Genomic DNA, 72,089 nt, shown 5'->3' with positions numbered 1-72,089 from the left:
ATACTTTTCAAGTTATTCACAAATAGCTGTTTTAAAAGTGGACACAGTGCAATTTTCACAGTTCCTAGGGGAGGTAAGTTTTTGTTAGTTTTACCAGGTAAGTAAGACACTTACAGGGTTCAGTTCTTGGTCCAAGGTAGCCCACCGTTGGGGGTTCAGAGCAACCCCAAAGTCACCACACCAGCAGCTCAGGGCCGGTCAGGTGCAGAGTTCAAAGTGGTGCCCAAAACACATAGGCTAGAATGGAGAGAAGGGGGTGCCCCGGTTCCGGTCTGCTTGCAGGTAAGTACCCGCGTCTTCGGAGGGCAGGCCAGGGGGGTTTTGTAGGGCACCGGGGGGGACACAAGCCCACACAGAAATTTCACCCTCAGCTGCGCGGGGGCGGCCGGGTGCAGTGTAGAAACAAGCGTCGGGTTTTCAATGTTAGTCTATGAGAGATCTCGGGATCTCTTCAGCGCTGCAGGCAGGCAAGGGGGGGATTCCTCGGGGAAACCTCCACTTGGGCGAGGGAGAGGGACTCCTGGGGGTCACTCCTCCAGTGAAAGTCCGGTCCTTCAGGTCCTGGGGGCTGCGGGTGCAGGGTCTCTCCCAGGCGTCGGGACTTTAGGTTCAAAGAGTCGCGGTCAGGGGAAGCCTCGGGATTCCCTCTGCAGGCGGCGCTGTGGGGGCTCAGGGGGGACAGGTTTTGGTACTCACAGTATCAGAGTAGTCCTGGGGTCCCTCCTGAGGTGTTGGATCGCCACCAGCCGAGTCGGGGTCGCCGGGTGCAGTGTTGCAAGTCTCACGCTTCTTGCGGGGAGCTTGCAGGGTTCTTTGGAGCTGCTGGAAACAAAGTTGCAGCTTTTCTTGGAGCAGGTCCGCTGTCCTCGGGAGTTTCTTGTCTTTTCGAAGCAGGGGCAGTCCTCAGAGGATGTCGAGGTCGCTGGAGCAGGATCTTTGGAAGGCAGGAGACAGGCCGGTGAGTTTCTGGAGCCAAGGCAGTTGTCGTCTTCTGGTCTTCCGCTGCAGGGGTTTTCAGCTAGGCAGTCCTTCTTCTTGTAGTTGCAGGAATCTAATCTTCTAGGGTTCAGGGTAGCCCTTAAATACTAAATTTAAGGGCGTGTTTAGGTCTGGGGGGTTAGTAGCCAATGGCTACTAGCCCTGAGGGTGGGTACACCCTCTTTGTGCCTCCTCCCAAGGGGAGGGGGTCACAATCCTAACCCTATTGGGGGAATCCTCCATCTGCAAGATGGAGGATTTCTAAAAGTTAGAGTCACCTCAGCTCAGGACACCTTAGGGGCTGTCCTGACTGGCCAGTGACTCCTCCTTGTTATTCTCATTATTTTCTCCGGCCTTGCCGCCAAAAGTGGGGCCTGGCCGGAGGGGGCGGGCAACTCCACTAGCTGGAGTGTCCTGCTGGGTTGGCACAAAGGAGGTGAGCCTTTGAGGCTCACCGCCAGGTGTGACAATTCCTGCCTGGGAGAGGTGTTAGCATCTCCACCCAGTGCAGGCTTTGTTACTGGCCTCAGAGTGACAAAGGCACTCTCCCCATGGGGCCAGCAACATGTCTCGGTTTGTGGCAGGCTGCTAAAACTAGTCAGCCTACACAGATAGTCGGTTACGTTTCAGGGGGCACCTCTAAGGTGCCCTCTGTGGTGTATTTTACAATAAAATGTACACTGGCATCAGTGTGCATTTATTGTGCTGAGAAGTTTGATACCAAACTTCCCAGTTTTCAGTGTAGCCATTATGGTGCTGTGGAGTTCGTGTTTGACAGACTCCCAGACCATATACTCTTATGGCTACCCTGTACTTACAATGTCTAAGGTTTTGTTTAGACACTGTAGGGGTACCATGCTCATGCACTGGTACCCTCACCTATGGTATAGTGCACCCTGCCTTAGGGCTGTAAGGCCTGCTAGAGGGGTGTCTTACCTATACTGCATAGGCAGTGAGAGGCTGGCATGGCACCCTGAGGGGAGTGCCATGTCGACTTACTCGTTTTGTCCTCACTAGCACACACAAGCTGGCAAGCAGTGTGTCTGTGCTGAGTGAGAGGTCTCCAGGGTGGCATAAGACATGCTGCAGCCCTTAGAGACCTTCCTTGGCATCAGGGCCCTTGGTACTAGAAGTACCAGTTACAAGGGACTTATCTGGATGCCAGGGTCTGCCAATTGTGGATACAAAAGTACAGGTTAGGGAAAGAACACTGGTGCTGGGGCCTGGTTAGCAAGCCTCAGCACACTTTCAATTGTAAACATAGCATCAGCAAAGGCAAAAAGTCAGGGGGCAACCATGCCAAGGAGGCATTTCCTTACAATATTTATTTATATATATATATTTATATATATATATACACACATATACATATACATTATACATATACATTACCTAGTGGTGTGGCCATATGTGTGTGTATATACAAACACACATATGGCCACGCCACAAGGTAATGTACATGTGTGGGTGTGTATATATATATATATATATATATATATACACACATTACCTAGTATGGCGGCCACCACTAGGTAGTTATAGTTGTGTGTATATATATATATATATATATATATATATATATATATATATATATATATATACATATGTATATGTCCACCAGGCAAGTCCCGAAATACTGCGTCTCAAAAAAGTGGCGGTCTGACCATGGTTTCGGGAAAACCATTAATTACATCAAACAAATTCTTGTAACACAAGAAAGGTCAGGACAGTTCCAGTGAAGGTAAAAAGTTTACTGTCACACAGATACTTCCTCCCAACGCGTTTCAGCCGTAGCCTTGTTCACAGAGAACACTCATTTTTTGACGCAAATGCGGCACAAACTTACAAAATAGAATTCAATTTTGTGTGGTGAATACTGCTGAGTTTTTTAAGTGTGTCTTCAGCTGAGGTGGCAGTGGGGTAATGGTAGTAAGTCATCCTAACTGAGGATATTTTATTGTCTTGGTATTCACCCCTTGTTTGATGCTGACGTTAACATGATAAATGTAGTAGTTCTTGGCATACTGTGACTTGACATGAGATTGGAAATGCGCAGGTGTTCAAGGCACAATCTTTTCAAGCATGGCTATAGTAGCAATACATTGAAAAAATGACAAATTGTGACTAGTGAAAAGTAAGGCTGTAAAGGAAAATATTTCATTTTTGTTTTCATTAAAGTCGGTTTTTTAGGGGGTGGAGGGCAGTGGGAGGTATTTCTTTTTCCAAAATTGAAAACTTTCATTTGATTATGGACTGTGCTTATTTTTATGAAATGAGTATCTATTATTTTTTTAACAAAAATATTAGATTTTGAAATATATATTTACATCTTACTTTTGAGTGATAATCACCATTGCCACCTATAAGATTTGTGCAACTGGTCTGCTGTCCAAACCTTTAAGGCCTGTAACCTTAGAGGCGGCAATGAATTATATAAGGGATAAAGTACCCCGTGCCATATGTTATAAGGATATTGCAAGTCACAGAGGAGTTCTATCGCCATATAGATGAATGAGGCTGAAGGCTGAATGTATTCTTAGCTTGATAGTTGGGTCTGGGAGCCCTAAGTGTGCTATCTCTGCGTCAGATTTTCTCATTGTCAGCTAAGAATGAAAGACAAAATAGTGGCCGTTGATGTAAACAAAAGAGAGAGCGATTCATATCTAGAGGCTGAATCAAAATAGGAAACCAAATAACATGGAATCAATATTGGCTTCCTAGCTAGTCCAAATTGTGTAATCCTGCGAAAATATTTTATTTCACAAAGCCTCCTTTTTCTTTATTATCACATATAAGCCAACTTTTAAATACCTGAGTTCGATGTGTACGCTGTACAAGCACCTCTTGTGTTTGATTTACTGGAATCTAATGTTGCTCCCTCACCAACAAGAATCTAGGCCATGCTTTGGTTTCAAATGACTAGTGACTTGCCTCTTACTTTCACTAATGGCATTTGGTGTGAACAATGAATCTTTCTAGAAACATTTTATTTCACAGAACCTCTCTTTTTTTTATTATCACATATGAGGGCACTTATAAATATACGAGTTCAGGATGTGCGATGTACAAGCACCTGTATATATTTGATTTAATAGACGGTAATGTTTTTCTGTTTATAATAATCTAGGCTATGTTTAGAGTTTACATGATTATTGTCGTGGGGGTGAAGGGGTGAGCCATAAATGTTTCTGAGTTCTTTTTTTCAAAACGACCACTATTTATTTAAAAATGTCTGTCTTTGCAGTGATATAATCTGATGTACTAAGGTAAAATGCTTTTGCATGTTTAAGAAATACAATTATTTTTAATTTATTTTGAAAAGGTTTTTATAATATTGTGTCATTACGTTTGTTGCATGATATCCATGCCAAACAATTTCATTGCTTAGATTGTGCACAATGTCTTAGAGATAGTAAGACCCATGGCTCAGCTCTGGCTCAGCTCACCCTTCTAATCTGCTTGCACATCCTCCATTTGAGACTTAGGCTTAGTACTTGGGGGCATCAATCACTTGATAAAATGACTTGTAAAAGGTGAGGGCTAGAAACATGTAGCTCTGTCCACATGTACCGATTTGACAGCTATACCATGAAGGTTTCTTGTAGCAGAGATGAAGAAGAATGCATTGACTATACATTTAAAATAAGTGATCCTAGGGCATGGACTCCGGGTCATCCTGTTGTATGTGACCGAAAGCATGAGTTCCCAGAGAGAACTACCAGGCGGGACAGGCAGGAGCATAGCTTTAGCTGGGCTGTTTGAAATGTGGCACCCCTCAAATGCATTCTTGGTTTGGTAGTTGGAGCTAGGGTCCCTGAGTCAGGTTTGCTCTGTCTGTGTTTCTAATCATTCTCGTTTAACTAAGAAATTTTAACTTGTTCATTTTTAGGTCAAGCATAGCAGTGCGCAAGCCCTGCTTTTCTGATGTGTTGGTTTGTAGCTGGGTTTTTAACACGCCCATTGCACGCCCATCACTATTACTTGTTTATGGGCTTGCCTTTCAAAACTCCTTTGTTATTGGTAAATGCTTTACGTTTTTTCCTCCTTGGGGCGGTTTTGTTACCGCCTTTGCCATCGACCCTGTTACGTGGATACTTGCACTTTTGCCTATAACTTTGTCTGTGAGCGAACTCCTTTTTCCTTTTGTGTCTCTCCTTTGCGCACACGTTCATGGTGGCTGAGGCGCTTTGAATCGGCTCACTTATGTCAACTGTTTTACTTTTTATTTTGCAGCAAGAAAAGTTCAGTTAGGAATTTCCAACGCTAATATCTCTAACTCGAGCAAACGCAAGACCCATTGCATTGCAAATACTTGTTTGTACTGGGATCTTCAACATAAACTGCCTGGTTTAATAAAAAGTAGTAAACCTGCACCCTTAGTGGCATTCTTGAAAGAGAGAAAATATAATACTTTCTGAGATTCACAAATGTTGGCAGTAGTTGGCTTGGAAGGCTGGACTAGTCCCAAGTTTCCAGACATACCACTGGAGATCAAACACTCAAAAGGTGATAGGAAGAATGCTCACAATTAGTTTAAACAGTGGCAATCACTCTTTGTAGCATTCACACCTATCATTTATCGCCCACTGTGACACTAGACAGAGGCTAACTTATGAATATCGGGGTGGCCAAGATGGTGGCATGAGTGGACGCGTTCGTCCGAACTCCGTCGCCCGGGCCCCAGAAAGCAGCCTTGCGACCCCGGAGATTGATGTCCCGGGGGGGCCTGGAGATAGCGGCAGGCTCCGAAGAGCAGAGGCGCCTCGGGGGGCTCGGAGACGCCCACCGCGGCGAGAGGTGGAGACGCGGAGACGCGCGGCGAGAGGTGGAGACGCGGAGACGCAAGGCCTGGGCCCGCGCTGGGAGCCAGTGAGCGCGGCTTGCCGAGGACCGGGCCGCATGGGGGGCCCGGAGCCCGGCAGCCCTACAGCCGCGGGTGCAGTTGCGGCAGGAGCCCCAGGTGGGGCTGGGGTGAAATCGCACAGAGAGCTGCGACGGGGGCCCGGCGCAGAGTAGTGCGCCAGTGGCCATCCGGGGCTGATGTGCCCGCTTTGCTTGGCCCTCTGGGCGGACGAAGGCCCCAGGCAAGGTGGCGGACGAGCCAGGGTGCTCCTGCGGTACCCCGGCTCTGGAGAGAGGAGGCCTGGGGAGGCGCAACAGCGCTGGGCTGCTGATCGGTGGTGCGATCGGCCCGCGGTGGCCCCAACAGGTGCTATGAAATAGCTGGGTGGCGTGTGACCATTCAGAGTCCAGGAGCGAAAGGGAAGCGTTGGCTGGTGAGGTACGAGGCCTGGTGAGGCCTGGTCCCCTGAAGACACCGCGAGGGGGCCCTGCCTGGGTGATTGCGTGGTCGCAGCAGTGAAGCAGGAGTGATGGCGGCCTCCAAGTCTAAACGGGAGCGGTCAGTTAGAGAAATGCTGGCTGGAGCACAACTGGTGCCGGGTGGAGCTGCTGAAGGGCCGCCAGTGACGAAGTCCCCAGAGATACGCGGGGAGATGGAGGAGGAGGAGGGGGCCCCCGTTCCGAAGGGCTTTCTTACCTTCCTGTTCGACTCACTCCGGAGCGATATACAGGAACTCCACAGGGACATCTCTCAGGAGATGAAGGAGCTGAGAGAGGAGGTTACGTCCTTGGGAGAGCGGATTGCACAGATGGAGGATGGTGAGATATCCCGCGGTGAGGAAGTGGCGGATCTGCAACAGGAGTTTGTCCGTCTTAGGGAGCAGCAGGACTTTCTGCAGATAGCGGTGGAAGACTTGGAGAATCGCTCAAGAAGGCATAATATTCACATCAGAGGAGTGCCGGCTGGGGCGGAGAAGGAGGGCATTGGAGACTTTGTGGTGGCACTGTTTCGCTCGATACTCGGACTGGGTGAGACCCGGGAAATTACGCTAGATAGAGTTCATCAAGTGGGCCGTGCTGGTGGGGCCGGAGACCGTCCACCAGATATTCTAGCCTGTGTTCACAGTTACAGGCTCAAAGAAAGCATATTGCAGAGGGCTTGCAATCTTCCACAGGTCCACTTCAGAGGGCATGCGCTCCAACTATTCCAGGACCTCTCGCGGCGAGAATTTAAGCCCATCACAGAGCATCTGCGAGCACATGATGTGTCTTACTCTTGGGGTGATCCGTTCTGCCTTGTCTTCCGATGGGAGGATCAGCTCCGACAGGTGAAGTCACTATCGGAGGCAAATCGGATTTTGCACCTGTAGGGTGACAGCCAGGATCCGGGTGCGAACGTGGGCTTGGCTGACAGAGATCGCCCGCGCTGGCGGCGGAAGGAGAGACGGAGGAAGCAGCAGCGACCTACGGCTTTGGAACAGATGTCGGAGCGACAGTCGGCGTTGAGCACCATGGCCGCTGGGACCAGTGCTTAAGGGAGAGGCGGCCGAGGAGAGTTGGACTGCTGTGGGTCGCATTGCTTAAGGCCTTGTGGCCGTCTAGGAGGGGCCCAGGCGGCGGAGTCGTTGGACTTGGCTTGACGATCTTGGGAGGTTCTACAGCCCTGTCGAGACTTTGCCTCTATGGAGATGTGTGTGAGAGGACTTGTTTGTTGTAAGCACCTGTTGTGCGTAATAGTTTTCTGTTGGTGTGCTTCCCTGAGATCCCGGTCATTAAGTGGCTGTCCTGGGCTATGGTTCCCCTGCGGGGCTCCTCCTTTTCTGAGTGCTCTTCCCTTCCTATTGCATGACTATTAAGTGCATAAGCTTAAATGTCCGCGGGCTTAACAGTCCGACTAAGAGGCTGGCGATCTTATCAGGCCTTGAGAGGTCTGGGAGCCATATCTGTTTGTTACAGGAGACACACTTACTGCATAAGGATATACATCGCATGCGCTCACAGTGGTTCCCTAGACAATTTTGGTTTTCAGCTTCCACGAAACATGCGGGGTGGCGATATTGCTTTCTAGGTCCTTTGCCGGGGAAGTAGTGGAAAAAATACATGAGGTACAGGGGAGGCTTCTGGCTATCAGAATAAGACTCGGGGCTTTTTCCTTTACTACAGCAAGGAGAGAGAAGAGGGCAGCGCTGAAGCAAAAGGTGGCTGCACTGGAGCGCTCCCATAAGTCCACTGGAGCACCCAGAATCTGGAGGGAGCTGGAGAAGGTGCGGCAACAACTGAAACGGCTAGATTGGGACAAGGCGGAGTATGCGATAGCGCGTCTTAAGCATAAATACTATATTGGGAGCAATAGGTGTGGGAAGCTTTTGGCGCACCGGTTGCGAGCGCAGCGTGCAGCGTCGACGATAAAATTGGTCCGTTTCCCTTCCGGAACGGAAGCGAGAATGAGTGATCGGATTGCAGAGGCGTTTGCGGAGTTTCACCGGGGGCTGTATATGGCAGATGATCAGAGCGATGTGGCTCTAGATAAATTTCTGGACGGCATAGCAATTACCCCTCTTGGGGAGCGGGAGGCGTCTTTATTGGACCAGCCGGTAAGGGCGGAAGAGGTCATTTCGGCGATCTCATGCCTAAAGGTGGGGAAGTCCCCTGGCCCGATTGTTTTACGGCACTCTTTTACAAGACCTTCTGTGCAGAACTCGTGCCGCTTTTAGTGCGGCTCTTTAATGTTTTCCGGGCGTCGGGAGCCCTAACGCCCAGTATGCTCGATGCTACCATTGCAGTTATACATAAGCCAGGGAAGGACCCAGAGCAGTGCGCTTCATATAGGCCGATTTTGCTCCTGAATATAGATGCTAAACTCTTTACAGGCATACTTGCCCATCGCCTTAATTTCTATATGCCGGATCTTGTGGACCTGGATCAGGCGGGTTTCATACCGCACCGCCAGTGCAGTGATAATACGAAGCGGCTGCTTCATTTGCTAGATAAAACGGATAGTTCTCGCCGGGAGGCACTCTTCCTCTCTATTGATGTGGAGAAGGCATTTGATAGGGTTCATTGGCCGCATCTTTTTAGAGTGTTGGAGTGGTTTGGACTGGGCCCAGGCTTTATCACGTGGATTTGTTGTATTTACCAGTCCCCCAGGGCTGCGGTCTGAGTCAATGGTACGCTCTCCTTGCCGTTTCCAATTAGGCGAGGGACAAGACAGGGGTGCCCGCTCTCTCCTCTCTTGTTTGCGCTATACATGGAGCCCCTGGCGCAGCGCCTGCAAGATAGCTCTTCAGTCTCTGGCATGAAGTTCGGAGGCGATCACCATCTCATTACCTTATATGCAGATGATGTGATCCTCACCTTGGCGGAGCCCGGGATATCGCTGCCTGCGCTTATGGAGATAGTTGATGAGTTTGGCCGGGTCTCAGGATTCCGGGTGAATATGCAGAAGTCCCAGGTCCTTAGTCGATTCCTAAGCCCGGAGCATGAGGAGGTTCTGAGGGCCCAATACCCCTTTCTCTGGTCGTCCTCGCGGCTTTCCTACTTAGGGGTTGGTCTGGCGCCTTCTGCTGCAAAGACGGCGAGCTTGAACTATACGAAGTTAGTTTGTGAAGTGAAGCGAGAACTGGAGGCCTGGGGGAGACTCAAGCTGTCCTGGCTGGGTAGAGTGGCGGCGGTAAAGATGACAGTCTTGCCGCGTATACTGTATGTGTTCCAGGTGCTTCCTCTGACCCCACCGCCCGGACGATAGTGACTCTTCAAACGGCGGTTATGAGATTTGTCTGGGAGGGTCGTCCGCCGCGTCTCTCGCGACGGGTCCTGTATCGCTCTAAGGGGGAGGGGGCTGGCGGTTCCCTGCCTTTTGCGATATTATCAGGCGACACAGTTGCGCTTCCTTTTAGAGTGGAGTCGCCCACTTACTGAGAAACATTGGTGCTTTATGGACCAGGCGGTGGCGGGCTCTCATATATGGAAGGAGCCCTGGCTCCGGCGTCGGTACAGGGCGGGGAGACTCTACTCTTCCCCGATTACGAAAGCGACGTTACGCATATGGGATGCGATGGCGGGCCGGTTGGGGTTGACGACGTTTCCGTCTCCGATGACCCCCATAGGTGCGAATACTGACTTTGAACCGGGGCTACACGTGGAGGGTTTGCGACGTTGGCATGAGGGAGCCTGTAAGAGGGTGGGGAGCATTTTTGATGAGCAGGGGGTGATTCCCTTCGATCAGATGAGAGAGACATATGGCTTGACAGAGGCGGATAGGATGATGTACTATCAGATCCGGCACTGGGCCCTGTTGCCGGCTAATAGGGCATTAATAGAGAGGCCGTTAACACCGTTTGAGAAATGGCTTCTGATGAAGAAGGATGATAAACGAGTAATTTCAGAGCTTTACAGGCTTTTGCAGGGTGAGGGGCGCCCGCCTAAATCTAAGGGACAGTTGAGATGGGAGGAGGAGCTGGAAAGGGAGCTTTCTGACGAAGAGTGGGACAGTATCTTTTATAGAATACATCATACGGCCTATAATACGGCAGGGACGGAGACAGCATATAAGGTGACCTCCAACTGGTACTACACCCCAGCAAGGATGCACACGTGGGACCCCACTAGATCTAACCTCTGTTGGAGGGGCTGTGGGGGGAGGGGTACACTTGTGCATCTATTGTGGCATTGCCCCACGCTCCATAGATTTTGGAAGAGTATTATGGACGGTGTTGATACAGCGTTTGATACTACGATTCCTAGATTTCCATCGTATATCCTGCTGGGTCTGCCTAATCCCCTCACCTTTCCTCTGAGATTGCTGAAAGGGCGGAAGATGGCCTTGGCCCTTAATGCGGAGCTGCAACTGATCCTAGCCTTGTGGGGCACAGACAGAGTACCGACATATGTGTCTTGGCTGCAGAAACTGTGGTTTATTCTGGCGATGGAGAAGCTTACTCTGGCCTCTCAGCAGCGGATGGGTGACTTGACCACCTTGAGGAGGCAGTTCCTTCAGATTTTATCCACAGAATTTACTGAGTTAACATGCCCTGCTTATCTGTGAGTACTGGGGCTGACCTGAACCCTTGGGTGTGTGCCTATCTGGCGGGATCCTGCGGAGAATGGGGGCCATGCGGGGGGCGGGCGGGGGAACGGAGAGATGAAAGGACGGAATCCTTCAAGGGAAGCACTGTTAATGTTTTATTTGTTATTTATATGTTATGTATTACAATGTATGAGGTTCGCTTTTCAACACAATAGACCTTTGTGCTGGGCCCAACTGTCCTTTGGCTGGCAAGGAAGGGACCGATGGGGGGTCCCTTTTGATATGGCCATACAGGGGATGGTTTCATGGGGGCCAATTGAGAGCTTTTGAATAAGAGGGGCTGCATTGTGTTTATTACACTACGATGTGTTGTACTTCTATGTTGATATGTATAAATCAATAAACAGATTTGATCCATAACTTATGAATATCGGTACTGATCCTGTTCTTTATGGAACAGTCCATTTCAAACCTTAGTCCACTCAACCCTCCATCCAGCAGCTCGCTGTTTTTTCAGTTGGGACATTTGAGATTCACCCCCAACCCCCCGAAGTCACTGATTAAGCTATGCCCCTCGCCCAGTGATCAAAGTGGGATCGGAGGGACACGACATGCCCATACTTTTATGATTTATGAAACACCGTTCCACTGCTTTTTATAAAAGGACAACCGTCCAGGCACGGTTAATTCCAACAGAATAAATGTCTCTGTTGAATTGTCATTCAGTGAGCCTCTTGTATGGTGACACCGAAGCCAGGCAGACAGCTCAACACAACTTCCTGCCAGGGTGCCTGCTTGCCTGAAAGAAATGTGCACTATGAGTTAATCTGCAAAAGTACAGGATCCTTGGGAGCCCGTACTGGCTTTAATTGACCTAATCACTCGAAGCTTTGTGATGACAGAGATTTATTCTTTTTGAGTGGTAGTGCAAAGAGTTAGCAACTGGGCTGTGAAGTGCGTGCTGTTAATTGTAACTGTATTTATATTGTGCTTACTACACCTGGAGGTGTTGAGGAGACAGTAGTATACGTTTAACATAATGAATTACCTATTCACAGTGTATTCTGTCACAGGCTGTGACCTCATAAAACTAAAAATAAACTTCACTTTTATCCACTGCACCAAGCAAGATTTAATTCTGTGGCTCTCTGGTTACACACAGACCTCTGCAGTGCATTAACTAATAGAGGTTTCATGATGTACTATAGTGCACATCCCAATGAGTAACACATTTTTAAATATATTTTTCATTCAAGCTGCATGTTATGTTATATGTAGCTACCTGAGGGTGAAAGACCAAAACAATTACAGACTATTTTATTTTTTTATAGCCACACATGTGACCCCTACCCTACGCTCACTGAGCCCGCCCCCACTGCATGCAGCATCACAGCCCCCATACTTTTTTTAATGCAGTTCGACAGCTGCCTTTTTCCAATGTTATTGGGTATCCTTGATTACTGTGATAAGTGTAGTGCACTCATGTAAACAATTACTTGCATTCACTCCAGTTTACACGTGAAAACAATGATTTGTCAAAGAAAAGCACTGGGCTGGAGCACGGCATCCGTGGTGACATAAAACCATCTAGAAAGTATAATGAAGGGTACTCTTCACCTCCTTTGTGTTGGTACGGTCTGCGGCTTCCGTTGTACTTCTGTGTTGGTGCAGTCTGATGGGAGGGTACCAATGGGAGCAAGGAGGGGAAACGGGGTGCAGTAGATCTTTCAGCGGCTTTGGGCCCTGTGGAACACATTCAGGCCGACAACCCAGGCATCAGTCCAGCGGTCACCTCCTTCAAGCAGAACTGTGACCTGTCGCCACAGGACTTTCGATTCCATATTTAAACCACCACCTCAATGCAGGCCGCCCGAAAGGGGGAAGTTGGCGAGAAGGGGAAGTGTAAGACGCAGCATCCGGTGTGCTGAAGAACAATGTTGACCTGTGGGTGAGCGAGAACACTGGAACTCCCTGCTGAGGGGAACTTAAACGGCAGCTTCACTGCAGCTCCCAGCTCCTGCTGAGGAGAGGACACCCTGACTTTATGCTTGGGGGGACTCAGAGCCTCTCCCGTTCCCTCTGCAGAGGAGGAGCTGTGTGCTGGCCGGGGAGCACCATGGACAGTCTGGTGAAAGAGGGGGTTGTGTATCAGCAACACCACATTCTGGGAAAGGTGAGTTTTGTGAAGGGATGCAGATTTTGTTGCTCATACTTAGAATTGAACATGTTTCCATTCTGAATATCTGAGGCTGTAATTCAAACATTACCGAGGTCTGTTGAAGGGTAGTGGTCTTCAGTGTGTCTCAATCACTCTTGTTCACTTCATACTACTTTCCTCTGCAGTCTCTTACTCTGTTAGTCACGGCTCATCTCACACGACAAGCCTTTTCTCTTCAGTACTGTCTTCTCACTCGCTCCTTCTGAAGGTACATCTGTTTACCTTCTACCCAACCCCCAAACATGCAATACACACTTTCCTATAAAAACACAAAAACATATATGTGACATCTCTCTGCAGAGAGGTCAATGACTGGATGTGCAAGAAGTCTGACATTGAAAACCGCTGATAGGCACTGTGAGAAATTCGCACTGCCTTCAGCCTAAGCTCTCCTGCCCCTATGAACACCCACCCACAACCTAAACTATCACAGACACCTGCAGTCAACTCTTTTCACAGAATGCACTGTAATACTATGTTGAATGAAAAACTACAGAAACACACCATTTGGAAATGTGAGAAAATAGCCTCTTTCTAGCATGGTTACCCCCATTTTTGGCCTGCTTGTAAGTGTTTGTCAGTGTGTTTTTACTGTCTCACTGGGATCCTGCTAGCCAGGACCCCAGTGCTCATAGTTTGTGACCTACATGTCAGTATGTTTTACTGTTTTGTCAGTATGCTTAACAGTGTCACTGGAGTCCTGCTAACCAGAACTCCAGTGCTTATGCTCTCTCTGATTCCAAAATTTGTACTTACATACTGGTAACCCAGTATTCTACTTCAAATTGTCATACTGGACCCCACTTATAAGTCCCCAGTATGTGGTTCCTAAGTACCCAGGGCATTGGGGTGCAAAGTTACTAAGCGTGAGGGCACCCTTGCACTAGCAAAGGTGCCCCCAAGCTGTCGAAGGCCAATTCCCCAGACTTCGTGAGTGCGGGGATACCATTACATGCGCACACTACATATATGTCAAAACATATATGTAGCTTCACAATGGTAAGCCCCCATATGGCCATGTAAGGTGTCTAAGATTGAGAAATTGTACCCCCAATCTGTTTCTTGTATTGGGGGCCAATTCCATGCACCCTGGGGGCTCCACCATGGACCCCCAGTACTGCCATACCGTTTTTTTGAGGTTTTCACTGCAGCCCCAGCTGCTGCCACCTCACAGACAGGCTTGTGCCCTCCTGGGGCCTGAGCAGCTCAATCCCAGGAAGGCAGAACAATGCATTTCCTTTAGGAGAGGGGTGTTACACCCTCTCCCTTTGGAAATAGGTGTTACAGGCATTGGAGGGGTTTCCTACCAGAGCCTCTGGAAGTGCTTTGAAGGGCACAGATGGTACCCTCCTTGCATAATCCAGTCTACACCAGTTCTGGGACCCCCAGTCCCTGCTCTGGCACGAAACTGGACAAAGGAAAGGGGAGTGACTACTCCCCTGCCCATCACCACCCCAGGGGTGGTGCCCAGAGCTCCTCCAGATTATCCCTGGGTTCTGCCATCTTGTTTTCAGGATGCTCAGGCACCTCTGGGAGCATCTGAGTGGCCAGTGGCAGCAGGTGACGTCAGAGACCCCACCTGATAGGTCCATACCTGGTTAGGTGAACAATCCCCCTCTGGGGGCTATTTCGGCTCTCTCCTGTGGATGTTTCCTCAGATTCGGTTTGCAAGACTCCACCAGGACTCCTCTGCATCCTCTGCTTCAGCTTCTGACCGACGGATCAACAGCAGACTGCTCCAGGAACACTGTAACTGCAACAAAGTATCCAAGAAGGCTACTGCAACTCTGTAACTTCAGCTCCTGACAGCAACTGCAACAGTTTCTAGGTTGTGCACGCTCTGAGGACTGCCTGTCTTCTTTCTACACCAGAAGGACCGAAGGAATCTCCTGTGGAGTGACAGAGTCACTTCCCTGCTTCAGCAGGCACCCTTCTGCAGCGACAACGAGTACCCTGGGTCCCCTCTCATCTCGATGAGCATGATCCTTGGAACACAGTTGGTGGACCAAAGTGACCCTGACTGCCTAAAGGTACAGCTGTCCAAATTTGGTGGAGGTAAGAGCTTGCCTTCCTGTGCCAGACAGTACGCCTGTGCACCACGTCTTCTGCAGCTCCTTGGGCTTCTGTACACTTCTTCCAGAAATCCTTTGTACACAGCGTAGCCCAGGTCCCCAGCACTCTATCCTGCGATGCTCAGCTCCCTGAGTTGTTCTCCGGCGGCATGGGATCCTTTTGTGTAGTGCTGCAATGACTGCATTTTGCAACTCTTTTGTCCACATGTCTTGGGACTCCTGTGGGTGCTGCTTGGTCTTCTAAGGGCTCTCTGAAGTACTGAGAGCCCCCTCTGGATCCTCAGTCTGAGTTGAGACCCCCAGGTCCCTCGTGGGCCCAGGTAGCACCTTTTCCCACCAACCGTGACATTTGTGTGAGCCAAGGCTTGTTGGCGGAATACAATGACGAAAACCAGCCTGCATCCAACGACTCGACGTGGGACATCTCTTACACTAAACAGGGACCTGCAGCTGTCTTCTTTGGTGCATTTCTGACTTTTTCTTCCAACTGGAGAATCCAGTCTTGCATCTTCATCCGGGTTACAAGCAGCTCCTGTTCTTCCTGGACTCTTCATCGACTTCTGGACTTGGTCTCATCTCTCCACAGGCATTCAGGTCCAGGAATCCATTGATGGTGTCTTGCAGTCTTGCTTGGTTTTTGCATAATCCTTTACCACAACTTCTAGTGTGTCCTGAGGAAACTTGCTGTACTTTACTCCTGTTTTCCTGCGCTCTGTGGTGGGGTATTTTACTTACCTTTGGTGTTTTCTTACACTCCCAGTGCCCCTCTACACACTACACTTGCCTAGGGGGGAACCGTCATTCGCATTCCACTATTTTAGTACATGGTTTGTGTTGCCCCTAGGCCCATTGCAACCTATTGTGTTTTTTCACTGTTTGCACTAGTTTATGACTGTTTACTTCCCTGATTTTGGTTACTATTGTATATCTTGCATATAATACTTACCTCCAAAGGGAGTATTGCCTCTAAGATATTTTTTGGCCCTGTGTCACTAAAATAAAGTACCTTTATTTTTGGTAACACTCAGTATTGTCTTTCATGTGTGTAAGTACTGTGTGACTACAGTTGTATTGCAACAGCTTTGCATGTCTCTTAGTTCAGCCTTGGCTGCTCTGCTACAGCTACTTCTAGAGAGCCTAAGCTGCTAGACACTGCCTACATTTCACTAAGGTGGATCACTAGACCTGGTATAAGGTGTAAGTACCTCTTTACCCACTACAAACCAGGCCAGCTTCTCACAGGAAAGACAGATGTCATGGAGACTGCATCACTGATATGAGTTCTCTTAAGGGTTTTTACAGACAATGGGGGTTATTCTAACTTTGGAGGAGGTGTTAATCCGTCCCAAAAGTGACGGAAAAGTTACGGATTTACCACCAGCCGTATTACGAGTCCACATTAACGTAAAAAATGACACTAATGTGGCGTTAGAATGGCATTAGGGGCTCTTAAATATGCCCCTTAGTTTCTAATGACTGCCAGGTGTGAGACCCAACAGGATAGAGACTTGCTAGCGGATGGATAGGTGGGCATGAGGAGGTATATCCCAATATACCTGGAGATGTGACCACACTCTACTCTAACATCTTATCCAGGACTGACAGATTGGTGATGGAACCAGAAGGTCAAGTTTATGCATTTTTTTTAAGTGATGAAATTCAAACACTTTTCATTGACAATGGCAATCGTTATGGCTTTTGTGTGATGATGAATTTTTTACCAAGCTTTACTGGCACGCACCACGGCTGCAGTATGTGTAAAAGCTGTGGAAGTTTATCTCACAAAGAGAAAAGGTACAAAGCAGGCTTTAACAGCAAGGCCTGACTAAGTACTCAAAGCAGCACCCCCTAAAATGTTTAACTCAGTCCCCACTTCCTTCCTGTTTCTATCTTTAAACTGTGTGTATCTTTCTCTTCCTGTCAGGTGCAAAACGGAGGCCCTTGCTTCTCCTGTCATGCAGGTGCGGTGGGGAGGTGGCAGGTTTCCTTGTTTTGTGTGGTGCTCCCTCACCCTCTAAGTCATGCCACTGCATGCCTTGCAAAATGTGTGCAATGGCATGGAATAAGAAATAGTTAAACACTCGGGAAAGCCACTCTGATTTCCCCAGCAGGCCTTTGCAGGGTAGAGGGCAGTGCTTGATTTGTGCTTGTTGATTCCGGTGTGGAGCACCAGCATTTATTTTTGAGGGCCGGCACTTATTTTTCTGCCTCAAGCATTTACTGCAAGCAAAAGACACCTATGAGAAAGATGGAGGAAGAGAAAAATGAAAAAGCGTCACAATCGGAGAAAGCAGAAAGAGTGAGCTGAAGGGGACAGGGAGTGGCTGTCAATGCATTGAAGAGGCCCGAGATGGCTTCAGGATTATGCTGCCTCAGTATTCCGTGTTTGCACATTTAATTGAAGCAGCCGCATGTTTAAGAGGAGGACTTTGGGCACCGGCACATTTTTATTTACAACTTAAGTACTGGTAGAGGGGAACCCCACCCTTCAAGGGGGCCCATTGAGCCCAAGACCAATGAATATTTGTGTGTTCTTTGAAACGCTAGGGTCCCTCACTGCATTCTGCCGGGGGGGCATCATTTTGCGTTATGCCACTGCTCCCTGTGTTAATCTGTTTTGCCCGCTACGGCTATAGCCATAACCCCTTTGGAAATGGTGGCAGAGGCCGCGGTTATCAACGTTTAAAAACAGTCTCCAGTGGCCCCAGCGCTTAGGGGAAATGCCGGATAGACTAAGGTCCATATTTATACTTTTTTAGCACCGCATTTGCATCATTTTTTGACGCAAAAGCGGCGCAAACTTACAAAATACTATTATATTTTGTAAGTTTGCTAAAAAAGTATAAATATGGGCCTAAATGGCTATTCCGGGTTAGAAGCAATAGAGCCATCCCTCGCGTGCACAGAATAGTTACAGCACAGGTAACAAATGTGCACGTGTCCTCAGGACCTAAGAACAAAATAGCATGTGGGGCCCCAGTGGTGACCTCCTCCACACATACAGAACAGCAGTGAAACAGGCAGCTGTAGTGCACGTTAGACAGAGGGCGCAGTAACAGCACAAACTTTCCTCACTCACAGAAATAGTACAACACTCAAGAGCTTTGCAAGCTTAACTCTTTACAAAATAAAAGAAGCACTCAGAGTTTAACCTCTGACAAAATAGCAGCAGTATAAGCTTATTCTCTTTCTACATAAGCTCCCTACATAACATTACCCCTATTACCTCAATGACACTCTACCTCCCTCTTCACCTCAGCTTCCTCTATGTTGCCTTTCTGTCTCACCTTTCTCTTTACCTCATGTTTCTCTACTACACCTTTCTCTTTCTACTTCTCTGTCTTATTTTACCACCACTTTCCACCTCACCAACCAGCAAACCCATGACCTCGCTGCCTCATTGGTCTATCTACCCCTCACTCTGGCTACCTTTGTTTCGTGTCTCTGTGCCACCTAAATATTTTTCTCTTTCTGTCCCATCTCTTTCTTCTTACATCATCTCACTCTTTCTACCTTACCTCTCTCTTTCACTCTCTATGCCACACCCATGTCTATTTCGTCTCTCTCTTAAATGCACCTCTTACTATTCAACCACCCTAATGCCCTCTCTCTCATACTTTCACCGTTCTTTATACAACTTTCTGTGCCCACCTCTCTATGGGGCAGATTTATAAAAAGTGGTGTTGCACCTAGTGCAGTGCCACTTTTCTTGTGCCCCTCCATTGCCACAATATGTTCGCCTTATTTAAAATATGGTGCACCATGTCTGTAGTCGGGGTACTAGCGTCATACTTTTTGGCGCTAGTCCAGCGCTTTGCAGGATTGGCGTAAAAAATGTTGCCGCTAATCCTGCACAGCACTCAGAGGCCCATTGAAAACAATGGGAGCCTCCTTTTAACGCCTGCTCTTAGCCGGCATTAAAAATGCCGATATGAATGACACAACGAAATCTTTCAGATTTCTTTGTGCCATTTGTTCAGCCTCCCTAGAGCGGGGATGACCTCTTGCATACATTATGCCTGGCTCAGGCATATTGTAACGCAAGGGGTTACAAAGTGGCGCAATGCAAGCATTGCGCCACTTTGTAAATATGGTGCGGCGTTTTTGTGCTTCAAACACCACATTAGTGTAAACAAAATGACACTAATGTGGCGTTGGAATGGCGCTAGGCCTGCCTAAATCTAGGTCCACATGTCTTACCCTGGTCTCTTCCTTTTTGTATCTCTGCTGCTCACTGCTTTTTCAGTTCACCTTTCTCTTTCTGTCTTCCATCCAGTTCAGCCCTGTGTCTTTGTTTGCCTCCCTTTCTGATCCCCCTCTCTCTCTCTCAATCTGTCTACCTTACCTCTCTCTACCTTTCTCTCACTTCTCTCTGTACTTCCCCACCCCCTCATCTCGCTACCTCATAAGGACTCGTTTTGGAGAGCGCATACACTGTCACTTGCGAGATTTTTTGTTTCCTGAAAAAAAGCTTAACTGGCTTAGAACCCACTTATTACTCATTTTTGGTTGTTCTCATTGTTACTCTCATTTCCTTGCTTCTCTTTGGTCAGATGTGCCTATTTTACATTGTTTCACTTTTTTCTTTGTATGTTTGTCCTGTTGATGAAATATGAACCAAGTACTAATCTATTGCATGACTAGTGTCCTTTCGATGCTTGCGCTCTGATGCAGGTGTCTTTTTTTCTTGCTTCCTCATCATTCTTCCTTCCTTGGCGTTGCTGCTTGCCCATCTTTCCTTACTCTGGCTCACCTTCCTATTGTTGTTTGCTCCCCTCCCCTTTTCCGTCATTGTTGTTTGCATCCCTTTCCATTGTTTATACCATTGTCTTTTTCGGCGACTTTCTTAGTCTTACTTCCAGCACTCTGTTGTAACCAGGGCTGGCTTTAGGCATGGGCGAGCTGGGCCCAGACCAGGCGTGGCTCGTCCTTTAGGGCGGAGGGGCCACGCCCCCCCCCACCTTTTGCCCCTCATGAAGAGTGTCTGTCAGGCTGAACAAAGGTCAGCCTGACAGACACTCTTCATTTTCAGCTCAGGCAGCCAAGAGCAGACATGTGCGATTTGCGCAGACTCCTGGCTGCCTGAGCTGAACTTTGCTGAGCTGAGGAGGTCACAGCTCCTATGGGCGTGACCTCCTCGGCTCAGCAAAGGTGCCTCGAGGCCCTCCCCTGGGTGACGAGGAAAGCGTTACCCATTGACTTCGACCTGGGTGCTTCAGGTTTAAGCCCTGAAGCACCCAGGGCGAGTGTCAATCAGTGACACCTTGTCACAGAGTGGGGAGGGGTCAGCAGTCTCACTGACCCCATCCTAATCTGTGACAAGGTCAGCCAATGAGGGAAGGCAGCAGTCCCAACCCTCCTGGGACCTCGAGGCTGAAGGTAAGTGTGTGTGTGTCTGATGTTTTAAAATGAATGTTTGGTGCGTGCGTGCATGTTTGAATGGTATGAGTGTTGATAATGGATGTGCGTGCGTGTGTCTGTGAAAGAATGAGTGTGTGTGAACTTGTAAACTGAATGTTTGGTGCGTGCATGTTTGAATGAGTGTTGTTAATGGATGTGCGTGCATGCCTGTCTCTGTGTGAAAGAATGAGTGTGTGTGTGTGTGTGTGTGCTTCCCGCCCGCCCCCCTCCCTCCCTCCTAAAGCTGTCGGCCGCCACTGGCCCAGACCCAGGGAACCAATCTTCAGGCGGGCGAAAAGAACTGTTTGCGTAAAAGTCTTGGAAACAGCAACATCCCTCTAGCTTGGCTCCATTGATTCCGTTTAAAGTGCTTCTGAAGTTTTTTCGAGTGTTGCAGTCGCTGTTTTTAGCACCCATTCATCCCCCGACCTTGCCCTCCCATCTACTTCTCACCCCGTGCCGGTACACATCCACACCCTCTCCCCTTCAAACTACTTGGAAGCAGCCTGATGGAGCTAAATTGAGTTGGGGGAGGGGCGGAGAGGTGTGTTCAGAGGCTTGTCACTGCTTTGATGTAGCCATTCAGAGACTGGCCTGTGAAAAGGCACTGCGGTCTTATTTTATTCAGCAGCAACGAGGGCGGCACATTTATTTTGCCCAGGGCGCTGTTGGAGCAAGGGCCGGCTATAGTTGTAAAATACGTGGATTCCCCCTCCTAAGCACGTCCCTGCTTCTCAAGCTACATTAAAGGCTATAGACGAGGCAATTTTCACTGGAAATACTGCTTAATTCAAAATGTGTGCACAACACATCTTTCGAGTGATCATCGTTGGCAGGTGTCCGCCCAGCTCCTCTGCAGTCGCTCATGTGGTCTGATATGTTGCATTTTTGTGCCCTCTGATCTCAAACCCACTTTCTAATGTCATCATAAGACTCTGGCCGTGTTGGGTTCCTGTCCAAACCCCTCCCACACGTCCGAGGAACTCCCAGTTCAACCATGTGATCCTTCCCATCACCCCTCCTGATCCACTAGGTATCCCTTCGCCCCCCCCCCCTTAAGAATACGAGAGAGCCTTCATCGGGATTGCTGATGGCCAAAGTTTATTATTTTGACTTGTAGTGGTGTTACATGGTACATCAACATCGCCTCTAGTGGTCATACATGTGCGGGCTACCAGTCCATATGAACCATTCGCCAACACCACGGCAGTCAAACGGGAAGATTTCCTAGGTAGGTCACTATCCAAGAAAGAGCAGTAATGCTTTGGTTGGACCAAAATACCTGGTTTGATCAATCAGACGTACTAGAAGGTCTCAGGCTGCCAAGATAAGCAAAACAGAGGGCAAAAATGTCAATCTAAAAAAATCAGAATTTGTGGCTCCTAGGTTGGTAGCTACTTTATGTCTGCTCCCTGGAGTCACTCACCTTTCATGCTGTGACGGTCAAACCCTGTGCCATGTAAACAAGGCTCACTCTTTGTGCAAAGGCCGCCCGTAGGGGGCATAAAGGGCCGGCGCCGTAACGGCCGCCTTGGCCTGGAAGGGACCGGTTAAACCAGTTTTTGAGGAGGATGCGCGCCAACTAGGTGGCGACGCACCCACACCCCTGTTGTTGCCAACAGGTGGGGGAAAGTCAAGAATAAAATGACCAATGGGGGGTTTGTTATTCTTCGAACCCCCCAATAAAAGTGGAGAATTAAAAAATAGGGGACGAAGAAGGTGCATTTAAGAGCGGGTGTCCCGTTGGGGTTTCATTCGTGATCGGGACAACTCGCTCGCATTCCTGAGGAAGAAAACCAGGACGACACCACTTACCGAGGACCGGACAACATCACCTACCAAGGGTTGAGTCCGGAGTGGATTGTTGCAAGGGGACCGCTCATCCCGAGCGACGCGACCCTGCAGTATCAGCCATTGGACCACCGACGTCGTATCTCCAGTCCATCCGACCGGCTCCAGCTTTCCCCAGGGGACCGCTGCAAAGAGCGACGCGACCCTGCATTGAGCATCGCCGCAAAGCTGGGCAGCACGTGAGTGGAAGGAAGCGCTCGGGCAAAGTGTTTCCGGGGACCGCGCATCAGAGCGTTGCGACCCCGCAGAGACCCAGGCACCCCTTGTCTCCCTGCCGAAGATCTTCGCACCGGCACGTCACCCCCACTCGCCCCCACCTTTTTCTCCTTGCGTCCGGACCAAGTTCAAACGGGCGAAGCTACCCCCTAAAACAACATAGTAAAACAAACTCTATTGGAGTGAGCCCCTCCAACAACGAAAGGTGCGACTGCCTAAACAATTGAAGGGCAAGAGGAGGCGTGACAAATGGAGGCCAGGACTTGAAGGCCCACCGGTCACTCACTGCAATTTGTGAAAAGTTAGAATTTAGAGGTATTAAAGGAACAAGCTGATGTTTTATTGTCATAAGTACAAATTTTGATTGACAGTGACAGAGTCTCATGCTCAATATATGTTATCATGGACAGTCGCACGCTGGTCCACATTAATAAAGCGGCCAAATGTTATCCACTATATAAGACTTTGTCAAAGTCTGTTCTCATGCATGTATGTCGGTATGCCATATTTAAAGTAATTGCATGATATATGGTTCCATAATGCTTGCTCTGTAGTATGCCAAGTGCGGGAGTTACACTCATCCCTGTGATCACACAGCCTTTACAGGTTTGGCGAATTATAGGGTATAGGTTTACCAGGGGTGAGGAAGACATACAAGTTGAGAACGACTTTTGGGAATGGTTCAGATGGCGTGATAATTCACTTATTTAACATTCTGTGTGATAGTTTTTATGTTACTGTAATCTCGATCCACAAAAGGGGTGTCTCGTGCTTTACAAAACAACAGAGGTAGTAACAAATCAACATATTAAAGAGGTGAAAAGGAACAATATGAGAGGAAAACTTGTAGCACTGAAAGCAAACACTCTGGGCAGCGAAAACGCTATGGTATGCTGTATAATGGGGAGAATAAATGTATAGTACTGAATGCATATAACTTTGAACCAAACGTACATACCCTCTGATGCTTCATTGAACTTTTAGATGTTCCTAATTAACTAAAACTAAAGCATACAAACTTTTCATTCATAGTCTGCGTCTCTGGCAAGTTCAGAGAGGTTTATATCTAGATGAGCTGTGTTAGACCCAGTGCACCCCAAAGCCTCAACCACCACTTGGACGGTGATCCCCGGCTTCCGTTGCTGTTCACAACCCCCCCCGGGCGGCGCTGGGCAGGGGGCTCCTCACCAACACCGCTTCTGCACCCCAGCCTCCCAGATCACCATGGAATGACCCCACCCTCGCAGTGACGCGGCCTCAGCAGCGCGAGACCCTCACTCGGCTTCTATTGGACGTCACTAAAGACGCCTAGAATGACACCTACCTGCATGTCTTGCTGGCCACCTAGTGTCCAAACAACAAACTGTCTAGTTGGCAAAAAACATTAACAAAGACTCACATCGCTACTATTTGGCTTTGTCAATGTTTGTTTAAGCCATGTTGTACTGCAGCATGGCTGCTGTGCAACATGGTTGAAAGTAAAAAACAAGCGTTAGTAAAGCCAACCCCCTCATGGGCAAGCGATTGGCTTTGGCAATCAGGTGGGGGTGAGTAAGGAGTTGGGGACTGGATATCAGAATGGTTAAAAAAAAAAGAATTATTAAGTTGCCAGCGTTGACCGCATAGTGTTTTTTTTACGAGAGATAGTACCTGAATCACAGTGCGAACAGCAGATGGATAGCTGAGGAACGCTAATCAGACATAATTAATCTGTGCTTGGCTGTGTGCCACAGAAAGAAAAGGAAGTGATACATGGCAAGTGCGGCCTAATTAGAAGGCAGCAAAGAAGAGTAACAATGATGCCAATGAATTTTAGTCTATTTTTGAACACAAGAGACCCAATCGAGAGAGCTCACACAGGCGTCACCCGAAAAGTGCTATGGCGCGGCCAGTGTTGACTGTGTCATATCGCTCTTTTTTACATTCAGCCGTGCTCCACAGCAGCTGTGCTGCTGTACAACATGGTTGAAAAAACATTGACAACTCCAATAGATTTCACATGTGAGACCAATTGGCTTTGCCAGTGCTTGTTTTTCTAAGTCTCATCTCACTTACCTCTATCCATTCCCAGCTCTCCTACCCTCTTTCTCAATACCTATTATCTTATTTTGGCTCACCATTCATTCAATACCTTACTTCTCCACAGATCTCTCTTTCTACCTTTTTCCTCACTATCTCACCTCTCTCAGTCTTACCACTTTCTTGATTCCTCTTTCTCTACTCCTTTTTTCTGACTATCATTACATCTCGTCTCTATTTCCCACTTTTCACTGTACACCGTTCTCTAATTCAACTCTCCCTGTCTACCTCCTATCTATCTCCCTAAGCCTGAACATCTCTCAACCTCACCACTCTTTCTCTACCTTACACTCTCTCTATACTTCTGTTTCAACCTTACCTCTTTTTCTCTACCTAACATGTCTCTCTACTTCATCTTTCCTTCCTACAACCTGTCTCTCTTTCTACCTGTCACCTTTTGTGCTGTCCCTTGCAGTAGTGTTTTTGTGTCCTCTTCATGGAATCCTACACCAACTATCACAATTAAAAAAAGAGAAAAACTCAGTGACCCAAAAGATTGTAAGCTCCCTCAATGGGATAATGGATTGTGTTATGCATGTTCGAATGGGAGACACTGCTGTGGGCACTACTGGGATTGCTCGCTAATAATGCCCCCGCCCCCCACATGAACTGTCACTATATCTTTGGAGGGAAACAGTTTACTAACAAACTTGAAAAGTGTTGAAATGTTAGGATGAAAATAACTCTTTGATGAACATTTTTATAACATAATCAAGGCTGGTTAGCAGGCCAGAACCTGAGGCAGCTGGGGTCTCACAGCCTATTATACGGTTGTAAACATTTTATGTCAGTGGTGATAAAGTCTGAAGGCTTCGGGATGGTTGTGACACTCTTCTCATTGAATTGGTTGAAGGAGGTCTTACCAGTGTTGTCTTACTGTGGGTCATGGTCTAACTGGCTTGATCAACACAGTATATAACAGAGCTGAACTTCTCCAGCGTTTATCAAGGGACGGGTGCGAATAACACCAGAGCAGAGATACCAACTATTCATTGCGCAAATACCACTGCCTATCTGTTCTCAGAAAGAAAAGAGCCCAAGTCTGAGGAAGTCGAAGACACCAGTGACTTGTGAGGATGGGTTAGTTGCCGATGTCAGATCCTTTCACTAATAAATTAAATGGGTTGATTTATTGGATTGGGGCCATGTGAGTTCCAGAAAATGGCAATCCTAGGCTAATAAAGAAAACCATTACAGGGCAGAATTCACAGTCAGACCTATAAGGGTTCAAATCTATGTGTCACTGCTTACAGAAGGCAAAAATAGTTAGTTACAATCAATAGTTTATCAAATTAAGCCAATTGCAAGAGGTTATAAAATAAGGTCATTCTCCAAAGCAAGTGTATAGCCAGAGTTAAATATAGTTTAGCAAAGGACTAACATAATTCTGCTCAGTTCAAAACCAATACAAATATAAATATAAATCAGCAAGAGGACTAACATGAAATCTGCCTCCTTGGAAAGAGCCAGAAGTCTAAGTATAACTCAGATAGACAAGCTAGAGTCTCCACAGTCCTAAAGGCAAAGAAAGTCTCTAAGTATAGATCAGCAGACAGATCAACGTGGAGTTGGCCCATGAAACTGGTGCAGCACACCTAGAAGTAGCAAATCATCATTATTGATCTATTGTTTGTGTGCCGGAAGGGACACCTTCCTGCATTGCAAACAATCATTAATGGCTGTTTGTTCATTCAATGTGTGCTGCAGAATCCAGCACACATAGAAAAAGCAAAAATGAGGAGAAATAGAAGTATTTCACCTTGTTGTGCCATGTTAACTGCACCTCTGGGTGGCGTTAGTTTTTGGCGCTGCCTCAGATTTACGATTTCCTGCAAATCTAGGGCAGCGTCAAAAGCAATGGGTGTTGCAGAACAGCAATGCTCATTGCACGCCCCTCTGCTGCAGAAAACTGTGCCAGAGGGGCTCATATTTACATATTTACAAGGCTCACAAAAAGTGGCTTAGCGCTGCCTTCTAAATATGGCGCAGTGCACATCGCCACCTGAGCGCAGCTAAAAGTGACGCTCGAGTGGTGCTAGGGTCTTGTAAATATGCCCCTAAATATAGAGTCAGAAAATAGTCTTTCAAGCTGAGACTGTTCAACTTGAAAGGCAAGAAAAGTCTGGCAAACTTACCAGAAAGGGCACATTTTATAGGTTTCAGACAGTGAAAACCACACTCTCAACATGGTGAGAGTAAGCATCATATGGCCGTGCTAACAAGGATACATGAAGCATTCCACATTTGAGAAATTGAGTTACATCAAATTAGAAAAAGAAAACACCTACAATATTAATAGACCACCCTTTACCCTACCAACAGGGGAAATGACATTTCACTACTGAAGCAAACAAAATACAATAAGCTGTTTAAGCAATTGGAGGAACCACAGCTGTGCTACGGCAATAAACCTTCAAGTTGTTATTTGCGCTGCACATCTCCTGAAGAGCTTGCTTCTGGAGGAATACAAATAAATAAATTGCATTAGCAGCATCTACAGCACCATGAAAATGAAATCTATTTTTTTTTAATTAGACAAGAACACCACCAGAGACGTGAACGTGAAAGCTCATTCATGGGAAATAAAAACAACACTTTTTGCCTAAGAATGCAAAGTCAGTGAAAACTGGCTGAGACCTAATTATGTTGATGTGAGCCTATGTATGTTAACACAAACAATAGCAAAATCAAAAATTATTTTAAATAGTAAAAATGTCCCCACACTGGTGACTAGGCTCAGCCCCAAACTTGGTGCTGTCTGACTGAGATCCTCCATGCAGCCACTGAGACCTGTCCAGTCTGTCTGTACCTATGTTAACTCCTGTGGCCTCCCTACTTGCACCATGGGCCGCACCCTCTCACGCCATGGTCTCAGGCCTTTATCCTCACGTAAGCTGTTCCCAGCTGGTTAGCCCCCTCTTGTCCTTACAACCTCACTATGAATTTCCACCTATACCTGGGGTTGCTGCGAGTGTCACATTTAACTCTCATCTACTAATAGAGGTTGCCCATCTCTGCACTGCTGCTGCCTTTGCTGTAACCACTTATGTGAGGCATGCTGTCAGAGGCTTTGCCTCTGCTGTGAGGGATGCTTACAGTGCAGTCTGTGCTATACCTGGTGTGCATTGCTGTTTCCACACAGGCTGTACCTGTTCTGTTTGTGTGAGTTGGAATCTTGTACTGCTGCTTTCTGTGGTATACCTGTTGTGTGTCTGGAAGGAGTGATGCTGCATATCCTGTACCTGCTCTGCTGTGTTTGAGGGAAGCCTGCTGTTCTAATGCCCATGCTGCACCCTTTCTGTGTGTGCAAAGGACTCTTGCTCTGCTGATGGCTATCGGGTGCCTTTTATCTGTGTCTTGTGGAAGCTTAAAAAACCTTTCTGCTGCACAAAGGCCAGAACGAAAGGTATTGCTAAACCTTCTTTCACTTTTTCAGTGAATTATTTTGTGCTTCTGCCAGTTGACCAAATACTGTTACTACCATATTGTAGTATTAGACTCAGTCTGGCTATTAAACTGATGCAGGCATCTGGCTGTTTCTGCTGCTCCGGTAGATGTTTTATTTTGGTTGCAAGCTCTGGCTCCACATAGGTATTCTCCTGAGGTATTGTAATTTCCTGATCTGTTCCCTCAGACTGTCCTAAGTGACTAAGGGCCAGATGTATCAAAAGGTTTTACCCATTCTGTGTCTATGGGACAATGTTTTGGTACATATGGCCCTTGGTCCGTCTCTTGACGTTTAGCTTCAGACCTGGGTCACATGTGCTATTCTGAAGGACATTGTCTTGGTAACTGGTGCTTCTTCTCTCTCTGGATTGTTTTGCTTCGCCACCATTTTTCCAGTGATGAATTCAGATATGCACCACCCACTTCAGCAGGATCCCGAGGAGCCTGACCTCCGAAGCATGCTATGTTTCAATTTTGTCCAAATTGTTTTCATTCTAAACAAATATTTCGTATTACCGCAATGTCTACCACCATTGTGGTGGTCCCATTAACTTGGACATCCTATGTATATAATTAGCAGAGCATTGAGTCTGTATTGCACCGGTTACCACTGCTGCGATCAATCATTGCGATCCCAACAGGTTGTATGTTTATTTAAATCAGTACCCATGTGTTGTTTAATTTGTTTATATGTTATTCGGATAAGTGGCAGATTTCTCTTTTTAACTGTTAACACGTCTCACTGATTTTTTTATTACTCTGCCTCTTAAAATATGAACAAGTTAATATGGTGGTTTTGTTACCTATCCGCTGAAGCATCTAATCCAGATTTAAAAATAGTTTACAAATTGAAAATTCCTATCTCTTTCCCTTGTAGCAGGTGTCAACATGTTTCTACATGTGAGCTTTTAACCTCTGGGTATTCTTCAGGACCTATTGCTTTTCACTCATATATTAGCAGTTGGACCCAACCTGCTTGTGTCAGAGCTCATCTGTTTACGTTTGTGATCTTTAGATTATTTTTGAAGATTAGGATCTTGTTTTATTAATACATGTGTAACAAGTACATAAGGCTGTGTCAGTAGAATAATGTGGCAGTGGAGAACACAATTATGCTGTTTTGTTAGTAAAAATAGATCTGCAGAATAACATGTTAAATTTCATATTTCATAAGCATGTCTCTCATTTGGAGGGTACTAGAAGAGCCAAGACATGGGAACTTAAAAAGAGATACACCATAATTTGATTCTCTAAAATCTCAGTGCCCTGTTGAAATAATTGCTGCTTTCATAGTGTGACCACTCCCTCTAGGTCATTTTACCATTGTTTCCAGTCCTGCACTACTGTGTAACAGCCTTTATGCGCTCTAGGGGACGTATTTAAAAGCCTCGTGGCACAGGGCAGTGCAGCAAGTGACCTTACTGTGCTGCCCGGCGTCACAGGGAAAGGGCAGAAATGCACAGTTTTTATAAGATACAGTACATTTCAGTACTTTCCCCTGAGATGGCACACAAATTGCTGCAGAGCGCCAACGCAGGCACCCTTGCACCATGGTACAAAGGTGCCTGCATTGTCAGCAGGATTGTTTTTGTGTAGGAAGTGGCATCTTCATGCACAAAAACAATCTAGAGAGGCATTTTTCTCTTTCCGTGTGTGCTGCATGGAAAGAGGAAAGAACGAGGAGAAATTGAGATATTTCTCATTGTTGCGCCTGCCCTGGGGAGGCTTACAGTTTTGACGCATTCCCAGTTTTACAGATTCTTGTAAATCTGGGAATGCGTCAAAACCTATAAGTGTTGCATAGGAACATCCACCTCATCGCCCATGGCATGCACCCTGACGCAGTGTAAAGCAACGCAACTAATTGCACTGGGTTGCCTTACGCCATTTCTACAAGGCAATGAAAAGTAATGCAAAGTGGCTTTGCGTGGCCTCGTAGATATGGGTCTGCACTATGCACCGCCGAGTCACAAAAAGTGAAGCACGGGTGGCGCACACGGCTTGTAAATAAGCCCCTTGGTCTTGTAATCTTGTGCCGCATCTATTGAACTAATTAGAAGAATACGCCTGAAATCAGGGATTTGTAGGTGAGAAGCTCGGGTCAGAGGCAGTGTTCATAATGAACTGGTGGGAGGTGGTCATCCCAAGCTTTTATAACAGTATATGAGAAAAGAACGCAACTTTGTGTTAAGAGCGAAACAAAAAAATCGGCAAAGAAGGAATCACCAAATCAACACTGTTTACATTACATTTAAGTAGTTAAAGTCTTTCTTGCATACTTCAGACTAAAGTCTTCTTCCAGTCCATCAAATGGCATGTTTAGAGCATTAGATGGCTGTTAGCAGCTGACCAGAACGATGTACAGCGTGGCATTGCATTTAGAGTACAAAAGGTTTGATAAATTGTAATCTGTATGAGCTAGAAACATTCTTTTTGTTACAGTCCTCGAATTATGGAGCAGATGACTGATTATGTGGCGAGTGCATCAAATTCATATGCATGCAGCCTTGGAGCTGGCGTGAAGGAATGTTGATAGCTTTGGATAGGTTTGAACCAGAAACTATTTTTTTGTAAAATATGCATATTATGCTGCAGGTGAAGGATTATGTGGCAATTGCAGAAAATATTTATGCGGAAACGCGGCCGCCGCACTATTGTATTTCCAGTAGCCTTGCATACTGTGTTACTGAAGAGTGTAATGACTACTTGTCTAGGTTGCTGTATTCACGTTCAAACTCGAATAGTGCCCACACCTGTCCCATCGTTGTGAATGGGCTATGCTTGGTATTCTGCGCTGGCAGCATGCCACTTTGCCAGAATGAATGGCCACCATAAATTAAATGGACCCTTTTTTTCACTGATACCAGTTCACCTTTGTTAAAACATTTCTAATTAGCTTTGCTGTCTTCTGTTGCACTCCTGTTTTCCTGCCTCTACTGCGGCCTCTGCAGCAAAGTAAAGACCACGGGCCTGATGTGTTGTAAGGGTTTTACCTATTATGGTTCTATGGGGAAATGTGTTAATATAAATACCTTTATTAACCAGCTGGGTAACTGGCTTTTTATGTAGTCCTGGATGGACTTAAGTGTCTATTGGTTTACCAGTCTTTGGGAGTGGGGTGGTGCTCTTCTCGTCTTGAATTCAGGTTTATCCCCTGCAACCTCAGGTGTCTGTTTGCCATCAAGTTCTCTAGTGTCTTCATCCTGTTCTAAAAAATAACCATTTTCTCAATAAATTCTGAGATTATGAATCGCACAGGAATGCATATGCCCCTCTTTATGGGAAAGCCCAGTCGCGTTTTCGTAAGCTTTGCCCGCAGCATCATAGGCAGTGTTGTAAAATAGTTTGATTATGACACACAGCCATCTTGTGTCTTTCCTTGGGGGGTGCACATTTGAGTGTTTTCTGTGCCAGCACAACAGAAGGTGGACACTTGAATTAAGATCGCACCATGTAGTTTTCTGAAGTGTGCCTCCTCCTGTACCGGTCGCACTAACCTAGATCACCTCGTAGGTTAAGGCCACTCAAGTAGGAAAAAAAACCAGTTCACAGTCTACAAGAGGAGCCTCTGTACCAAACTACTTTCAGCGGTTAACACTTGAGCGTCAGAGAGTCCGCGCCTGCTGCTCCCCCGGTATCACTTCTCAAGTTCTCTTCCTTTTTCTTCCCATGGGTAGCCACACCTTCGCCTTTGAGGTTCACTTCATCTATATTTAGTTTTATTTGCCTTTCTTGGGGTTTCCTGCAGGAGGTAATTGTCAAAGTCTGAGTTCCCCTTAAGATCAAGTAAACCTTACTACTAATAGGACTTTCTTTCACAAAAAGTCTTCGTTTAGGCCTTGCCTACAACAGCCGTCAGCTATCCGTTTGTCAAAGGACCTCTTGTGGATCATAAGAAAAACTTATGATCCACTTTGAAAAACTCTGAAAGGGCTCTGCGCAAGCCTGGTGCTTGCAGTTGGTTGGCTTTTTTGTCACTATAGTTTGCTTAGTTTTTATTCAATGGATTTCCTTCCTGTTCTTCTGTTTGTCCTTCCCATCTTTACCATCCTTGTGATTGGATGACTTGTATCCCTTCAATGCTCACCTTTAGGGAACTGCTTTTTTTCTTTGTCATTTAGTGCTCCATGTGAGTGTATGTGGTTTTGTGCTCTCTCATCATCTGCTCCTTCACTCATCGCCCTCACACACTCTCAGTTTTGCCCCCCACAACCCCAACCTATCCGTAACAGTACAGCAACAGGCAGATTTTTTCCAAGGTTTGACTAAAGAGCAGACTTTATTGAAATGGTTTTGTTTATCTCCTACAATCCATATGCTGCATTAAAGCCCAGGCCTTGGCACACAAAAACAGCATTTTTATATAGCACAAACTTGGAGTCCCTTACAGGAGCACCACATTACATTACGCAAAGTCTGAATATTATTATTATGGTACAGGGTAATTAGTTGATTTGCCCAGAATTGCAGGATTTGGAGCCGATGCCAAGACTCAAACCTTGTACTCCAGTTCCAAAGTTGGTAACTCTGGCCATGAGAAGAGCTCTCCTCCCATTTACGGTGCTGGGGATTGTGCTGCACTCACTTACCTGGCATTCATGGGAGAAGGTGTAGTTAACGTAATTTAAAAAGTACTATTTCTTCTCCTGGATGCACCCTGGGCAGCTGCTGAGATTGAAATCCTCTAGCATTTGGCACTTATTTAAATTCTAAGCCCCGTAGAAAGTAAATTAGACATTTACAAGCATTTCCTGTAAATGGTGACATTTCATTATTCTTTTTGAATTCTATTTAGAATTTCCTGAGTGAAAACTGTTCTTAAGAAATAAGCTGTGCCCATCACAATGGCTTGAAACGTGAATTCAATGTACTTTTTCAAGATAGCTTACAATTTATTTGATTTTCATCCAGTATTTTGAATTGTTCGTTCTTTTACTATTTTGTGTAGCTGTGCTTTACAAACAAGCGTGAGAATGCTAATTGTTTGGCACTCGTATTATAAAGGTGAGACCTATTGCCTTTGTCAGTGCTTGTTTTTTTTGCTTTTCTCTGTCTTATCTGCACTAGATCTCTACCAGATCTTAAAATGTTCTTTTTGCACGGGTATCCACCAAAGGCAGCATGCGTTCGAGGCAACCATTCTGTTAAGTCACATTCTGCCGTTTTGGCCAAAATGAATAAACGGAATTCATCTGAATTCATCTCAAGTAATGGCAGTTAGTAAGGTTAGAAATTCATTGCTTCCCTGTTTCTCCCATGTGCCATTATATTCTGTCCACTCCCCTGCTTCACCCTCACAAGCCACTCCTCCTCTTGCTCACCTGGTCAATTATCCTCCTTGGTAGACAAGAGGAGGGGTGTAGTGCCCAGGTTTAAGACTTTGGGTTTGATTAAATGCTTAGAGTAGCCAGGTGCCATTTGGCATGTAGTTAGCTGTCAATGTTTTTTGCAAGCATTATTTTTGATGAACTCCCTAGTAGAGACTCTAGAGAAGAGAGAACACTGCTTCATTTGTCTCTCTTCTTTGACTAGCCGAGGATCCCTCATACCAAACAGATGAACACTCCAGAATTTATAAAGTAAGTTCTGGCAAGGGCAACCCAGCTGGACACAGCTGGATTGGAGAAACTGCACAGACCCAGGGTTGTGTCTGAGCAGCAGTCCGGGGCACTCAGACCAATCCTGACGCTGCTTGCATGCTAGCTTGAGCATGAAAGCAGAACCAGGATTGCTGGAGAGCCTGTTCTGGTGTCCCACCGAATGCTGGGACACCAGAACAGGGAAGAGGACGAACGAGGTGGCAGGAGAGGACAGTGGTGGTGATGAACAGTAAGTCTTTTATTTCCCTGTCCCCATTGTCCCCCCGCCCCTCCCCTTGATATTTGCGGCAACCGCCGCTGGCCCCCACTCCAATCCAATCCAGTGTGCCCCACTCCTATCCAAAATAAAATGCTGCACTCCAATCCAAAACAATATGCCCCACTCCCATCTACCCCTCTCCAGTCTGCCCCACCACAGTACCAAAACAATCTTCCCCACTCCAATCCAAAACAATCTGCCCCACTGCAATCTGCTGCACTACAATCCAGAACAATCCAAAGCAATCTGCCACACTCCAGTCCACCTCACTCCAATCTGCCCCACTTTAATCCAAAACAATCTGCCCCGCTCCCACCTGTCCCACTTAAATCTAAAACAATCTGTCCCACTCAAATCTGCTCCACTCAAATCTGCCCCACTCCAATCCAAAACAATCTGCCCCACTCCACTCTACCCCGTTCCAATCTGCCACACTAAAATCCAAAACAATCTGTCCCACTCAAATCTGCCTCACTCCAATCTATCCCTTCAATCCAAAACAAAACACCCCACTCCAATCCAATCCAATCCATTTCACCCCTCTCCAATCCACCCCATCGAATCCAGCCCACCCCACACCAACCCAATCCAACTCCCTCCAATCCACCCTAATACAATCTGCCCCACTCCAATCCAAAGTATTCTGCCCCACTCTAGCCTGTCCACTCTAATCAAAAGCAAACGGTCCCACTGCAATCTGCCCACTACAGTCTGCCCCATTACAATCTTAAACAACACGCCCCACTCCAATCTGTCCCACTCCAATCCAAAACAATCTGCCCTACCCCAATCCAAAACAATCTGCCCCACTCCAGTCTAAAACAATCTGCCGACTTCAATCCAAAACAAACTTCCTCACTCCAAACAATTTCAATCTTCCCTACTCTATTCTGGCCCACTTTCATTCAAAACAACTTGACCCACTCCAACCTTCCCCACTCCACCCTGCCCCACTCCAATCCCAAACAAGCCGCTCCAGTCCAAAACAATCTCCCTCACTTCAATCCAATCCACCTCACTTTCCCCAATCCAATCCACTTCGCTTAATCCCAGTTTACCCCACTGCAATACACCACAATCCACCCACTGCAACCCAGTCCACCCCACACCAATCCAGTCCACCCCACATCAATCCAATCTAACCCAATCCAGCTCGTCCAATCTACCTCACTCCACTCCAGCCCACCTCACCCCAATCCACTCCACCCCTACCCACCCCAATCCACTCAAGTCCAACCCACCCCACTCCAGACCATCCTCCTCACTCCAATCAAACCCATCCTACTCCAATCCAACTGACCCCACTCCAATCCAATCAAAACCGCCCCACTCCAATCAAGTCATCCTCTACCAGACAACCTCACTCCATTCCAATTACACCACCCAGTCCATCCCACTCCTATACAATCCATTTCTATCTGCCCTACTCTAATCTGACCCACTTTCATTCAAAACAGCTTGACCCACTCCAACCTGCCCCCTCCATGCTGCCCCACTCCAATCCCAAACAAGCCGCTCCAATCCAAAACAATCAGCCCCACTCCAATCCAATCCAACTCACTTTTCCCCAATCCAATCCATCTCACTCAATCCCAATTCACCCCACTCCAGTACACCACAATCCACCGACTGCAACCCAGTCCACACCATGCCTCTCCAGTCCAACCCAATCCAGCCCCATCCAATCTACCCCACTCCAATCCAGTCCACTTCACCCCAATCCACTCCACCTCACCCCAATCCACTCAAATCCAATCTACCCCAATCCAGTAAAAAAAAAAAAATTCCCCACTCCAGTCCAATCCACCCACCACACTCTACTCCAAACCACCCATGGTATCACAATCCAATCCATCACATGCCAGTCCATCCAGCCCGCCCCACTCGAATCCATCCAGCCCACTCCACTCCAATCCACCCCACTCCAATCCAATCCAATCTCCAATCCAATCAACCGCAATCCATCCACCCCACCCCACTCCTGTCCTATCCTTCCCACTCCAGTCCAATCCACACATTCCATTCCAGTGAATCCATCCAGCCCACCCCACTCCAATCCAATCTACCCCACCTTATTCCAATCTATGCCACTCACTCCAATTCACCACACTCTACTCCAATTCACTCACGGTATCTCAATCCAATCCATCGCATAACAGTCCATCCAGCCCACCCCCCTCTAATCCATCCAGCCCACTCCACTCAAATCAACCCAGCCCACTCCAATCCAATCCACCCTACTCCAATCCAATCCAATCAACCCCAATTCATCCACCCCACTCCTGTCCTGTCTTTCCCACTCCAGTCCAATCCACCCCATTCCAATCCAATGAATCCAATCTACCCACCCCACTCCAATCCAATCCACCCCACTCCAGTCCAATATAATCCACATACTCTTCCTACTCCAACCCACCCCACCCCTCCCCACCCCAATCCATTCCACCCAACCCAATGCAATCCACCCCTCCCCAGCCCTATCACTCCAATCCACCCACCCCAATCCCATCCACCTCACCCCATTTCAATCCACCCTACTCCAATCCAATCCACCCCACTCCACTCAATCCACCCCACTCATCCCCAGTTTAACCCACCCCACTCTACTCCAGTCGAATCCACCCCACCAGCTCAGTCCACTCCAACCCATTCCACCCTATTCCACCCCTCCACTCTATGACACTCTCTGCCACTGAACCACTGAACTCTACTCCTGTCTGCTCAACTCTACAACACTCTACTTCTCCTGCTCCACTTTATGACATTCCAACAAAACCACTCTATGACACTCTACTCTCCCACTCTGCTCTGACACTCCAAACCACTAACGTTTAGCCATGCTAACAGAGCCACACTGGTGTACAACATGGCAAAACACATTGCAAAAGTCAATAGCTCTTGTATTGGTAAGACCTATTGGCTTTGCCAATGCATGTCGTCTTTTAAATTTACTGTTCCAAGATGGCGGACACCAATCTTGGAGCAGTAAATTAAGTAAATGCATGAAAACACATTAAATTAAAATGGATCTTCTGGGTAGCAATTGGAGATGCTGGGTTTCCTAAAACAGAAAAAAAATATTTTTTCGAAAAGATTACAGTAGTGAGGCTTGGGGGGCATTGGAGGAGTGGGTCGGAAAGAAAACTCATTGCATCAAGGGAAGCAGAAGGTGAGCTTGCAAGGTCTTAAAAAAATAAAAAAGCTGGTGGGGCGGTGTGCTGCTTTACTCTTCAGAATATCAAAACTATGCACTTCAGGATATTTTAAGGCACAATGTAAAGCAATCACTCTCAAACACCTTCGTAAGTAGAATAATCAAGTTTATTTAAGGGGCAAGTTCTCAGCTAGCAAAACTAAACCACACTAATATATATATATATATATATATATATATATATATATATATATATATATATACATCAGGAGAATAACATGAGAATAATGATAAAGATATAAGCACTCTGTGAATAATTGCATGAGTAAGTGCATATAATACAAGCACACACAATATACCTCAATGCTCAATAGCATGAAAATGACTGCAAGAATAAGTGCATATTACGCGCGCACACACAATATACTTCAATGCTCAATAGCATGAAAATGACTGCAAGAATAAATGCATATTACGCGCGCACACACAATATACTTCAATGCTCAATAGCATGAAAATGACTGCAAGAATAAGTACATATTACGCGCGCACACACAATACACTTAATAAATTGAAAAGCTTCACCGAAAAGAGCGTCTGCATCCCTCCGCCGTACACAAAGCTGGGGAACCCAAATCAGCTGGCACAGGGAGCCTCTGTTCGGGACAATCAGTCCTCCTGGCGTTGCGTCCAACCCAGAAGAGAGTTCCTAAACCAGCCCATCCAGGCCCCCAACTTTTATAGTATTTACTAACGCCCAGGAGTCTTTTCTAGAAAAAGACCCCCTCCTTTACAAATTGTGCAATCGGCGGTACCTTGTTCACCCTTCGAGACGTCTCCTCAGAACGGGCCAAGTTCCCAGGAGAGGACTCCAAGGTGAAGCCTGCATTCCTCCTTGTGTACAGGCGCATCCCCCTGTTGTTCTAACTGATAGCTCGTGGAATGTAAATAGCGCCCTTCGTACCAGGCAGATGGAGCGAAGTTGAGCAGAAAAACACCCCACCCTTCAGCTTGCCGAAGCTTGTGGAAAAACACAGAACAGTGCCTTACGCACCGAACCAGACTCGACAAAATGGAGTCGTGAACCAAAATGGAAGCGAAGGCCAATGAAAGCAGAGGCCAATGGTCCACACTCTGCACCACTGTTTACCTTGCACGTAGTGCTGCCGCATGCACGTAGTGTATGTAGCAATACATTTCCACCCTTGGACCATTTGGCCAACTTACAACTAAGTATATCCTATAAGCTGAAATGGCAATGCTCTTGGGCGAAACTGAGATAGAAGATTAGGCACACACTGAATACAACAACATAATGAAATTAAAATAACTGTTATGATAATGATTACACCAAAGATATAACGCAGTTGGCCTAAATTAGGCAGCCATCCAAAAGCCCAATCCCACCACCCCTTGTCAACATCCTGCTGCACCCCCTTCACCAACTTATGCAGGGCCTCTATGTGGGAGTTGATTGATACGGAGTGGTCGGATAAATTGAAGCAACATAATCCTTCAAAATCACTGCAGCCATGGTTGTGTTTAAGCAGTAAATAATCAATAGCAGCGCGATTCTGCAAAGCAGCTCTTCTAATTCCCTGTACATCTAATAACAGCTCAGCTAAGGCAGCTGATGTATAGTTAATATTCTTGACTACTAAACATGCAAGTTTATTAATAACTCTGGTATTATATACTGCAAGTCCTGGCACCCCTACGATAGAACCAGCTAAACTAACATATTCTGTTTTGGACAGCAATGAAATTTCAGAATCACAGTCCGTAGGTAATTGAATAGTGTCTCTGGTATAGCGAGGGTGTAGAGCAGTATCCATAGGAAACATGAGAAAGCCTAAGCGTGACCAGGCACAAGGCCCTCCGGTTAGATTGGCTGGAATATAAGTAAAAGAAAGATTACCACAAGAAAAGAGCCAACCTTTAGGCAACTTAACATTTTGAATGTGGCTGGCCGCAGGCACCACATGTTGGCAAAACATCGAATTATTTACATTCAAACAGGTTAGGTCAGTCCGTGAGTGGCACAACGTCCGTTGTGCAGCAGTTAAGTTTTTGTCTCTTTTCTCCAATTTGAGCTGAGCACATTTACCTATTTTCATAGGATCACAGGTCAATGAATAGCACACATCCCCATTTGAGATGTTAAACGTGAGTATAGATGTCATGTTCCTCCACAACCGCCTGCCCACCTCCGGGCAATGACGGCAGTACTCATAGAGTGACAGATGGGAGCGAACGTCACTCACATCCACCATTCCATCCTGGTTTGTATTGTTGAAGATGTGTAATAATACAGCAGCAGGAGTGGGCACTGCCACTAGACAAGTGGTAATCAAATCTTGAACGCTTTGCATGTTACTCATACAGAAGTGAGATATATTCAGCACTTCCTGCGCTAGATGAATCCAAACATTGTTCGGTTGATGCAGCAGCGTTGGCATCTGCGGCTGGCGGTTGAATTTTTGGGCTATGAGCCCCTCCCGCTCCCCGGTGGAGTCTCCCGAACGGGCTCCATACACCACACTCATGGCACAGGCACTCCACAGGATGATCTGAAAAGAACAAAGGAAAAAACACGTATTATCATTCTCGCAGATAGCATTTGTCAGCGGGAACATGTTCCCATTTGTCTTGACCAGGTCGCATAACTACCAGGACATTGTCTGGTCCAGTGGCGATGACATCAGCGGGTTGAGGAGGGTTATTTGGGGATTCAATCCACACTTTGGCCCCTGGGTTCTTGTCAGTAGATCCGAACCCTCCTTTGCCTCTCACAGTGAGAAGAGCTGGGGCGCTCCCCTTCTTAACAACACCTCCATAAACCGGCATAATGACAATTTGGGCAACGCGATCACCAGGTTGCACCACTAGGTCTGTGTCACCACTGTTCAAGAGAATGACTTTCAACTCGCCTTGGTAGTCTGCATCTATCACGCCTCCTAAAACTTGGATGCCCCTCAAGGCAAGCCCAGATCGAGGGGCGATCAGACCGTAATGCTCAGGGGGAATCTGAATTCCCACCCCAGTTTCAATCAGAGTGATGTCTCTAGGTTTCAATCGATGCATGTGTAAAGCATGTAAGTCAAGTCCTGCAGATTCTGGTGTAGCTCGATATGGGGCCAAAGCTCCTGGAGCTGTTTCCCAATACACAATGGTATTGCTCGTTGTAAACGGATTAATCTGTAAAGCAGGTGTCAGCATTCTCATGAGAGGTGTCTCGGCATTTGTTAGGGGTCGGTTGTTCAAAATTTGCAAAGCATCATACAAATTATCCCTCCACCCCTTCAGTGTCCCATCATTCAGTTTACGCAATTGTTCTTTCAGCAACCCATTCATTCTCTCAATCAGTCCCGCTGCTTGTGGGTAGTAAGGTATGTGAAAAATCCACTCAATATTGCGTTGTGCACAATAGTCCTGCACTAGTCTGCCCTTGAAGTGGCTGGCGTTATCACTTTGAATCTGGAGTGGCACTCCATAGTACAGAATCAACAGATCTAGTGTTTTCAGGGTGCTCTGCTGAGTTGCGCGCTTGCAGGGAAAGGCTATGAGATAACCAGAGTAAGTGTCTACCACAGTGCAGGCATACTGACACCCTCTGCTCACTGGCATTGGTCCAATGTAATCAATCTGCCAAATCTGTCCTGGCAATTTACCTCTACCTAGCTGGCCTCTCACCACCTGTGGGACCGGTCTGTGCTGTGCATGCTGACAAATGGGACATTCAATGATCGCTGTTTTAATCAAATCTAGGGGAAGATGCATCCCTCTAATCTCATCCCACCTGTGAGTAGCCTTTTCTCCAAGATGTCCGCATTTCTGGTGTGCCCATTTAGCCATTCCCACCAAATCAGAACTCTGCGCCTCCACTTCAGCCTCTTGAATCTTGGCTCGATCGTCTGCAAGACAATTGAACCATCGGTCTAATGAATCAGTTGGACAGTGAGCGTCCACATGATAGACAGTCATGGTGCTTTGAGGTAACATTTCCCAGATCTCCTGCCATAACTCCTTCCCCCATACCTCTTTGTTATGGATTTTGTACTGATGTGCATGCCACGTGGGAAGCCAAGTAGCTAACCCATTGGCGGTAGACCAGGAATCGGTATAAATGTGACATTTTCCGGGTAGCTCCTGTTTTAAAGCCTGATACACGGCATAAAGCTCTGCATACTGGCTACTTTTTCCCTGTCCTGTAGTTGTCAAAAGCTTCTTGGTAACAGGATTATAGGACACTGCCTTCCAGTGCCTTTTCGCTCCAACATATTTTGCTGAACCATCTGTGAACCACACATGTTTTTTGTCATCTGCAGACAAGTCTGCGAACGGCTGGCCCCACCCTACTGGGGATTCACACACTGAAGGTACATCATGCAACATTTCGGAATTCTCCACTGGAGCCTGCGCTACCTGCTCATGCAAAACGGCGGTCCCTTTTGGACCCGCTCGTGCCCTGTCCTGGACATACCATTTCCATTTTATAATGCTGGCTTCTTGCGCATGTCCAATTCTATGAGTTTTTGGGGAACTCATCACCCACTGCATGATGGGAATTTCAGGCCTTAAAATCACATTGTGTCCCAGTGTAATTTGCTCAGTATCAACCAGGGCCCAATAGCAGGCCAGCAGCTGCTTCTCAAAGGGACTATACCGCTCTCCTGCCTCAGGTAACTTCTTTGTCCAAAATCCCAGGGGCACCCTCTTTCTTCCTTGTTTTTGCCATAAACTCCAATTGGCATACTGCCCCTGGACTGTCACATTCAACTCAATGTCTCCCTCTCGAATCGGCCACAAATCCAAAGCATGCTGAATGGCGTCTTTCGCCAATTCAAACGCGCGCTGCTCCTGCTCTCCCCATTCAAACGCATTTTTCTTTCGTGTAACTTTGTACAATGGGGCCAAAATCTGAGACAAATGGGGTATATGTTGTCTCCAATACCCGAATAGTCCAATAAAACTCTGGGCTTCCTTCCGATTTCGCGGTACTGCGAATTCCTTAATCTTTTGTTTCACTTTTGGCAACACTTCTCTGTGTCCCTGATTCCACTGAATGCTCAAAAATTTCACGCTCTGAGACGGTCCCTGCACTTTCTCGGGGTTAATCTCCCACCCTTGATTCTGCAAATGTTCCACCACCCTGTCTAGCTGAATTTGCACCTGTTCTTGCGTCTCTCCCTGCATCATCACGTCATCTATATAGTGAGAAATTTGCACTCCAGGAACCACTGGTACTTCATCCAAATGCTCTGCCACCAGCCGGTGGCAGATTGTGGGGCTATGTAAATACCCCATGGGTAATCTACAGAAGGTGTACTGACGCCCCGCCCATTGGAATGCCAGCTGAGGCTGGCTCTCAGTAGCTATTGGTATCGTAAAGAAGGCATTGGCAATGTCAATGGTTGCATACCAAGTCCCACTGTGTTTCTGTATGTTCTCAATCAAGGTAATGGTGTCTGGGACCGCTGCAGTCAGAGGAGGTGTATGTTTATTCAATTGGCGATAATCAATGCAAATCCTCCAACTGTTATCACTTTTACGAACAGGCCAGAGGGCATTATTCCACGCAGTGGTGATGGGAACTATTACTCCGGCCTCTAGTAAATCATGTATAGTCTGGCTAATCTCCTCATGTCCTCCCGGTATTCTGTACTGTTTCATTTGAATCACCTTAGTAGCTTGGGGAAGTGTTACCGGAGGAATCTTCAACAGCCCCACCCTTGCGGCGGCTATTGATATAAATCTTTTGGAACCAAATTGATAACATCCATCTTCCAAATGTAGGGTCATCCCTTTCAAAATGTCAATTCCAATAATGTATTCGGGAATGGGCACAATCAGGACAGTGTATTCTCTCTTTGGAAGTGCCCCTATTTTCATGGGAACCACTATCTGCACTGCCGGGGTTTCTTTTCCGCCCAATCCCGTAATGGTAAAGTACTGTCCCCTGAATTTTCTTGGATTGCCATGAATCAAAGTGGCCTCCGCTCCGGTGTCAACGAGGGCTCGAACTTTTTGAACATTTCCACGTTTCCAATAAATTTCTACTTTGACATGAGGTCTGTTATCTTTGCGAGCCCATCCCTGCACCGGAGTTTGGCCTGTTTCCTAATCTATATTCACTCTACGCACATCAGAGTCTGCCCAAGTCAAATCTGGATACAGTTTGCGGTAATACTCAGGGAACTCCTCCTCCCTGTCTCTGCTTCGCAACCTCTCTGAGCTTACCAGCTCCCTCTCCCACTCTCTTCCTCGAGTTTTCCCAGAACCTGTCAGTTCCCGGTCTCTCTCCCTGCTCCGGGTTCCCTCTGCGCTTCGGTGCTCTTCCTCCCAATTTCCGTCCTCTGGGGATCTCTCTCTACTGTGGGGTTTTCTCCCTCTCTCTCCCTTTTCACCCTCACGCTCCTCCCCTCCTGCCTTTCTCTGATTCACCACTTTGTTATCCTTCTTGTTCCCTTTCCTGCTCCCCTCCTTTTTATCCAAACCGCGTTTGCGGTACATTTCCCACATGTCCTTGGTGCTTATCCCATCAATTTCATTCCTGGTCACCCCATCTCGCATCAAGGCCTGAAACATGTCTCGCCTTGTCACCCTGTTGTTATCAGTACGATTCTCAGACCGTGAATTCCTCTCTGGCTTAGCCCATTCTCCTAAATCACTTAACTCACGCACCGCTTCTACCACCTGAGACAATGGGTTACCCGTCTGATTAATTAACAAAGTCATGATGACATGCTTATATGCAGGAGGAGCGGCCCTAATCAGCCGGTTTCGCACAGACACACTTAAAATTCCATTCATCAAATCATGGGCATTGCCCATAAAGATAGCTGTTTTCATCCCTTCTTCCTTCAATCTCTGTACTGCATCTCTCAAAGTATACCAAGGTTTATCATTAGGCGGCCAGTCTGACTCTGTCGGATATTTCTGAGCACACCCTTGCGCAGCTAGCTCTAACAAATTGGTCATGGGACCATTCCCTGGATAGGTTCTAAACTCATTTTGAATAACCGGGTCTGTACTTAACATACAAAGCCTCGGGGCGTCGCCGTGATCCAATTGGACCCCCTGGCCCCCCATATCGTGCACCCGCACCAACCACGTAAGCAATGTTTCCCCAGACCTCTGTCGAAATCTGTCTATCACATCACTTAGTTCTTGCTGTGTATAATCCTCCAGGGCATCCAACATCACCCCTCCAGGATTAGCTGGGCTATGCTGTAACTTTCGCCGATATATGGGCTGCGCACGGACAACATTCCTGCGCTCTGTCTTCTCCTGTCTAACATCTTGGCAGTCATCGCCCCCGGACCCATCTGAAAAATCAGATGTATCCCAGATGTTTCCATCCCAAAATTCAGGGTCAAAGGCTAATCCTGCCTGAGAGATAGCTAAATGCACCTTCCTTTTATTAACTTTCCCTCTTCGTTTCTTGTGTTTATATTTAGCTACGCTAACAGCCGTTCTCTCTGCAACCAGCTGGTACATTTCCAACTTATCACTTAATAATTTATTTTGACAAGCTAGCATGGTAGAGGAATTTCGGGCTTCTACTAACTCCTTCCCCAGCTGCTCGTGGTCTTTTTGTAACTGTAAACATTTTTCATACAACTTTCGGTACGCAGAAAGCAAGATCCAGCCTCGCCTCCCCAACGCACAAACCTCCCTTCCCTTGTCAATTGAAACTTTCCGTAAACATATAAGAAGATCTTCAGGTTCCACATTCAACATACACGCATTCCAATTTTCACACAAACCAGCACAACGTGACCATTCCTGAGCTAAAAGTTTATATGGGGCGGTTTCCCATCCCGGTATTTCTATGTCTGGATTTACTACCTGAGAACCTGCTTTTGAGCTCGCTTTAATCTTATTAAGCATTTTCCCTTTTTTTTTTTTTTCGAATCCTGCCGACTACGCCAATTTGTGCTGCTTTACTCTTCAGAATATCAAAACTATGCACTTCAGGATATTTTAAGGCACAATGTAAAGCAATCACTCTCAAACACCTTCGTAAGTAGAATAATCAAGTTTATTTAAGGGGCAAGTTCTCAGCTAGCAAAACTAAACCACACTAATATATATATATATACATCAGGAGAATAACATGAGAATAATGATAAAGATATAAGCACTCTGTGAATAATTGCAAGAGTAAGTGCATATAATACAAGCACACACAATATACCTCAATGCTCAATAGCATGAAAATGACTGCAAGAATAAGTGCATATTACGCGCGCACACACAATATACTTCAATGCTCAATAGCATGAAAATGACTGCAAGAATAAATGCATATTACGCGCGCACACACAATATACTTCAATGCTCAATAGCATGAAAATGACTGCAAGAATAAGTACATATTACGCGCGCACACACAATACACTTAATAAATTGAAAAGCTTCACCGAAAAGAGCGTCTGCATCCCTCCGCCGTACACAAAGCTGGGGAACCCAAATCAGCTGGCACAGGGAGCCTCTGTTCGGGACAATCAGTCCTCCTGGCGTTGCGTCCAACCCAGAAGAGAGTTCCTAAACCAGCCCATCCAGGCCCCCAACTTTTATAGTATTTACTAACGCCCAGGAGTCTTTTCTAGAAAAAGACCCCCTCCTTTACAAATTGTGCAATCGGCGGTACCTTGTTCACCTTTCGAGACGTCTCCTCAGAACGGGCCAAGTTCCCAGGAGAGGACTCCAAGGTGAAGCCTGCATTCCTCCTTGTGTACAGGCGCATCCCCCTGTTGTTCTAACTGATAGCTCGTGGAATGTAAATAGCGCCCTTCGTACCAGGCAGATGGAGCGAAGTTGAGCAGAAAAACACCCCACCCTTCAGCTTGCCGAAGCTTGTGGAAAAACACAGAACAGTGCCTTACGCACCGAACCAGACTCGACAAAATGGAGTCGTGAACCAAAATGGAAGCGAAGGCCAATGAAAGCAGAGGCCAATGGTCCACACTCTGCACCACTGTTTACCTTGCACGTAGTGCTGCCGCATGCACGTAGTGTATGTAGCAATACAGGTGGGAAAGAAGGGGTAATCTGGTTGGGGAACAGGACAATAGAGAAACCATAGGGGCAGGGATTTGGGGGTGTAATCGGCACACGGAGAAGACAGCAAGAAGAAACATGCACTGCAATGGAGTGCTGAAATAAAAAGTAAAAAGGTAATTCCCTTTATATAAGAAATGTAAGAAGTGCAAGGATGCATGCCATTATAAGACACTGGATTATTAGTTGTAGGGGTAGGTATGCACCTCAGATAATAATCAGAGTCCTTGTAAGGATGAACCACTAAAGTCACTAAATAAACCTAAGTTAATTCCCCTGCTAGCTGTGGCACAGAGCAGACAGGCTAAACTTAGAGGCAACAGGTAAAGTACTATGCAGTACTACTACAATAGTTGTAAAGTCCAAAAAAAAAAAAAGTCAAAAAAACAATCAAAAATAGATTAACATTTAATAACCAAAATGACATAAATCTTATAAGGGAAACTAGATTTATGATTTTTAAAATGTTTAAGTAGAGGCATCATAGAGAAGCACAAAGTGCCAAAGACAGTCAAGGGTTGCTGTAGAACAATACCTAGACAGTATTTTATGATAACCGCAAAGGAGGGTGGATCAGATACACTAACCAAGTTTGCCATTGTCAAAGATTTTACCTTCTGGCTTTAGTCCATTAAGTCTCAATCCACCACAGGAGTATATTTCTTAATTCCCCCAGGAGCTCAGGTTTCCTTAGAGACTCACGGGGTGGTAGGCAGAGTCCAGCCCAGGTTCAGTTGCCACTGATCAGCTGGGCAGTTGCAGGGAAGGCCTTTTTTTGCTTTTTGTATCTCTGTAGCTTGAGGAGGTCAGACTTCTGACTGCTGGAATTCATTTATTTGTTCTGTGTATAAGGGGGAGAGCACGTCCTATTTTCTAGGCTCTTCTCAGGTCTCAGACAGCATTCAGTCGTCTTCTGATCTTTCACAGATCCAGGGCTGTTCTGAAGTAGGTGCCTGGAGATGCTATATTTGTGAATGGCACAAACTTGTGGCTAAAAAATGACACCTGAGGACACTGTAGCCAATGAGGCAAGGTGACCAGGACTAACCCTATCCACTTTGAGTATTTTCAAGATGGCTAAAGTGTTTGTGCTCTGAGGGCTGGGGAGGTGCATTGATAGTGTATCATGGCACTCTGAGTGCCCTCCCATATCTAACACTAAAATCAGGTTTTAGGCAATCCATGTACCCACAAAAACCTCAGAAGTCTGATAGGACAAAGCTGAGCTTTCAGCCACCAGACAGTGGATACACAAATGGTGTTGGTATTCTGTTTACTTCCTTTGAAATGTGCCCAAATGTCATATGAAAAATCCCAGCAGACCTGTCAAGCGGTCTTGACACTTCAACGGTACCTGACACTAGGAGTCTGTAGAAGGGTGCTGACCAAGATATTAGTTATATCTTCTTATGATAGAGAAGTTCCTCCTGTCAGGACACAATTACACCTTCCCAAACCTAAGGACTTTTGAACGTGTTGTGGAAATAAGTTCATATCTCATTTACACCCATTGAAATGCTAATTACTGGCTGAAGGGAGCAAGCAAAATGCAGATTTAGATTCCAGGGACATTAGGGACATCAGGCAGGGCAAAGGTGACTGTTTAAGTCATATTTCCAAAATATGTATTACAAATTCCACTGAATTGAACTTGTAGTAAATATGTAAAAAAATAACTTTGTAGCTATTTCCTACATGGAAATAACATGTATTAAACTTAATATTGTATCCCAAAGGTGCTACTCACTAGAAGGACATCTTTTATATTAAACATACAAAAGGTGATGGAAGGATACTTGCAACAAGTCTGACCACTGGCAATTGCATGGGGTAGCATTCTAACCCATTGTTCTTTTTCCCATCTTGCCTCAGAGTAGACCCAGCCATTTGCAAATCTGTTTTGCTCCTAATCCAAAAGGAACAGTCCAGCCCAAACTGGCAAACCAGGTCGTCTCTGACCCAGGACCCAAGCACCCAAGACCTGTTTTGCCCTGATTGAGGCTCTTCACTTTGATGTAGCTTGGTTCCAGTAGCACAGTGAGCAAGGGATCCAGGTCTGGGCATACCCTTGGTCACATAGGGTGTTATACCTACGGTGTTTTTGTCAAACACAAAAAGGTGACAGGAGGATGCTTGCAAGAGGTTTAACCACTGGCAATTGCTCAGGATAGCATTCTAAGCTATAATTCTTTTGCCGACCAAGCCACCCCAGATTATACAAATATACAAATCTGTCTTGGTCAGGCTCCAATAGGAACAGTCCAGACTAAACTGCAAAGCCAGGGCCTCTCTGAGCCAGAATTCAGCAACCCAAGACCGGTTTTGCCCTGACTGGGGCTCTTGAGTCTGGTGTAGCTCGGTTCCAGTGGCAGAGTGAGCCAGTGGCCCACATCTGTGCATGGTGTTGTAATTATAACCTTTACATGGCCTACTTTCTATTATTATGAATCCTGATTTAAGGGGCAGTAAGGTGTAATTAAGAGTGACATAAATATTTATATGGAGGATTTTAGACCTCCCAAAAAAGATTATTTTTACATGTCAAATTTAAAGAGAGAGCCACGGTACTGGTGGTAGGCACGCAGTCATGTATGAATTGTCATTGCAGTATGTGGGACAATGAGTTGCAGCCCACTGTTAATATTTGACTTTGAGGCCCTGGAAACACTTTCATAGCATATACTAAGATCTTATAGCTATGTTGAGTATGGCAATCAGATGTATGTCAATCTAGCCAATTTTAAAGGAGGAGCACAACCACTTTACCAATCATTAGCACGGGTAAAACACACTAAGTTCAATAGTCAGTAAAAATAGGGTTCAGCACAAAGAAGAAAACAAATCTGGGGTGACCCTGGAGAAAGGGCAACTTTCCAACAGTCATCTATGAAAATAAAGTTAAAGACACTATAGTCCAGTGTAGAGTAAACACAAGAAGAGGATGCAAAGCCACTAAATAAGAAACAAGCAATAGAGTTTGACAAGAAATCCAGCTAACTGTAAGATTTAGATGGTGCTCTGAATATGCATTCCTAGAAGCCATGACGGGTGCACCAGAGGGTCATAACCTCTGGTCACATGAAGTAGCTCTGTGGGAGTGGCACTGGCCTTCCCCTACTAAAGTGGAGGAATGGCAGATATTGCAATGTCTTAATATTATAATAATGAAGCTTTAATCATTGTTTAGGTTGAATCCATAACACATACCGGATGGTACTTAGGTGCCCAATAAATAGGCCCCTTGATTTAAGGGTAGATATTTTTTAATGTTTCTGCCTTTATATATCTAAAATTATTTGAGTTCATTCTATTAGCATGTATCACTGTTATGGTGTATTCTTTAAAGAAATGAAGCTGCAAGGTGTATAGTTCTATATTTACATTATTTGCTTACACTTGGATCCCTTTTTGGGTTCAGAACTTTTAGCAGGGATACAAAATACAATGATACGTTCATATGAAAATGTTAACGTCATACCACAAGCACACAGGCGCATTTGCAGTAATGTAAGTAAATCTAATCTCTGTTTAACCTCCATCCAGTCATTCTGCACAAATAATAGCTTTGCATTTGAGTCTGACAGTATGGAAAAACACAGATTTTATTTTTATGTCTTTGCAATTTTTATAAAGCGTGAACTTGGACAAAGGGCATTGGAGCGCATAACATGAGAACCAGATTACATGACTCAAATTCCCTTTTTTTAGGCACAAGGAGATTCAGTGATCTGCCCTGAATCACAGTATGTTAAGCCAATGCCAGGATTTTATCTTGATTCCCCAGTTCCAGAGTCAGCAGCTCAGGCCGTAGGCCATATCTCCTCCTCCATTATACTCTCCTTTACCATCATCTCCTTCTCTTCCTCCTACATGATTTTTTCTTCTCCTCACTATCCTGTTATTCCTCAAATCCTCTCTTACTCCTGTTCAGAGGGGGTGTGAGCTGGCAGATCTGGCTGTGCTGTTCCTACTGGAGCTGATTTTATGTATGTGGTCCCATTTTGTAATGGCACTGACAGGCTTAAAGTGGTAGAGAGTGAGGAAATTACCAGTGATTCAGATGAATTCAAGCACTCCCAACCATTACATTTTTGTTGTCTTCCTCTAGTACCTCCCTTTCATTTATCTTTGTCTTTTATTCTCCTCACACTTTGGTGTTCTCACTACTTTCACTCCTGATTCTTTCGTCACTTCCCCAGGCTCCTTCATATTCTTTCACCCTCTTGTGTCCCCAGAAGTACTGGAGGAAGACGTGGGCACAGCTCTTCAGGGCCAGTCTGTCGGGAGTGGCCCGGATCGAGACCCACGAGGTGAGGGATGGGACTGCCAAGGAAAGAACCAGCCTGAGAAACTCTCAGCGCAGGGTGCTGAGGCTGGCGGACTGTGTGAGCATCGTGGGTGCATGGAGCGACAACTGCCCCAAGGGCACTCACCCCTTTTACTTCACCACTACTGATAAGACCTACGTGCTGGCGGCAGAGGACCACGAGGAATGGGTAGCCCTAATCTGCCAGCTGGCATTCAAGGTGAGGACGCTCAAGATGGGCTAAGACCTATTGGCATTGTCATTTTCTTAGAGATTAATCTTTAATGAGGGGCAAAAGATCACACCAGACACACGCAGCATGTGCCACTCTCACATTGTTACAGCAACAGATCCACTTCAGACTGAGGAGTTACAGTTGGTGTACCTCAAACAAAGTATAGGGTAATCCCACAGATCCTGACTTCGACCACTTTTTAAATGTAGTCTTGTGGGCTTTTAGCCACGCCCACCTCATGCCCATCACTTTCACTGGTTCGTGGGCTTGCCTTTCAAAAATTCTTTGTAATCATTGGTAAATGCTTTACATGTGTCCTGCCCTGGGGAGGTTTTGTTACCGCCTTGCAGACTGAACCCCCTACATGAATCATTACACGATTGCCGATATGTTTGACTGAGCAAACTTCTTTTTCCTTTTGTGTGTCTCCTTCGTGCTCATGCTCATGGCTGTCATGGCGCTTTGAATCTGCTCAGTCATGTCAACCGTTTTACTTTTCATTTTCAATTTATGTGGCAAAAAAAGTCCAGTTAGGAATTTGCAATGCCAATAGCTCTAACTCGCGGGTCACGACCATAACACACACTTGAAGAGGGAAGTAAGCACTACATAAGCCAGACAATAACTTCAACAAAAGGATCCCTAAAGAATGAGATGCTGTAATATACACTGTAGGAAAGTCACTCTTTTTGGCATGGTTACCCCCACCTTGTGCCTGTTGTCAGTGTGCTTAGACTGTTTTCACTGGGATCCTGCTAACCAGAACCCCAGTGAGTGTGCTGACTCCTCTAAATGTGGTTGCCTTTACACCCCACAATTGACATACTGGTGTACCCCTGTAAGTTTCAAGTATATGGTACTTAGGTGCCCAGGGCATTGGTACACCAGTGGTCCCCCATGGGCTGCAGCATGTATTATGCCACCTATGGGGGCCCATGCAATCTGTGTCTGCTGGCCTGACATTTGCAACCTATGTGAAAAGGTGCATGCACCCTTTCACTGCTGGTCACTACACCAGGTCACTGTAAGTCACCCCTATGGTAGGCCCTTCCAGCCTTTGCAACATTTCCAAAGTTCTGCATCCTCTGGGGTACGCAAGACTTCCAGTTGCACCAAAGAAGCAAGAAGGAATTTCCCTTGGAGTGAAGGAGTCACTCCCCTGCATCCGTGGGCACCTAAGGCAAAGACATCCGGCTGCTGGGACCTGCTGTCCTCTGAATCTGTGAAGATTTTCCAACACAGCTGGTGGTTCTGAGGGGTCCTCTGGGTCCTCTTTGCCTTCTGTCCAACTTGGGTGACGGGAGCCCTTGCCTATTCCTCCAGGGCGGAATCCCTGTGCACCACGACTGTTGCAGCAACAAAGGCTTGTTGACTCCTGCTCTGAGGGAGCTTCAGGCTCCAAGAAGCCACAGCCCCCCAGCACTCTATCTCTGCAAGGAAAGTCTCCTCTCTGCTGCTCTAGCGATGTCGGACTGCTCTTCAGGTGTGTTGCCTGGCCTCACTGCGACTTACTCCAAATGTAAAGAGAAGACAAACAAAAAAAGATATTACCAGAGCCTTGTTCTTTGGTAAATCTTGTCAATTGGCAAAAAGTTATCATTAGTTAGATCTTAAGTGGTAGGTCACAGCAGAAGGGGTTCTAAGGACCCAAAGATTAACATCTGCACAAGCCATGTAGAAAAAAAATACAGTTTTGAAGGAAATATCTTCTATCAAAAAAAGAAGTGAGGAGATGACAAAAGGTAATGGTAAAGTATGATACCACCAAGGTGTCTAATTGGTGTTTAGGGGATTTGGAAACACTAAAGAGGATTTTTAAAAATATAATATAATATAAGATAAGATATAGCACACATTACAACATTGTAGCTCCTAAGATGTGTCCCAGCCTCCTAAATTCTGTAGGGTTGGAGAGAAGGACAGACTGGAAGAGGTGCCTTTTGAGTTTTTGCTTGATGCTAGGTAATGCCAAAGAGGTCAAACAGAATGAAACTGGTGTGCAAGAACTCCCAAGTGCTACCAAACCATCATCCAAAGTTTGGATGACATTAGCACAATTATCATGTTTTTGCTTGTTCTGGGAGCCCTTGTGTGATGATACATTCTGAAGATCTCCTTCTGGAATTTTAAATACATACCTTGCACAAACCTAAAGCTGATACAAAGACTATTGAGAACACTTATTATTTTAAGACCTTGACCTTTTTTTTTAAATGTGCTCACATCTTAGGATGTGAGTTAATTTCACCTTTAATGTACACAGATGCACATAAGTGTCGGCTTTCATTCTTTGCTTGGTCAATATTATCCCCACCAGAGGGAACGTTCTTTAATATGCAACCAAGGCCACAGGGCTATCCGTAGCAAAAATGAAACAGTGAAAAAGAAGTAAAGACAAGAGGTGCAGTATGTAGTAAACTTGAAAATAGGGGACTTACATACTGTCCCAACCCCGACATACCTATCTGAGTTTCATAGTGTTGGTACTTAAATCAAAAAAGAAAATGTGAACAGAGAAAAAAGCTGGGAGATGGTAAATAGAGGATTCAGTTACAAATGAGTAGGAAGAAAGTGACAATAGCTTGAAACTGATCCAAATTGCCTCCTAATTTTCAAGTGCAGAAAGCACTACGAGATTTGAGCAATATCATGCTATCTAATTCTAAAAAAAGATTCACTTAACAGTTAGAAACTGTCAACATGCTAGGAGTCTATCCTGCATTGTGCCGCACATGTGCCCTCACCAGTGGGTGAAGATTCCAAACACTTGACAAGTAGGCCAATGTCCATTAGTAGAAGAGGTCACAGTGTGCAAAGCTTGTGTGAGTTTTGGGATGTCTAGAAGATCACATCTGCACAAAAATCCTATTCAATGGACATGCTGGTTGCCCCTTCTTCTCTGATTTACTTTTCTGCTTTGTTTCAATTTCCAGAATACAGGAGAACCAAAACATCCCCAAGAAAGTGGGCAGGGGACCAATAATGGGACTAAGGATGACATCACTAGGGATGCGGTCGTCGTCCAGGACAATTCCATTTACTCGTCCTGGAATCAGGGTAAGTTGAAGGTGTGATTTGGAAGCTATTAAGAGTAATGCTAAACTAATCTCAAATAGACACTTCGGGAAGCTGTAAATCTCTATATCACAACCTACAACTTTTGTACGTCATTGACTGTTGTAGTTGAGCAGTGCTTAAATTGTTACAAAAAAAATAATAAACAAAGTTTTCCTTAGTAGCTTACTACTGGCACTGCTGAATGCCGAGGTAGTTGAACCCCAAGGCTGTCAAGACTTAGGGCCAGATGTACGAATATTAGGTTTTGCGACTCGAAAATTGAAAGTCTTAGTGACTCGCAATTTGCAAGTCGCAAAACCTTATGTACAACAGTTTCAACGACACTGTTTACGATTCTCAATGGGGTCGCAAATTACCTCCCTCATAAATATTCATCAGGTAGGTCGCAATTTGCAACCCCATTACGAATGGCCGCCCTCACAGGGATGGTGGCCTGCTGGGGACAGCAGACCATCATGTCTGTGACTGCTTTTAAATAAAGCAGTTTTTTTTCTGAAATGCAGCCCGTTTTCCTTAGCCCCTTAGCTGCTGGGCGTTTCCCCCCCCCAGTGCTGAGCCCTTTTTTGGCTATTTGGGGTAGTTCACGCTTAGGCCTTCATAACTTTTTGTCCACATAAGCTAACCACGCCAAATTTGCGTCCTTTTTTCCAACATCCTAGGGATTCTAATGGTACCCAGAGTTTGTGGTTTCCCCTGGAGGAGACCAAGAAAATAGCCAAAATACAGTGAAAATTTCGTTTTTTCCAAAAAAATGGGAAAAAAGGGCTGCCGAAGAAGGCTTGTGGTTTTTTTCCCTGAAAATGCCATCAACAAAGGGTTTCTGGTGCTGAGATCACTATTTTCCCACCTTTCAGGAACGGGCAGACTTGAATCAGAAAACCAAATTTTTCAACACAAATTTGGCATTTTACTGGGACATACCCCATTTTTACTATTTTTGGTGCTTTCAGCCTCCTTCCAGTTAGTGACAGGAATGGGTGTGAAACCAATGCTGGATCCCGGAATGCTAAACATTTCTGAAAACTAGACAAAATTCTGAATACAGCAAGGGGTCATTTGTGTAGATCCTACAAGGTTTTCCTACAGAAAATAACAGCTGAAATAAAAAATATTGAAGTTGAGCTGAAAACAACAGCCATTTTTCTTTATGTTTTACTCTGTAACTTTTTCCTGCGATGTCAGATTTCCAAAAGCAATATACCGTTTTGTCTGCTTGCCTCTTCTGGTTGCGAGGATATAAAGGGCTTGTAGGTTCATCAAGAACCCTAGGTACCCAGAGCCAATAAATGAGCTGCACCCTGCATTTGGTTTTCATTCTATACTGGGTATACAGAAATTCATTTGCTGAAATATGAAGAGTGAAAAATAGGTATCAAGAAAACCTTTGCATTTCCAAAATGGGCTAAAGATAAGGTTTTGAGGAGCAGTAGTTATTTGCACATCTCCGAATTCCGGGGTGCCCATACTAGCATGTGAATTGCAAGGCATTTCTCAAATAGACGTCTTTTTTACACACTCTCTTATATTTGGAAGGAAAAAATGTAGAGAAAGATAAGGGGCAATAACACTTGTTTTGCTATTCTATGTTCCCCCAAGTCTCCTGATAAAAATGATACCTCACTTGTGTGGGTAGGCCTAGCGCCCGCAACAGGAAATGCCCCAAAACACAACGTGGACACATCAAATTTTTTGACAGAATACAGAGCTGTTTTTTGCAAAGTGCCTACCTGTAGATTTTGGCCTCTAGCTCAGCCGGCACATAGGGAAACTTACCAAACCTGTGCATTTTTGAAAACTAGAGACCTAGGGGAATCCAAGATGGGGTGACTTGTGGGGCTCTGACCAGGTTCTGTTACCCCGAATCCTTTGCAAACCTCAAAAAGTGGCTAAAAAAACAAGTTTTCCTCACATTTCGGTGACAGAAAGTTCTGGAATCTGAGAGGAGCCACAAATTTCCTTCCACCCAGCGTTCCCCCAAGTCTCCCGATAAAAATGATACCTCACTTGTGTGGGTAGGCCTAGTGCCCGCAACAGGAAATGCCCCAAAACCCAACGTGGACACATCCCATTTTTTGACAGAAAACACAGCTGTTTTTTCCAAAGTGCCTACCTGTAGATTTTGGCCTGTAGCTCAGCCGGCACATAGGGAAACCTACCAAACCTGTGCATTTTTGAAAACTAGAGACCTAGGGGAATCCAAGATGAGGTGACTTGTGGGGCTCTGACCAGGTTCTGTTACCCAGAATCCTTTGCAAACCTCAAAAAGTGGCTAAAAAAACAAGTTTCCCTCACATTATGGTGACAGAAAGTTCTGGAATCTGAGAGGAGCCACAAATTTCCTTCCACCCAGAGTTCCCCCAAGTCTCCTGATAAAAATGATACCTCACTTGTGTGGGTAGGCCTAGCGCCCGCGACAGGAAATGCCCCAAAACACAACGTGGACACAACAAATGTTTTCATAGAAAACAGTGCCTACCTGTGGATTTTGGCCTCTAGCTCAGCCGGCACCTGGGGAATCCTAGCAAACCAGCACATTTTTGAAAACTAGAAACCCAGGGGAATCCAAGATGAGGTGACTTGTGGGGCTCTGACCAGGTTCTGTTACCCAGAATCCTTTGCAAACCTCAAAATGTGGCTAAAATAACACGTTTTCCTCACATTTCGGTGACAGAACGTTCTGGAATCTGAGAGGAGCCACAAATTTCCTTCCACCCAGCGTTCCCCTAAGTCTCCCGATAAATATGATACCTCACTTGTGTGGGTAGGCCTGGTGCCCGAGACAGGAATAGATCACACAACGGTCAATGTTGGTCCTTACGTGAGGCAGCTGTTGACCCTGGGGTGATCCATTCCTGACGCAGGCACTAGGTGTAGGCACTCAAGTGGGGTAGTGTTTTTATCAGGACAGGTGAGGAGTCACTGGGTGGTACGAATTTTGTGGATCCCAGCATATTCCTGTAGTTTGTGTGACAGAAATGCGAGAAAAATAGAGTTTTTATTCAACTTTTCAGCTTTGCAGGGTATTCTGGGTAAGAAAACTTTGGGGAATCCACACAAGTCACACCTCTGTGGACTCCCCCGAATGTCTAGTTTCCAGAAATGTTTGGGTTTAGTGTGTTTCTCTATATGGCCGCCGAATCCAGGACCAAAAACACAGGTGCCTGCCTTACAAAACCAGTTTGTTTTGCCATAAATAATTTTGATGTCTCCACAATACGATTTGGGTGGTGGAATTTGGGGCTGAACTAAATTGGGGAGCTCCCAAGAGAGCACTCTCTGTCTCTCTGCTTGCCGCCGCATTCACCTGCTCTCTGGGTTGGGCTAACCCACTATTACCCAGTTGCACAAACAGCTTGCGAAGGGACAGCAGGACTGTCCTCATCACCTCCCTCATAATGTACTGGAAGAGGAGTTATCGAATGGAACTCCTCCGACTGAAAAATCACTCCCAGAGTCTGCGCCATTGTCCTATCCCTCAGATGCTGTCTCAGTATCTGATGTCTCAGTCTCTGATCCTATGTCAGAGCGGTCCTCTATAACCCGAGTGCAGGCAGCAGTCATCCATCAAGATGCCATCTCTGCTATTGGCTAAACTGTTGCTCTAAAACACTAGCCTACGTAGACAGTCACAAAATCGATGGTGTGTGTGAGATACGTGCAACAGTAGAGGCCACCTTACCTGCGCTTCTTCCCTCAATCAGCACGTTCTTTCAAGACACTCAAAAAACACCTTGTCACATACCATTCGTCACAGTCTTTAGCACCTCCTGCGCCCAGTCCAACAATCATTATTGGTGCTCCCACTCCCTCCTCCTAGGATTCCCTTATTACCACCCAGCAAAAGTGCCCTTCATCTCTCCATAGCCGCCCTCCACCCTGCACATACATTTCATTGGTATTATAGCACAGGTAATGGCTGACTTTACTAATGTACTCAGCTATTTACATAAAATACAGATTTGCTCTTTGCAGTAGGCATATAAACCTTCTGCGCTTCTTTATGGCACTAAAACTGCCACTAGACAAGTCTGACCCTTTTCCCCATAGAGAAACCACACACATATTGACAAAAGTGATATATATATGACAGCCAACCACCTGAAACTCAACTCAAGCAAAACCAAAATAATCCTCTTTGGCCCACACAAAAACACCTGGGACCCCTCATGGTGGCCCACCACGCTAGGCCCTGCACCCACCCCCGTCAACCACGCACGCAACCTCAGCATCATCCTAGACTCCTCCCTCTCGATGACCCAACAAATCAACGCTCTCACCTCCTCATGCTTCAACACACTCTGTATACTGAAAAAAACATTCAAATGGATGCCCACAGAGACCAGAAAAACTGTCACTCATGCACTCAGCCGCAGCAGACTTGATTACGGAAATGCCCTCTATGCCGGCACCACTCTAAAACTCAAGTGCAAACTACACGAATCCAGAACTCAGCAGCACGACTCATCCTCGACCTCCCAGGACACGAACACATCTCTCCACACCTCAAATCCCTCCACTGGCTCCCCATTGACAAAAGGATCACCTTCAAGATCCTCATCCTCGCACACAAATCACTCCACAACACAGGCCCTGCCTACCTCAACGAGAGTCACCTTCCACACCCCTACACGAAACCTCCGCTCAGCTGACCTCTCTCTCGCCTCTGTCCCTCGCATCAAACACACCACCACCGGGGGCAGATCCTTCTCCTACCTTGCACCCAAAACCTGGAACGCCCTCCCAACCCACCTTCGCAAGACCCAAAACCTACTTCTTTTCAGGAAGGGCCTCAAAACCTGGCTTTTCGAGCAGTACAGCAGCACAGCTGCGACCGGGGGCCAGGAAACACTTTCAGGAAGGCCTCGTAAGAAAGGGGAGAGTCTCCCCTTTCTTACGAGGCCTTCCCGAATGTGGGGAAGGCCGTTTTCCCCATCGAAGCAGGAAGCGGCCGCAAGGCTGCTTCCTGCTTTGATGGGGAAAACACCTTTGTAACGTCAGCGCGCCTCGCGGTGCGCTGACGTCACAAAGGGGCGGGTGGGGGGCGGGGGAGAGACACGGAAGCTTCCGTGTCTCCCGGGAATAGAAAAAAAAAATCCTCGGGTGCAACGCCCCCGAGGATTTATTAATACCCTTCCTGGTGTCGGCCACTGGTCGTGACCCGCACCAGGGAGGGAGTGTTGGCTTCGGCCAGTGGCCGACGCCCGCACATAAAAGGTTAAAGTAAAAGGGGATGCATTTCAAAAACAAAAATGAAAATTGTTCATTTAATTTTTTCAGAGCAGGCATCTGTGGGAGCACTGCCTGCTCTGAAAAAATATTTTCGCTACCAGTCACAAAGGGGAAGGGGCCCCTTTCCGTTTGCGATTGGGTTAGCACCAATTTGAAATTGGTGCTAACTGCGATTGTTTTGTGACCGCATTCACGGTCACAAAACAATCCTACAAAGCACTGTGGCTCGCAATTTGGAAGGGAACGCCTCTTCCTAATTGCAACTCACAAACCTATTTTGCGCTTCCGTAAGCAGATTACGGAATTGCAAAATAGGGTCTGTACATACAAAAATGCTTTTTTCTTGTCGCAAACGCCCGATTCTGTGAATCGGGCCGTCTTCAACAAGAGAAAAGGTACGTACATATGGCCCGAGCTCCTTCTCATGCCTTTTTCTTCCACCAACCCACACTCCCTGTCTTTTTGTCTCGCGGTTGCAGGTTACCTTTTATCAAGGAGCTTTCTCGCCGCCCGCACCACCGTTTCGCTCCTCTAGTGCAGCTGCAGGCACAGGCTCCCAGCCTGCCCAGCGGCCAATCTGAACACTTCTGTCATGCTGCTGGTAGCATGACAGCACCATTGGGATTGGCCGGAGCGCCTAGCCAGGGTGCTCCGAGGCAGAGTAAAAGTCTCTGTCTGCTCTCTTCAACCCGGCAACACAGTCATAGCCTGTGGCCCCGCCCCTATTACTATAAAACGGTAATAAACATAGTTTATTATTGTTTTATCGTAAAAGGTTTGCAGCTGATGCTGGTGGTGGTGGGGGGGGGAACACTCCTCCGCCTTAGCGGAAGAGCCATGCCTGCTTCTATACCTGCTTTCAATCTGTCACTATTTTAATGTCTTCCTATTCACCCTCCTTTCTCCCTTTTTCATGCCTTGATCTGGGTCAAAGTCAGATGCTAAAAATAAGTCCTGGTTTCCATAAGTGTGTGCCACTGCCCACCACCTTCTACTGTGCCTTTCTGAATATTTTTTTTATTTTTTTTATAAGACCTCACATAAACCACTTCATTTTTGATTTGGCCTTGCCAAACAAACCTAGAACTAAACTTTTCATAAGTCTTGTTTCTATAAAGGTGATGCCATGAGCTACAGAGAGAAGCTTGTCTTTGAACGGTTTAGGTGCCACTTGCTTTTGTGTATTAATTTTCTGATGGGAGGCTTTTAATGGTTCTGGGTCAGGGTAGACCCTGATACTGGAGGCAGTAGTGGGGCAGTAGTGGGGTAGTAGTGGGGCAGTAGTACTTATTTGTTGATTCAATTCAGAACCATCTCTTTTCTCAGGCTGGACATTGCCTATCATTCTGCACAGGCCACCCCTGCATCATAACACCCGGTTATCAACTGCCCCCGCCTCTTCTCTCCCATTGGGAAAACTAGTGCACAGGCGTGTGTACAGTCCATCAATAGAGCAAGAAATCAGACTTACATACTGAAGTGTGTAAAATCAGGCAGTTAACTGCATTTGTTGTCTCGTGCCCAGAGGACTCTGGGAATTGAGGTTCCTCAGTACATTGTCATCCTCCTGGACTTTATTCCAGAAAAACCAAGGTTAATAATGTATTGTCTATGTCTCTTATTTCGCAGTGTAGGGAGACTGGGATGCCCAGTGCAGATGCCACCCCACCCTCGGGGGAGAGAGGGTACAAGTCCTTTACTGTGAATATCCGTCCTTACTAACAGGAGGCAACAGGGAAAACAGGAAGGGCCCTGCAGGCCTATTGAGTAGAAACGTAAAATGCCATAGAAAGAAGCTGAAGTAAAAATCATTCCCTGACATCAAGAGTGAACGGATATAACTCAGCCAATCAAAAGCCACGGTAAACCATAAATACCGTTGGCATGAGACAAACACAATAGGCCGAAATCCATCATATCAGGAGCAGGGAAATGAACTGGACAAGCAAGCAACCTACTCATGTGCAAGCAGTAGACGAAATACCCTCTCTAAAGCTCCCAGTAGTGGGTTCAATATTAATTGCGCCTGATAAAACATGACACTGCAGAGTTGCAAATGTATTAGGTGCAATCCATAGAGCCAGTTGTGAGCTCTACTCTAAAAATGGGGCACATCATACATATGTTGGTGGTTTTGGGAGCAAAATCTGGCTGCTCTGCTATTAACTGGGAATTTTACCCCTTATAAATGGCAGTCAATTTGACCTGTCAAAGCCTTTATGTCCTTCTTAGAGGAATAAAAAAAGAAACATAACTGCCAGTTTACCAAATGCCGAGCTGCAATGCAACATCGCCAGAAGTACCCTTTGTGACACAGGATTGAAACAGTATGGTGGATACTGTTGTTTACCAACGGCGCCCAAGGGCAAAAGACACTAAACAATCCAAATTGATTAATTAAGTTACTACCTCTTAAATTTACCTTGTCAAGTCTTTCATTGCTTATGTTGCACAAAAATGGTACTATATGAATTGCTAATTATATACCTTTTAGCCTGTTATTTTTTTATGAGTAATATTCTATTTGTGAATTTGTCTAGCATAGGATTCTATTTGAAGTGTTCCATTGTATTTGTAATTATATAGCACTTACTACCCCTGACGAGGCGTTGAAGTGCTTATTGGGTAGTAGCACCCAGCTCTGGAACCAAAAAGTGGAAATTTAAATTGTTATTGGTAGTGATCGACCTGTGAGTCTGTTGTTAGTTGATTGAAAAGGATAGAGGATGGATACAGCAGGGAACATTTTAGAAAGGATTATTTTGTCAGAGAGCCTGTTAGTTGGACGAAAATAAAAAGAGTGGATAGAGGAGCAGAGTTTGGAAAAAGTTGTTTGGGAGTTCACAGTAGTAAAAGAGGCTTGGGATGAGTCGGAGAGTGGAGGATAGGAATATTTTGGAAGAGCAGTAGGATGAGCCATAGGGTGGTGATTTGATGTGGTTTGGGAGTTTACATTTTCTTTGTTTTTTGTCTTCAGTGGGAGGAAAATATATGAATATGTAGATATGCTGGACATTTAGGAACACAGGCAACACATTATGTGAAGTTTTCTTAGGTATGTTCCCTGTCACATCACTTATAGACCTAACCCCACCTTTTCACCCACTTTCAGCACTGATAGTTATGTTATCAATATGTAACTGTACCTCACTGGAGTCCTTCCAGTGCTCAAAAAAGAGATACTCAATTTGGTCCAGGACTGCGGACCGTACGTTCCCCATTGCTTAAATGAGCAGGCACAGTTAGAGCTGAGCGAAGTGACAGTATGAAATGCAATTCTAGTAACAACCTTCAGACTGAGAACTACATTCACTGCTGGACTGATAGGGACTTGGTTGGTAGCTGTGCAGCTATGATCTATCGTTGTCTTGTTTTCTTCACAGTATGTGAATTCCAGGTGACGGTCGAGCGCACTGAAGCCTCTGAAAGATGTCAGCTCCACGGACGGTACTGGTTGGAGCTCACTGCGACCACCATCCAACTCAAGGGAGACGCATCAAGGGAAGTGCTGTATGCCTGGCCATATCACCTTCTGCGCAGAATTGGAGGAGATGAGGTACTACAAGGCACTTTTTGTGGACTACAAAATATACTAATGATTGTTGGTCTACAGACCGATATCAAGAGTGGGATGTCACACATTGCTGGCTCTAAAAGATTCTAGAGGTCAATTTCCCTGTAGGTCTGAACAGATCGAAGACCACACTATAAGGATGCCACAAACCAAAGGAGGAAATCGAAGCCTTATTCCCTGTCCTGGTAAATAACAGAGTATCTAATGGGATAGGCACAGTCCTCTATGGAAAAAATTAAGGATAGGAAGGGGTGGTATTGACTCACCATCTACAATCAACTACATACTGCACCTGGGCATAACTACTGGATACCTCCAGCAGTAAGATCCTTTACGCATACAGGCTACTCAATGTGGGTAACGCTTTTTCTAGCAGAACACAATTCTACACAGTACTTATCCCAACACCTTGAAGTAGACCAGGGAGGCGTAGAGTAGCATATTCTTTCCATGATTATCAATTTTCTTTAAATTGGTCTGTCCTTTGTACAGAAAGGACAACTCATTACAGATTTTGTTTCTACTTCTCGTTTGCTCTAAATTAGATCAGATTATGTTCCGAAAATTTAATTGTCCAGTTCGTATAATGTGTATTTAAGTTCTTTATATGCCCTTGTGGTTAAAATGGTAAATTTATTTGAATAAACAAAGGAGCCCAATGGTCCGGGAATGGCTTCTACCAGTTAAGTTGTAAAGCTGCGATTACACCAGAATCCTCCAGCAAACACTTCGGTTTTGTTTGAAATTATGATCTCTCATCGAGATCTTCCAGAAGCTGGAACAATATATGCCTTTCAGTGAGATCTCTCAGTGAGTGAGACTTTCCAGCAGTGAAGGCACTGCCTGACTTTTACCGACATTGAGTAAAGAGTGAAGAACTCTGTCGATATTATTTATTTGGATAGTTGTCAATATTTGAGTATGTTGTCTTGTTTGTCTGGATCATTCTCTGGTACATTTTGGAGAAAGGACCTCGCTTCGGAAGTTATATTATAGGAGTGCTGTGCGAGCCAGTGGAGGGAATAGCTACACACTCAGGGCCTTATTTACGAGGTCCCAGTGGCACATTGCGCCCCCAGAGCATCATTTTTTTAAAAAATCCAGTGGCGCAGTGTGCCGGCCCATATTTACAACGCCACGCAAAGCCACCTTGCGTAGCTGTTCATGACCCTGTAAATATGGACCCTTTTATAACAGTGCTAGAAAGAGGCTTTCCGTGGGTGTTGCTTGTGGTGTTCCTAACACCCTTTGAACCTGAAGGAATATAACGCATTCCCACATTTACAAGTCTGGGAAGGCGTCAGATTCTTACGCCAACTCACAAGGGTGGTGTAAGAGTGATGCAACAGGGAGAAATATATTTTTCTCCTTCCATATGTGCTGCAATCTATAGCACATGTAGAAAGAAGAAACACCTCTTGTGGTTGTTTTTGTGCCAGAAGGTGTCTCTTCCTGCACAAAAACAATCATCCCCACAACAAAGGCACTGAGGTGCTAGGGTGCCTGCGTTGGTGCATGGCAGCAATTTGTGCGCCAGTGCTGGGGAGAGGTCCATATTGAGCCGTATCTGCGCCACAGGCCTTGTAAATGAGGTATTTGCAGCAAGGAAGGCAGCTAGAGAGGGGAGAAGGGTGTTTTCCTGGAAGAGTCTCACATTTGTACCCATTTCTGTCTCTAATCACTCACTTCTCTCCTAGGCTGCCTTCTACTTCGAGTCTGGCCGCCGCTGTCCATCCGGAGAGGGCTTCTTCATTTTTCGAAGCAATCAGGGTTGTGAGATCCATAACCTTGCTACCTCTAACATCAAGTGCCAACAGGACAACACTCAGGATGCCACCTTCCCTACCCGTTCCATCTTCGAGAACCTCCCACCTACTGACTACTACTGTTCAGGCCCCTGGGGGCGGCCTCAGGGAGACTCGGGGCTCAACAGGGAGGGTCTGGAGGAGACGCTTGTGGATCTGTGCTCCTCTGGAGAAATAGATAAGGCCTTCCAAGTGCTGGACATTTCTGGGGCATCGAGTCTCCCAACAGACACTTGTGCACCTTGCCCTTTAGCTAAATCTGATGTGGGGCATGAGGACCTGATCTACACTGTGGCCCGTAAGGTCAACAACGCAGTTTTAGGCCAAAAGATGACACCAGAGCTGGATTCTTCTAACTCTAAAGGGAAACTATCAGCTTCCGATACACTTTATGAGAACCACTGCTCCCTACGGCTGACTCGGCCACTATCTTTTCCAGTGTCAAAACCAGAGGACCTAAAACCTGGTTCTGGAGACCAGGAATGGATTCCAACGGTCTTGGCCCATCTCTATGACAACCCTGACACCCTAGAGGTGTCACAGTCCCCACGAGAACTGCCAGATTCCACACAACACACCAAATGTCTGAATAGGACCAAACCTATCAACTACAGCATCCACACAACGGACCATCAAGGTTTCCCAACCCCCATGATAGGAACCAGCACCGCTGAGAGCGAGTACGCGCTTGTCACGCCAACAGAGGACAATGCGGGACAAGATGAGGTGCATAATAAGAAAGGGGATGGTGGTGAAGAAACTACAGAAAGGCCTTCAAAGGACATTGCTAAGAACTCTTTCAAAAACAAGCTGACCACCCTGCTGACACGAGAATTGTCTCCCAAGGAAGCCATTACAAGCGGGTTCACAATTTCAACAAATTTCCATGGTCCCAGGAGGAGATTTCTGTAACTAAGAGAGAGAAGCGATTGGGCAACAATTTTAAATTGATCCCAATGGCGTATGAAAATCAGATTGTCTCATAAGTATATATGTGTGTTTTTAAGTGCAATCACGTGTTTATGCAGGTGCACATCTGATTCAGCCAGACCTCTCATATCTTCCTCATCTTTTGCAGCAGTAAAAAGCCTCCAAAGACTTTGGTCGGGTGGACTTGTTAGCAGACTCACATCACCTCAGATAGGTGACTTACTGAAGCAAACAATAATTCGATTGGCTTCTTTCACACTCGGTTCTGGACTTATTGGAGAGTAGATGATTCTGGGTGCCAGTCGACTAGGAGGTAGAATATGTTTATACCAATAGGCTTGGTTTCTATAAAAGATCAGAGCTATGGAGCTGGCCGAGAGCCCAAAAGACAATATATTACCAATTTGTATAACCTCTCAGTGGTCATCATAGCTAGACATAGCCTCGGCAATAGTATCACGTGGTATATTCATCATTTTCTTTTTGCTTTTTTGATCAGCCATTTTGAAATTATATGTTGTCATTCACAATGAGCGTTTATCACGAGCTCAGGTCGGAGTTCCTCTTATGTGTAGCACCTCAGTGATTCTTTCAATTTACATAACTTCAACTGAGACTCACTTCAGAATACCTCGTACTGCTGTTGCGCTGTGCCCCAAAAACAGCGTTCTTAAAACCTAGTCCCCCATAGTCGTAGATAAATTACGCAATGTGATTTGGAAATGAATTCTGGACATAATGTAAAAAGGTATGATGCAAATATTACATGTGTATTGATTTTCCGAAAGAATATAAAAATAGACATAATGTGGTCAATACAGGTAAATAATGTACACAAAAAGTGTGCATGTGCGCACTGGGAAGCGGCACATTGTTTAAGTGAGTGACAAGTGTGTAAAAGCAGTGTGATGGAAGGATTTCAGTTCAATGATGGCTGCCAGTACACTGTAAAGGCAAAGACGTTCATGTTCAAATATTCGTGTACGGTTGTCCCAAATCATGTCAGGACAGTCCAAGACAATACAACCATACAGACATTATTCGCTTAAATAATCCACAGATGGACCCTTTGTTCCCATTTATATGTCTGCCCGAGTTCTGGGGGTTATCAGGCCTCTCTCATTTCTCAGTTCATGTGAGTTTGAACAAAGTTGTGTTTACGTTGTGAGTACTTTCTTTTTGTAAAGGCAATGAACGGCCCATTCACATCACACCTAGAAGTAATGCTTGGAAGAACATAATAAGTGTCTGGGCAACCCTGTCACATCCTAAGCAACATAACAGACAGATTTACAGAAAGTGGCGCTGCACCCCTTAGCACCCTCCCTACCGCCATCATGTGTGCACTGTATTTAAAATACGGCGCAGGGTAGGGGGCAATAGCGTCATTTTTCATGACGCTATTGATGTACTCTGCAGGAGTAGCGCCAAAATATTGGCGCTACTCCTGCAGAGTACATAGGGCTCCATTCTAAAAAATGGAAGGCCCCTTTTAAAGCCTGCTCTTGAGCAGGCGTTAAAAGTGCCGTAAAAAATGGCGTAAGGAAAGCTCATAGATTTCCTTACACCATTTTTCTGGCTCAGGCATAATGTAGCGCAAAGGGTTACAGAGTGGCGCAATGCATGCATTGTGGCACCCTGTGCATACAGCGCGGAGATTTTGGCCTCGTTTGGCCACATTAACGTAAAAAACAATGACGTTAATGTGACACAAGGTGGCACTAGGGAACTATAAATATGCCCCTAAGTGTCGTTTTTGTGGTGTGAAGCCTGAACTTGAAGATCATAGCAGTAGTCATTGAACTAATTTTTATGGGCGAGCGCAAAGCTCTCCGTCCCACGCTGTAATCTCTCTTTGGGCTTCCAACCACAACCATGTCACGTCAGTCATTTTCATTGGTTCGTGGGCTTGCATTTTAATATCTGCTTGCTTTCATTTGTGAAAGGCATGCATACGCCATGCATTTTCCGGTGTTTAGCCCACCTACACAGCACCGGTAAACTACTAAAAACATACGAGGCTCGATGTTTTCAGTATGAATTCCGGACTACTTTATCTGTTTATTTTACATAGCGTGATCGCGCTGCGTTTTTTTTTCTTTTAATTTGTGTTGCAAGAAAAGTCGGGTTAGGAGTTTACAACGGTAATAGCTCTAACCGGATCAAATGCGAGACCCGTTGCATTGAACATGCTTGTTATTTTTTACTATTTGAACAGACTGGAGTCAATTCTCATAACCCGACTCACATCCATAGTCAATTAAATATTTAATTGATCTGTGTTCCTTTAAAACTGTAGCTAGGCATTACCCAACGATTTAAATGGATAAGGCAGTGTTCCCTTAGGAATTTGGTGACTGGCTTAAAGGGCCTATTTGTAATTCGGTCACAGAGGCTCCAGTCCTTCTGGGTCCATGTTATCATTTCTTATTCCTGGGACAAATCTCATGGAATCCGCAGTTTAATTCGGGGAGGGAATACTAGGCAGAATTGTGGATTCTAGCTCCCTCTCCGGATATCCCTGCACCATATTCTGGATATCTCATAAGGAGGACCTAATTGAATTTTAGTGCTGAGATTTGTTTAACATGTAGATGACAGGTTTGACTACCAGTGGGATTGACTCATACTTTCATCCCAATACTGCTAACATAATCTGTGGTTAAAAGACAGAGATACGGGGGAAAATAAGTTGTTTTATTGATGCTCTTTGGACTGATACAGAGCTAAGTGTCAGCGCTTCAGTCATATTGACCCCAGGTGAGGCTAGCATTTTAAGACTTTGCTGTAAGTTCTCTGAAATCCCGATGCAATTCTGGAGGATCACAGCCTTTAGATTGTCCACCTCTCCACCTTCCTGCAAGCCAAGGCCAGTTTGGAGCAGTGAGCAGGATGCACAGAAGTAGTGTTTGTTAGGCACGTGAGTGGTATGTCATTTAACCAATGCCAGGATCTGCTTGGGTGAGCTGGAAGATCAGACGAGTACCCAACCCACAAGGGGCCCTAATCAGCGGGATCTTACAGAAAACTCACATTTTCTGGTCATCCAGTCTAGGATTTTCTTTGAATGTAGGCGTGTAGTCTTATTCCATTATGACAACAGATGTATAATCCCAGAACTCAAAGAAAAGCCTAAAAAGCATGAGCTACTCCGGTATGGACGTTGGAAACTTCAGAGCACTGGAGCTTTACCCCGCTGCAGGACTGGCACCCTCACTTACTTCAAATGGGGATAGGTTTGGCACCTGCCCTGTGCTGACCTGGGAGTGGTGGTGCCTGTGCATAGAAAAACAGGGCTGCAAATTAGGTGATACCCACCCCAATTTGACAAATCAGCAACTGGTCTTCCCCCTCTATTTGAACCATGCCAGAGGCCAACCAAATAACAGAAGACAGGGCTTTTACTAAATATGGTCGTGGCCGGTACAGGCAATGTGGGCCAGATGGAAGGCCAGGGTTGATTGGTGAGGCCATGCCATAACTATGAGAAGACCAGATACCTGCCAGTGGAGGAGGAAAGACTGAGCACTCTCTGGTTGACTCTGTCAACAGCCATCTTGGCGTCGGGCCCCCTCATTAGAATGTGTTAGGATATTGAATTCAATACTGTGGAAAATCCCTACTCTGGCATTGTCATTTGAGGACACCCATCTGTTTAGACAGCCATTGAAGACCGGAGCTATTCGGGAAGGCAGTGAACTAAGCACAAGGAGAAGAAAGGAGAAGACGTAAAGCCAAAAGGTAAAGAAAAGGGACAGGTAAAAGATCTTTTCATCCCATGACCCAGAAATGCAACCTGAGGGGGGAGGCACATGAAGAACAAATTGCTCACTGGTTGTATTGTCTTTTAGATATCAGCTGAATGTGTATTCTGGGGCTAACGTCGGTGCAACAATTTCAAAATACAGTAAAACCGATTTGGCTCCACAAGAACGACGGAGAGCATAGTTTTCAAACCACAAAGGTTAAGCAGAAGATGTCAGTCTAAAGTGAACCAAATAAAGGTTCAGGGCAAAGGAAGGCATAGGCGTTCAGGAGTCTGGTTAAAAAATGTAAAGTCGTAAGTGGAAGCAATCAGCAGAGTCAGGGAAATGTAATGTAAATTAAAATGTAAATTAGCACTTGTATAGCGCACTACTCACCCGTTAGGGTCTCAAGGCACTGTACTCATACCGCTATGGAACCCCTCCTGGCTTTTCCCTGTGAGGCACCCACTCCTGAGCACCCCCAGGGTGAAGCCAGGCATCCAAGCGCTGTTGGGGCCATTGTGGAGATTAAGCAAGCTATTGCCCAGAGTTGCAGAGTGGGACCCATGAATTAGATTAGGCACCGAGGCAAGAATTATCTGGTCAAGGGGAATTGAGCCCAAGACCTGCTGAAGCGGGACTTGAACCCTGGTCTTGAGCCAGATCTCTGCTTCAGGGTCTGCCGCTCTAACCATTGAGCCACACTTCTCCACCTTCCCTCTGCAAAGTCAGGATGAGATCTCCTGACCACGACTCGAAGACACACAATAAAATAAATTAAAAAAAATAAAAAATACATTTCATTTCACCCAGAACTTCTTTCCACCATCTCCCCAGTGATGGGACCAATCAGGTTGCGGCGTCTTCTTGGAGCCGGTAAACTCCCCTCATTCCCATCATCAAACAAAGGCACACACAGCTGCACAACCTTGGATGTATTGTCAGTCCAGACGGTATGGTACAGGAGGCACCTCCTCATCCTCATGCTGATATAAATGACAACGATCTGTCAATTAGTACCATCCATTCTAGTTTTTTTCTGAAAGTAAACAATGAGCTACTCCTCCAGCTAAGCTTGTTATCTTGCTCCTGCAATGAGAAGGAAAACGTGAAAGCACAATTAGAAATCAACATTAAATTTAACAGTAAAAGGCTGTTTAACATTTGAGGCCTACTCGGCGTCAGGCTAACCTTAAGAAAATACATTTGGTTAAGGAAGTCTAATATGAGTTAACAATTATACTTCGATTATACAAAGTATCGATTTTTTATATGTATATAAGCACACATTAACACACTGATTAACATATTATTAGTTTAAATTGTGACGCATAAAACTATGCTCTCTCAGAGGACTGAGGTGTCTGTAGCTCCAAATGAAGACATACTTGACACACTTGAAGTAATGATGGTGGCCCACAAATATGACGGCCTGCACATGCTTGGGAGACTGTGTGAACTGGGCCCAGGTGAGGATACAGGACGCATCAGCAGGAACTGAGGGCAAGAAACCAGAAACCCTAAATCTGTTACCCAGTGGTTTCAGGAATTGTTGGGTCGAAATGCGAGGGGGTTTCTCTCCATACACGAATCAGGAGATCACCGAGAGAGGCACTGATATAGTCAGTCTCTTGATAGCGAGGACTTTGAGTACACATCTTTGACGTACACAAGTCAAGAGAAGGCTCTGCTTCCAAGGTCCCACAAATCCTCATTTTTCGCTGAAAACGTTAACTGAGGTGGAACACGATAAAAAGACAATTTCTTGAAAGAGGGGGGGGGGAGGCTCAGCCCTCCATAGCAACCTGCCAAAAACCATTAGAGAGAAAAAGAGAGGATACGTATTTAGGACTTGGAAGTTGCAAAGGCAAAAAGAGAGCAGACATAAAACATAACAATGATTGGTTGTCAGTAGGTGTTAACTTTTTAAGAGGCATATGGGGGAAATGCTGTATGTGATAAAGGGCCATGGACACTGCACAAAAACCCTTCTACTCTAGTACAGAAGTTAAACATATGGTTTTGGGCCATACATATGTGTGAATTTTTAGCCTGACCCTTTGTCCCCCTGGATGAAAGTTGGACGATGATCATTGAAGGTTTGTGGACTACGAATATTCATTTTACCTTGCATGTAGGTTGCAACTTCAGTTAACTATAAGTGGTGAATGACCTTTTTTCAGTTTAAAACTTTACATTTTAATTGACATTTTTACCTAACCATAATGTCACTTATTATTTTTTCAGAGAATTTCTGAGGTTTTTTAAACATAAAGTAACAATATAATGAGATGTCGTTTTAAGTAAGGGAGACCACCTTGCTATGTCAAACAGACAGAAGGCCAAAATATACAATGCTGACCTATTGGCATTAGCAGTGGTCAGCAGGAGGTCAGCACATTAACCTATACAAAGCAGACCTACTGCCTTCGTCAAAAAGTCACCACGATAATTTACCAATAACCATATGCCAAAGTAATCCTCATAAATTCACACATGACAATGCATAATAATTGTTCAAAAATATTTTAAATCGCGTACTTTTATTCCAAACAACTCTAAATGTGTGATTGAGTCTTTCTTTCACTCTCTTCAGACCACAAAATGCAGAATTGCAGTCATATTACCGACCACAATAGCTTCCTGCACTCCAACTGAACAGCATATAGCTCCAGCTTGGCTTCCTTTAAAAATAATCATACGCTCTGCTAGGGTCATGCATTCAATGACCCGTGAGACTCATACTTTAAAAAAAGGTTTTCTGGGGGATACTAATCTATCTATCTATCTATCTATCTATCTATCTATCTATCTATCTATCTATCTATCTATCTATCTATCTATCTATCTATCTAATACACGGATATATATTAGCACCACCATATGTAATATACATATATATATATATATATATATATATCAATCAATCACCAAAATGGCAGAAACTCGAGGCTGCTTTGCTGATGGCGGCCCAGACG

At 45.8% G+C, this 72,089-nt stretch overlaps 1 protein-coding gene across 1 annotated transcript; it reads left to right on the top strand.

Moving 5' to 3' along the window:
* Nucleotides 1-12,807: 12,807 nt before the first annotated feature.
* DOK3 (docking protein 3) lies at nucleotides 12,808-66,741 on the top strand. Its single transcript, XM_069244502.1, has 5 exons — nucleotides 12,808-13,019; nucleotides 50,444-50,734; nucleotides 53,683-53,806; nucleotides 62,440-62,612; nucleotides 64,328-66,741. The coding sequence occupies exons 1-5, from the start codon at nucleotides 12,891-12,893 to the stop codon at nucleotides 65,345-65,347; spliced, it is 1,737 nt and encodes a 578-aa protein (XP_069100603.1). The 5' UTR covers nucleotides 12,808-12,890; the 3' UTR covers nucleotides 65,348-66,741.
* The last annotated feature ends 5,348 nt before the right edge of the window (nucleotides 66,742-72,089 follow it).

The sequence above is a fragment of the Pleurodeles waltl genome, chromosome 7 (genome assembly GCF_031143425.1).
Source record: "Pleurodeles waltl isolate 20211129_DDA chromosome 7, aPleWal1.hap1.20221129, whole genome shotgun sequence".
Lineage (NCBI taxonomy): Eukaryota > Metazoa > Chordata > Amphibia > Caudata > Salamandridae > Pleurodeles > Pleurodeles waltl.
This window is presented reverse-complemented; position numbering and strand designations above follow the sequence as displayed.

Excerpts from the sequence above, each read along its gene's own strand:
- DOK3 (XM_069244502.1), top strand. The coding sequence starts at position 12,891 with ATGCTTGGGGGGACTCAGAGCCTCTCCCGTTCCCTCTGCAGAGGAGGA. Across the intron at positions 13,020-50,443 it reads AACACCACATTCTGGGAAAG|AAGTACTGGAGGAAGACGTG; the intron begins GTGAGTTTTGTG and ends TTGTGTCCCCAG. Across the intron at positions 62,613-64,327 it reads GCAGAATTGGAGGAGATGAG|GCTGCCTTCTACTTCGAGTC; the intron begins GTACTACAAGGC and ends CTTCTCTCCTAG.